Here is a 72089-nt window from a genome sequence, read left to right as displayed (position 1 = left end):
CCAGATAAATTCTGGTGGGGTGTTTTTATACTCCAGCTATGCACCTTAAAAAATATCCAACTCTATAAAGTTTTATTGTCAGTTGCATTATTGTCTTCTTTGTTTGTTGTTGACACATGTTGGTGTCTGTCAGACCGCATCTTGTGAGCTATGTACCTGTTTCCTCAGTATAGCACAAGATGTGTTCACAGCTATGTATCAATTTCAAGGATCCTAAGTTTCATGAAACTGTTAGTCAGTGAATAGAATAACATGTCAGTGATACAGAGAAAGTAGCCAGTGATCACAGTTCTGCTGCTGAACAAAAGTATCATGCAGAGGGAGAACGTCAGGACAATCGTGTTGGGCTTCGTGTTTCTCCAATAAAATACTTAAAGTGCTTGTTAACATCAAACATGTTCTGAGTTGTGGTAAAGGAAGATATAGGTCCCAGCAGTGAATGCCAGTTTTGCAGACTTCTTTTTTGTCCTACTGAGTGCAGTTTTTATCTGCAAGTCTAAATCCTGAAATTTAGTTTTATGTGAAAATTTACCTGCTGCAGAGATAGTATAATTTTTCAGAATGTAATATTCAATTCTCTAACAGTTTGTTTATGTCTACTATTTAAAAAAACACACAAAAATATGTAATTTCGTATGATTAAAAGTAAAATATTGCAGGTTTTACATAGTGCAATAAAGCCTATGAGGAGAATCTAAACAGCAATTCATAAATTGTAAAAATAAATGTTATATAACGTATATGAAATTTTTTAAAATGATTTATCCCCCAAAACTCAGTTTAAACACAGGACTCCAAGAGACCACACCTTGTAGTGTACGTTACAGAAATGTCACCTCGTGAGTTAAGAGGTGTATTCAACTCCAGTTCACTGTATATAAATTCCCTGGCTCCTGCATGTCCTGAGTGTGTAGTATGACATTTCCAGGTCCATTCAAATTTTCTTCTTCATGTTATCCAATTTAAACAGATGATTAAGCATAATTTCCAGGTTGTTGACCTGTTCCATTAACCGGCTGTGAAGTAGTGCTGAGTGGAATGCATGATGTTTAATTTTATGAGCAGTCTGTTGACATTTGTTGCTGAAAAATCATTGCATCTCCATAATTCACACTTTCATCAAAGTGTGACTCAATCAATCTGTTGATTTTCAAGAAGATATAATCTATTTTTCTTGTTGCTTAAGATTCAATTTTTCTTGCCTTGCGGTCCCAGTTCCTCAGTCTGGTACAATGTTCTTATACAACTTCCTAATTTCAATGGAACTGTCACATTCAATAATTAGTGGTGGCCCGTTTACTCCAGTGAGACACTTAATGTACATTCATTCCAATGTGGTCTACCTTTAAAACAAAAACACTATATACCACAGACCTTACCTGAATGAGAAATTTTTTAGTTCTTTTTAAACGAGGAATACATATGGGTTGTTCTCTTGTGTGTATTCAGTCAGTCATGCTTTTGGAGACAAACTTCAGCACAATGGGGACACACATGCCCCTCAAGTATACAAACGTTTGCTGTCTGTCTGAGATCTCAGCATTTGTAGCATCTTGCACCTAAAATATAGTCTTTAAGCACTTAAGATCTACATTTAAGGTAACTCAGGGGAAAATGCAACATGTAACGCTAATGTCTGTCTACTAGCATAAAGAAGTGATAGACAAAAACACCAAATATAGCACCATCCTGGTTGTGTTTTTAACCATTAATCAAAGATATATTAGTATGGTTAATGAAATGTCTAACTGAGAAATATGCATTTACATGGAATGTTACAACACTGGTATGTTTCCCCAACATGTGGGGAAAATGCAACATATCTTAAAATAACGATTGTGACCAACAAAACTACAAAATTTATTTCAACATGAAAGATAGACTGTACATTATCCAATATAAATCACTGGGGTAGGGGTGGTGGTGGTGGTGGGGGGGGGGGGATGCAGGGGGGTTGTGGGGTGGGAATGGAACAATACATTAGTTTTGTTGCTTTCTTTTTAGCATTCTAGTCTTCAGTGTTTTTAGCATTTATTCCAATGCATACTGTCTTTGATGCAACATGTAGCCATTTCTTGCATGTTAAGGACTTTGATCTTTTTTGTCATAAAAATATCCCTTACACACAACAAAAATATCATCCTCCTCCTCGAGAACAGAGGATGCCGAAGATGCACTGTCCTTCCTCTTCCTCTTCTGCAGTATTTTTCCTCCTTTCTGTGTTGTTTGAGCAGCCATTTGTCTCAACACCCCCTTTTTCTCCAACATCATAAGGACTTTAGCAGTTTGCTTCTTTCTTCTAATTTGCTTGGCTAATAGGACAGCAGTCTGGTGATAGGACTAATTTCTGCAGAGGAAGTTGTGGCACTGCTGCTGCTGGTTGTAGGTACTGACAGAGGGGCACTGAATTTGTGATTGTCAGTCATACTCCCTTTCATATTTTCAGAAATGCTAAATGCATGTTCTGCGGATCATATGGAGAAACTCTGCATACAGAAAATTCCATGCTGCCATTTCTGACACTGGCTACCCTATTCCATGCAGCACTCAGCGAAGACCCAAATGACCCAAAATGAAGTCTGGCAATTCTGCGACCTGGGTTAAAATGGATCCAGTTGTTTAAGACCTGCTGCCAAAATTCCTTCAATGGCTTGAAGAACGACTGGTCCAGGAACTGCAGATACTGAGTCATGTGACTCTGGAGGCAGAGCAGTATCACTTCACGTTCAGATGCGAAATCCAGCACATAAACATCAGAACAATGTGATCTGTGGCCATCTAAAATAAGAAGCACCTTCCCAGGATCTTTCTGTGGGATGAAGTGGGTTCTCAGACTGTGAAAGAAGACATCTGATATTCTTTCTTCCTCTGAATGACGGAGCCCAGTGGCATGCCATCTTCAAACTCGGCCTTCTTCCTTTGACCTTTAAAAATGCAGTATTGAGGTAGAAATCTCCCTTCTGGATTTCACCATGCCACTACAGTGATAGTCTTACCCTTCTATGCTGGTGTGACATGATGGACATCGAGGAAACCCTTCATTGCAAGGATATTCCCTGGATTATTATTCAGCTGTAGACCACTTTCATCAACATTGTAAATCTTGCTTGGCTGCCCCATACAACCATTTTCATCACATACTTACAGAGCAGAGGGAAGTAGTTTCAAACTTCGGTGCAGTTCATTCTCACCCCCCTTGTCATCGAAATTCCCTGCGCCTTCCACACTGTTACCTCAGGATGTTTCTCCGAAATGACTACAGCCAGTTGCAACATGTGATTTTTTTTTTTTTAAGTGGTGAGCTACATTGTTCTTTGTGGAAGATGAAAAGGCCAAACACTGGATGTCTGTTGTAGTAGGTGGGAAACCTGCTACCTGAATATGCTGAATATATTCAACGAGACTTTTCTCATTTTCTGTTCCAAGACATCTTGCAAATAATTATAAAGAATAATGTAAAATTGATTTCATTTAAACTGCACAAATATTTATTAAACTTTTATTTGAAGAATAAACTAACTATTCTGAAGGTCTGTGTGATCTTTCCACAAGGTAGATGTTTTAAGATGCTGCTTTAATGTTTTGTATGCTGTGTCAATTGTTTTTGCTGCATCCCATAAACTCATTGAATCACTGTTTACTGTTTCATAAGCCTTTTTTGGAGCTTCTCCTGACCAAGCTGCACACTGAGTTTTATGCTTGTACGTTCTCCCCATGTTGTTTTAAGGCTTGATGAATAACTAATTAAACACATAAATAAACAGTGTGTTTCTAATGTGGTTATTAATCATGTTATATTCAGCTTATGACATTATTTACGCTAAACTGGTGACTTCTACAGGTTACTAATGTTCCTATCTTACAAAATACCATATTTAGTGTGTCGATTTGAACTGTCTTACATTAATACTATGACATTTATAATTATAAAGTTATAATGAATGAGGCAACATTCATAAAATTGCATCTCTTTAGTAGGTGGCATCTTATCCCAGGCACTGAGGGGAGATGCCACACCAATATCTTTGCATACTGCGGCTTCCACCTGGTTGTGTCATGCTCGCACATGCTCCCCAAGATGTCCACAACACACATATCACAGTATTATCACGTTTAATCTAATGAATTTGTTGCCGAACCTTAAGAATTGACAGTGTAGTATTATAACATGTGTACTCACAATGATCAAATAGTTGTTTTCAGTTTCACGACGATTAAACCCGGTGAATACAGTGACTTTCATAAGCACAGCATTCACAGACGGTGGGTTACGTTCTGACAGCAGAGGTGTTGCCATGTAGTTGTTCGTTCACTGAATCTAAGGATGTTTGCATCTTTCTCCAACTTGTTTCTCCCCTGACTTGCCTTACTGAAAACTCAGAAGCATTGCAGACACAGTACTAGAGTTTTCTATTACACGATAAATTGTGTCCTTACCTGTAGGACCAACATTGAAGATTAACTTCCTTCTACAAGAACAGTCTTATTCCATTTTCTCGACCAAATTCTGCTTACACATGATATCCAGAATCCATTTTTTGGGAGCACTTTAAGGAACATTAATTATAATCAGTGCAAGACACTTCTTCTTAGGAGCACACTTTGTGTGCATGAGCTTGCTTTTTCAGATGAATAATTTCAATCTTTTTTAATTTCAGTTTCCTGAACAAGTATGAGGGTTGGAGCAAAAGTCATTGCAACTATATTTTTTCCTGCAGATACCAGTCCAGCTGGGAAAATGTGACATATACAGATGACAGAATGAGGTGGGAACTAAATATGTGGACACTGAAGAACACACGGACATTGTGCCTCACATATTGACTATGGTAGTGTACAGGACAGTACTGGTTTCATGGTGCAAAATGATTGCATCGCTGCACACATAAAGTTAACACCAGAAAAATAGGTCTAAAGTCTCTCAAAGTCGACCCCTGCAACATTCACCACATGCCACCAATGATTTTAGAGGCACTGAATACCACCTGTGTCACCGTGTGACACACCGGGTCTGAATTGGGTCATCTGTTGTCACACAGCATTGGCAATGTCCTCTCTCTAACTCCAGTAGTGTCCATTGGCCATATTCGTCCAGGAGCTGCTCGATGACAACACGTGTCACATCAGTCTGCATACTGACAGTTGTCCCGGGCATGTGTGGTTGCCACACATCCATGCTGAAACTTTCCTACCCCCCATACTACTTGATGGTATGGTAGAGCATTATTCCCAAGAGCTTCCACCAATTCACTGTGACATCCTCTTTTTCCCTCAGCCAATGGCTGTTTTGGTGTAGGCACACATGGCTAAACATGGGTTACTTCCATCTTCCATGACACTCACCCCACAGCTGATTTCACAGCGCATTCTGTGCTACTGCCAGCAATTGCAGAGCCATCTCTTGCTATGCTTGCATAGCTTCCAAGTGACAAATAGCAGTTTTTGATCTGCTCACATATTGAAAAAAAAAAAAAAAAATGTTGTTGTGACTTTTGTCCCAATCCTCATATGTTGTTTGTATTGCGGATAGATATTATTTTCAGACTGTTGTTTTTGGGGTTGATCCAGTCTACTGATCTTTGTTTAGTGGCTTTTGTGTACATTTTGTTTGTTGACTTACTAAATAGTGTGTGATCCTGTGTCTCAGATATCTTTTGTATTTTATCTGTTGACTTATTAAATAGTGCATTGCCCTGTGTCTCAGATGTTTTTTGTATTTTAACTGCCATTAGTTTGATATGTTTTTTATGGCCCAGCAGCTGCTACAGCAGCAACAGAGGGTATAGCCTAGCAGGTGTTTGCCTTCAGCTTGCCACTTGCCAATTCAAGATACATCATTTCAGAGTGCAAGAGCTGATAGCTGGATGTCAGTTCTTACCATGGTCTTTGTTTTCACTCTTTAACTAATCTGTCTGACTGGTCACAGAGATCTACGTCATGAGTTTCTGTTTCAGTTCAGTGGTAACTCCCACAGCCAACTTTTTATTTAGTGATATCATCTTGTTTAAAATTTATAGAGCATTCATAAAAGTGCCATGTATTATCAACTTTTCATTTCTATCTTTTGGCTTTCTGTGGCTAATTCCTGGACATCTAAGGCAAATTTCCGCCATTATTTGTGCCTTCTGTTACACTGTAGCTTGTTGCACAGCCATCTGTTCATCCTCATGACATGGTGTGAGCAGGGAGCACCATGACACAACAATAAATGTGGTAACCATCTCATCTATGTCAAACATGTTTAACAACATAGGTACTACTAAAGAATTTACTTTAAAGAAAATAGTTGAATGGAGAGGCACTAGAAAAATACGATAAGATAAATTTCTTTTCAAGTCGGGAACCACTTCCTGAGCAGAACCTGCAAATTTCTGAGAGACAACCCACAGTTTGATCAACAGATTCAGTGATGGGAAGAACATTAAATACTGAGAATGACGACTGTAGCACAAATAGAGACCACATTTCAAGCTTTAATATATCATCAACACTACATCTACCATTGTTGAAAGTTGGTTTAATACAAGGTTAAAATTAACTATGCAAAAGTTGACAAGCAGTATTTGAAGTCACAGAAATAAAGAGTGAAATACTAAGTAAATGCTCTAAGGCAGGTACCCACACAGAGACAAAGATGGAAATATTAATAAAAAGTAGTATTAGCTAGAATTTTTTTTAAGTAGGTGACTCAAAATTACTCCTTTTTTTAAATAGATAATCCCCATGAAATGATAACCTGGGAACAAAAAGTAAAAACCAAAAGCTTTAATAAAACAGTAGGATGATATGTCCCTATTCAAGAATTAGCAGAACACCTCCAAAGACGGCATGTTAAGGAATACACAGCAAAATGGGATATGAGGAGAAATCACTAGTCTACAAGTACTAAAGCCAAGGCCAGTTATTAGATTTTAATGTTAGTGACAATCTTCATGTTGAGCTTTACAATGGGAAAATACATTATGAGTGAGTGCCATTATCATTATCATCATCATCATCATCATCTCTCTCTCTCTCTCTCTCTCTCTCTCTCTCTCTCTCTCTCTCTGTCTCTCTCTCTCCCCTCCCTCTCTCTCTCTCCCTCCCCTGTCTCAATTTCTTATATACTTGTATTGTGGCAGTCACCTCAAACATAACCGATTCGAATCGCATTGGTGGAAGAAACTTTCATCAGTATTTTGTTGGTAGGGGGAGGAGAGGCTGTGGCACATTTTGCTGATAGCAGACACTGTGCCAATGTCCTAGGTTCAATTCTAAACCTCTTCACATGTCTCATTGAGAGATGCCGTGTGACACTGAACTGGAAGCAACAGTCACCTCTATGTCCACGAACGCTCCATGTGATATGCCGAGAGGGGGGGCAGTTACAAACATACAGAACTGATTACAGAAATGTTTTACAAAATGCAGAGGCTCATTTGAAAATTTAATGTCAAACAAACTATGGCGGACTATGATGTATAATGACTCACATTTCATACAGTCACTTAACTAACAGTGAGTTGTCAGTAATTTGAAAACAGAGTGTGACTTATCAGGAACCCACTATATCTGTTCAACCTTAGCATGTTGTGTTACTGTTGAATAATGGTTGATCCCAGTGTTGTAAATTTGGTTTGGAGTACAAAAGAAAAGCAAGAGTGTCTTTATAATATGGTACCATTCTTTCCCAATAATCAATGTCTAATAACCAGTTGCTAATGTATTAATTTTGCAAACTAGTTACTTGTGCCCTATTGTGTGGTCCCAGAAAGTCTTGTTCAAACAGCCATTTTATATTCAATTGATTCACCTTTTTACATTCCTGCAGCTGTCAGGTACATAAATCTTCGTGTTGTGCTTCTCACAGTTACGTGTCCTTATAACTCTGTCCTTCAGTTAATGGGCACACATTACCATCAGAAGCCACCCTAAGGAAGCATTTGGTCAATACAAAGTTATCTGAAAAGGTGCGAGAGATTTTGCTATTAGATTTTTTTTCTCTGATATTGTTCTTTGTAGCTAACTTAGAGTACAGTTAATCAAAATCTGAAACTCATGAGGCACCCTTCAGTCTCCAACCACTTGATCTTAATTTTATTTTAAAGACTTCTGTAAAACTTAGTTACTCAATTACACTCATGTCTTCCATTCATGGCAGATAATGTCTTACAACTATACAGTTCGGATGTAGCCAACGGAACTTTATCAGAATATTCCTTATCATCTGATTTAGTGATTTCAGATCAGCACTTAACCACTTAAGTACACCAAAAGCATTCAGACCTTGTACTGGCCAGCTGTTAATTGCTGTGATATTATTCATAACATTGTGTTAAGTAGCTATCAGCCTCATTCCGATTTATCTCTAATTTTTCTCTTCCTTTTGTGATAAGTTCTCAAATTTTATTGTATTCTCACATATTTCTGCTTAGAGTTTGGTACCAATTTCTCACTGCTATTAATTTTCTCATTTTTGATTTGCACTTGCCCTTTATGAATGTTTGTGATGTTGTCACTAAATATTTTTACTGGTTGGTTGGTTGGTTTGTGGGATTAAAGGGACCAGACTGCTACGGTCCCAAAATATTTTTACTATTGTCAAAGACTGTAACTACTTCTTATTTTCTGCATACTTCTAAGTCATCCATAAGTAATAGAATCTTGGCTTTTACTGTTGATTTTTTATCCCATTTTGATTTCTATCAAATGTGTAAACGAAGGATTTAAGACCAGATGGAGTAAATAGTAACACTGTGTGTCCCTGAAATGTAACCCATTTGTTGTTGTTGACTTTTTTCATTTCTTCGTCCATACAGCTAAAAACCTGCAGGCATATTGTGAGTCTTAAGAACCCAATCACAAGAAAATGAAACAATGGTTTCATTGTAGCAAATATCATCATCTATTTCACATTTAGGCCTGTAAGGCTGTTCAGGTGCATCAGTCCACCAATCAACAAACATCTTTTGCCTTTCAGTCAAAATTCAATACCTTGTTTTGGTATCTCCTTGTTGCCCATTAAGAGCATATAGTTGACACATTTTTGTCTTTCTTATTCAGCTTTTTCTAATATTATTGAGAAGATACTTAATTCTCTTCTGATGTCATCATGGTGGATGCAATCCAGTCTGCTACAACATATGATTCTTCTCACAAACTCTAATTTTAATTCAGCTCCTGTAATTGGCCTTTAGGGTCCACATGTAAACCCCCAATTCTTTAAAGAATCAAACTCCCATGTGTGAAACAGCTTTAAATGTCTGATAACCTTATAAATCTGCTAATGTGTTAAATGCCCGACGTTAAGCTTGTGAGAGAAAAAAAGTTTAGAAAATGTTTTAAATTATGAGTAAAGTTTGTTGGAAGTCATTATGTGCTCTCATAATGAAACACTGGATGAATATAGTGATGAATATAGTCTGGGTACTTTGTGCTTGTTTTCCACGCATCTCAATAATTATGACGTCACATCTGCTGAACCGTGTGTCATATAATGATATAATTTTGCAGGTACATTCTGTGGTACATGCAGATATGTTTTACCAAATGTGTTGTCAATAGAGTTGCTAGTAAAGAAGTTATAACCTGGAACATCGATCCTGATGCTGAAGTTTGCATTAACAGCGAAAATGTAGTATGTGAAAACTTTTCATTCCATCATTTCATGAGGGGGGGGGGGGGGGCATTAATGAGGAAAAGTTCCATAAAGGTTTGAAATTAAGTGTAACATTTGTTGGAAGTTGCTAAGTGCTCTCATTCTCAAATACTGGATGAATATTGTCCAGGTATTTGCCCACCTGAAGTTTCTAACTGTAATGCTTGCGTATCGTATTAAACTTTTAAAATAAGATTATACCTCTTAATGAGTAGATTACGACAGCATTTTAATTTTTAAATGTGCTCAATAATAAATGATGTATTGAAAATCAAATGTATTTTTCCCCTGGAAGCTGATAGATAGGCAACCTGAACTGGTACTGTGTTCTGGGTTAATCATTTAGTAATACATGTACAGTACATAAGTCCCATTCAGAAGAAATGGAATTGCCATTGTACGGTGCAATTTCATCTGGGTCTCTGAGCAACTGGGTTTTGACAATGTTTCATGATCATGCGACAAATCTGTGAGAAAGTAGCGAACTTTTTCTCAATGTCTTGGTCATATTCGTAAGTGATATTGCAACATAGGTGATTAAAATTAGTAGTTTTTCGGAAACAGATGCCCACTAAGCATACTTTTCATGTTATATTCTTTTCCTTTAAAGCCTGTAACTAATTTGGTATCTGAGATTTTATAACTGAGTGTTTTGATTATGTTATGCCACAGAAAGACTACTTTCTGTAGCTATCTTCAGAGGAGGGAACAGCAGCATGGTCATCACAAAAGGTACGTAATATAGAAACAAATGCAAATTTCACTTTGTAATGTGTATGTGTTTCAGGGGCGAAGACTGAATACGGGGATGATGACAGCAAAAAGACTCTGACAGGGCCTTCCTGGTCTTGAAATGTATTGTTTTACCCACACAGATTACAGATTCTGAAACTTCATACATCTATGTATGGTTTTTATATAATCGAGACATGTCATTAGTCTATAATTACTGGTGTTCTCAGTAATACAGGTTGTTTTTTGTTGGGTATTGAGGAATTTTTGGAATGTTTTGTATTCCTTCTGCAAAGTGCTACATCTACTTGTATCAGGTATTTAAAATGGGAATGTTATGTTTTATGAGGGCCTGATCATTTCAGTTATGCAACAGATCAATAACTTTTAGGTTTTATCTCTTCTAGTGTGGTGCATTCACCTTGCATTTTAATTGCAACATTATTATGATTCAGTTTATGTAATTATTATCCTCTTAATGTAATGGTATTTTCAACAATCCTAAATTGCTCTGGGGTGCCCTACACATTGCGGTTGCTAACCAGGTAGCTGATTGTGTGTGGGGCATACAATAGGTTTCTTTTAGATTATGCAACTCGCCATCTCCTGCAGACAAGAACTGCTGTCGGAGAGTCCAAAGTATTGGTGCAAGATCAAAGAAACATACTTTACAGATGAGACTATTAATGCCACATTGATAAAGTACCAAAACAGTTGCAACAAAATCCCAGAGCATGAAGCACCCCTAAAAAGCAGTGGAACCCACGTAACGCTTTGTACAGAAAAATGGCTAACACCCAGCAATGAGAATTTTGGGATAAATTGAAAGGGTAAGCTAATAGGAACTGGAGGTTGGTGTATTTGTCACAGTAGAAAAGAGGCCCATGTTGTCAAAGATAAAAACTGAAGCTGCATGTGAGATGTTTTGGGCAAGACACAGTACAAGTGTAGGCACAAACTTATAACTGAGGTCTTGCAACCAGATTCGCCCCGCCAGCTGGTGTGGCCGAGCGTTTCTAGGCGCTTCAGTCTGGAACCGCGCGACCGCTACGGTCGCAGGTTCGAATCCTGCCTCGGGCATGGATGTGTGTGATGTCTGTAGGTTAGTTAGGTTTAAGTAGTTCTAAGTTCTAGGGGACTGATGACCTCAGATGTTGAGTCCCATAGTGCTCAGAGCCATTTGAACCATTTTTTAGATTCGCCCCAGATGCAACCAAAATCTTTACAAAACCCTCAACTCACTAACAGATACAAAATTCATGTTCTGGAGATTTGTGTGCCGAGTACATGGATTAAGGATGGAAAAAGACTTACTCTAGATTAATAAAAAAATTTGTGGAATTGCTTTACTCTTAGTTGAAACAGGATTCCAGAAACGTCAATAGGCAAAACTTAGCAGAAATTTGTGCACCTGTAGTAAAAAGATCAATGCACAAAGCATACAACAACATCCATAGTCACATATTAGTGAAAGATCTAGCTGAGGTAACGAGAAAATTGTGATCCTACGTAAAACGGCTAAGTGGGTTGAAGGCTTCTACTTGGTCACTTATCGACCAGTCTGTTATGGCAAAAGAAGACAGCAAAAGAAGGCTGAAATTTTAAATGTCATGTGTAAAAAAAAATTGTGCTGGCAGGAGGTTCATACAGAATTTGACCACCACCCAAACTCTGTTATGGAGAACATAAAAATATGCATCCCTGGCATTGAAGAGCAACTAAAAGGAATTGAAAACAAATAAATTGACAGGTCTGGATGGAATACCAATTTGATTTTACAGAGGATTATTTACCATTGGCCCCATATTTAGCTTGTTCTTATTGCAAATCTTCACCCACCGCACAGCCGCAAGCAATGTGAAAAAAAGCTCAGGTGACTCCTGTGTATAAAGATGGTAAAGGAATGGATTTGCAAAATTATGCACCAATATTCTTAACATTGGTTTGTTGCAGAATTCTTGAGCATATTCAGAGTTTGAATATAATTTCATTGAGAGAGAGAGAGAGAGAGAGAGAGAGAGAGAGAGAGAGAGAGAGAGATGGTTTCAGAAAGCCTTGCTTGTGCAAAAAATTGAACTTGCCCTTTTTTGCACAATAATACGTCTATCTATTTTAAATAATGATTTAATAAACTTTTGGAAACACTCACTTGCTATGTTTTTTAGAGTTTTCTGTGCGTTTGTTGAAGCCTTTTAGTAAATTACATGCTTTAGTTTTCAGCTGACATTGTTTCTTATGAAATATTCCAGTAAAATTTTCATTCAGTGTATTAACTTCGTTGAATATTCCAGTGGCAGCTTGAAGTTTTGGTTTTAACTAGTAAGTTTGTGAAGTTTTGTTGGTATTGGTATTAGCTGTGGTGTTGTAGTATTAATACGAGTAGTTGCTTTGTTAGTAGACAGAGAATTTCAAGACCACTGTTGTTAGTTCTATAAGTAGTTCTACTACTGGTGTAACTGAACTTAGGTAACATAGATGTATAGTTTTTTTTTTCAATAACTGTAAAATTTTACCATGAGTGAGAAGTGTGGGTTCTGTCGTAGGTTTGTGAGTAGTGGGTTACAGTGTGGGATTTGTTCAAAGTATTTTCATTGGGGGGGGGGGGGGATGCAGTGGGGAAGCGAGTGTGTATTCTAGCGAGATTGCGAGATTCTCTCCTGGGAACACAGAATCTGTGGTAGAAATAAGTTGATAGAGGGGAAGGAGCATAAGATCTGTGCCCTTCAGGGGGAGTTACAACACGCAAACGAGGAACTAGATAGGTTGAGGAGAGTGAAGGGTGGTGGGGAATGGGAACTGGCAGTTGGCAAGAAGGCAGCTAGGAGGAGGTGGTATTCAGACAGTTACACTTTGCGTATATGCAATAGATTTGACCAACTGTCAGAGTTGAGTGGAGAGGAGCCTCTTGTAGCTGTAGATGTAGGGAACATGCATCAGTCCTCATCAGTTAGGAGGCCTAGGTCAACTGCGAAGTCTAACAGAAAGAAGAAGGTTCTGCTGCTAAGTAGCTCACATGGAAGAGGGCCAGCAGTTGCAGGAAGTGTTGAGGAGTGAGTACCATGTCACCAGCATTGTGAAGACTAGTGCAGGGTTGGCTCAGCTGACTGACAGCATAGGGGAGTTACATAGGAATTTTACGAAGGAGGATCAGGTAGTGATAGTGGGTGGAGCAGGGAACAGTCTTGACAGGGACAGGGAATATGATGTAGGTGGTGACCTGGTAAAGATATCTACTCAAACTGGTGGCACTAATGTGCATTTTGTGCAACTGTTTCAGTGTCATGATCAGCCTCATCTTAGTGCGGCTGTGAGGCGCGTTAACATGGGGCTGGAGAGGACGCTGATGGCAGAGGGCATGGGTCACTTTTTTAGTGGTGCCAGTTGGGTCTATCAGTAGATCGGGTTACACTAGGCATGGCCTGCACCTCAATAGATATGGGAAGGGGAGGCTGGCAAAGCTTATAGTTGACAGTGTAGTGTGTGGTGGTGGTGGTGGTGGGATTACTCATGGAAAAATTCCTGTAGTAGTTGGTGTTAGAGCTGCACTTTTTTTCGACTGAAGACAGCTGATAGGTATATCTGCTTAAAGGAAGTCCCTCTAACTAAGGGCTCACCTTCAGAGGACATCATGTTTCCAAGTATTTCATCAAAATATAAGAAGTATTAGAGATAAAGTTACTGAACTGCTTATAGATGTTGATTCTGAAATTATTGGTATATCAAAGCACCACTTAACTAATTTGACAATTCAGAGGCTTCCTTTACCAGGATACAGATTAGCTGGCTGTTTTTCAAGGAGTTCCTTGTGAGGTGGGGGAGTGACTATGCATGTAAAAAAACAGTATTCCATTTGAGTCCATAGATGTATCACAGCACTGCACTGAACAGATATTTGAGTGTTGTGCAGGGACAGTTGAATTTAGTGAAACTAAACTTCTAATTGTTGTTGTTTATAGATCCTGTAACTCTGACTTCAGAGCATTTCTGCTCAAGCTAGAGAGGGTTCTTGATTCACTTTGTAGGAAGTACCAGAAATTAGTTATATGTGGTGGCTTCAATATAAATTTTGTATATGATGGAGCAAGAAAAAGGATGTTGGTAGATCTCCTAAATTCATATGATCTGATGCAGACTGTATTGTTTTTCAACTAGGGTGAAGGGGAACAGTAGCACAGCCATAGACAATATTTTTATTCATTCTTCATTACTAGATGGGCATTCTGTTGGTAAAAGGGTGAATGGCCTTTCAGATCATGATGAGCAAATTTTAACACTAAAAGCCTTTTGTACTCAAAAAAATGTCACATATAATTACAAACTACACTCCTGGAAATTGAAATAAGAACACCGTGAATTCATTGTCCCAGGAAGGGGAAACTTTATTGACACATTCCTGGGGTCAGATACATCACATGATCACACTGACAGAACCACAGGCACATAGACACAGGCAACAGAGCATGCACAATGTCGGCACTAGTACAGTGTATATCCACCTTTTGCAGCAATGCAGGCTGCTATTCTCCCATGGAGATGATCGTAGAGATGCTGGATGTAGTCCTGTGGAACGGCTTGCCATGCCATTTCCACTTGGTGCCTCAGTTGGACCAGCGTTCGTGCTGGATGTGCAGACCGCGTGAGACGACGCTTCATCCAGTCCCAAACATGCTCAATGGGGGACAGATCCGGAGATCTTGCTGGCCAGGGTAGTTGACTTACACCTTCTAGAGCACATTGGGTGGCACGGGATACATGCGGACGTGCATTGTCCTGTTGGAACAGCAAGTTCCCTTGCCGGTCTAGGAATGGTAGAACGATGGGTTCGATGACGGTTTGGATGTACCGTGCACTATTCAGTGTCCCCTCGACGATCACCAGTGGTGTACGGCCAGTGTAGGAGATCACTCCCCACACCATGATGCTGGGTGGTGGCCCTGTGTGCCTCGGTCGTATGCAGTCCTGATTGTGGCGCTCACCTGCACGGCGCCAAACACGCATACGACCATCATTGGCACCAAGGCAGAAGCGACTCTCATCGCTGAAGACGACACGTCTCCATTCGTCCCTCCATTCACGCCTGTCGCGACACCACTGGAGGCGGGCTGCACGATGTTGGGGCGTGAGCGGAAGACGGCCTAACGGTGTGCGGGACCGTAGCCCAGCTTCATGGAGACGGTTGCGAATGGTCCTCGCCGATACCCCAGGAGCAACAGTGTCCCTAATTTGCCGGGAAGTGGCGGTGCAGTCCCCTACGGCACTGCGTAGGATCCTACGGTCTTGGCGTGCGTCGCTGCGGTCCGGTCCCAGGTCGACGGGCACGTGCACCTTCCGCCGACCACTGGCGACAACATCGATGTACTGTGAAGACCTCACGCCCCACGTGTTGAGCAATTCGGCGGTACGTCCACCCGGCCTCCCGCATGCCCACTATACGCCCTCGCTGAAAGTCCGTCAACTGCACATATGGTTCACGTCCATGCTGTCGCAGCATGCTACCAGTGTTAAAGACTGCGATGGAGCTCCGTATGCCACGGCAAACTGGCTGACACTGACGGCGGCGGTGCACAAATGCTGCGTAGCTAGCGCCATTCGACAGCCAACACCGCGGTTCTTGGTGTGTCCGCTGTGCCGTGCGTGTGATCATTGCTTGTACAGCCCTCTCGCAGTGTCCGGAGCAAGTATGGTGGGTCTGACACACCGGTGTCAATGTGTTCTTTTTTCCATTTCCAGGAGTGTATATTTAGTACATTTGGAAAACACATATACACATAATTTAGAGTTAAAAGAGTATAAATGAGACATAGAACTGACAATGAGAACAACATGATGTTGACAATACAACTATCAGTTAGTGATTTAAGGATTCAAAATATTCCTCCACACTATAAAAACATTTATTTATCAGATACTTTTTTTAATTCTCACTTAAATTTTCCTTCATTTATGTTCCTCTGTGGCAGAGTAGCAGAGCATTATAAAGTTTTATTCCATAGTGGCTATTATTTTAGAGTTTTTGTTTCTCTTGTTCTTTCTATATGCAGATTTTTACAGATATGTGTATTGTAGTCATGAAGATGTGAATTTACATGTAAACTACTCAAGTATGTTCTTGTACCGGTATGCAGTATGCTTTTTAATATGTATGGTACTGTATGGTACTGTAAGTATGTTTAGCTGCATGAATAAAGGCTTGCAGTGTGTTTGTGGAAAGCTGTGTATAATAATTCCAATGGCCCTTTTCTGTAATTTAAAAACCTCTCTCAAGAGACATTTAGTTGGACCCCAGAATGTTATTCTATAGGATGTAATAGAATCGAAATAAGCCATATATATTAACCTTGTACACTCTGAATTGCAAACTCTAGAAATTATTCTCAATGCAAGTCATGGTGAATTGAGTTTTTTGGATATGTATGTGACATGGTCTTTCCAGCTCAAGTGCTAATTAATGTACATACCCAAAATTTTTGTAGACCAGACTTTCTCTATTTCATGGTCACTCAATGATAAATGGTGATCATCCTTCTCATTTACTATACTGCATTGTACGTAATTTGTTTTATTTAAATTGAGCGTTAACTTGTTAGTGTAAAACCACTGTTGCACACTCTTCAGAACTTTTTCAGCTGTAGTGAATAAGGATTTGCTGTCATCACTTATAATTATGCTTGTGTCATCTGCAAATAACATAATTTTTTATGACCTGTTGGGCCTTTCAGTGTCACTTATATAGATTAGGAATAATAGGGGGCCAAGAACACTACTCTGAGGGACACCTACTGCCACTTTCTTAGCGTCAGACACCCACTTTATTTTTTGTTTATTCTGAGATGAGGTGAGTTCCACAACTTGAGTTCTATCTTGGAGATAGGATTCAAACCATTTCCTCCCAATTCCTCTGATACCGATTGCCTCCAGTTTGTCAAGGAGAATTGGATGATCTACTGTATCGAAGGCCTTGGAAAGATCTAGGTTGATTCCTACTACACATTTGTTATTGTCGAAATTTCTAATAATTTCTTCTGTATAGGCCTGTATAGCTGTTTCTGTGCTGTGACCTGTACAAAAACCATGTTGATTACACTTTAGAAGATTGAAGGTTTCAAGGTAGTTTATGAGTCTAATTTTCATCAGTTTTTCAAAACTTTTTAATAAAGAAGGAAGGAGGAATATCGATCTATAGTTTTCTGTCTTACATCTATCCCCATTTTTGAACAATGGTTTAACCTTAGAAATTTTCAGCCTTTGGGGGAACACACCTACATAGAATGATAAGTTGGCAATATGTACCAGTGGTTCCAAGATTTGTGAGGCGACCTTTTTTTATTATTGTCACTGGCACTTCATCCAGTCCTGCAGACATTTTGGGTTTCATACTGTTAATTACCTTCAATATTTCATATTTATTAGTGGGACTTATTATCATGCTACTGACTATTTTTGGTGCTGTTGTTTCCTCTTCTTTGGTAAAGCTCTTGCTTAATTTATCAGGTACACTTAGAATGTAGTTGTTAATGTAATTGGGCACGACGTCCTTCTTTATTTCAATGTTAACACTAGATTTAAGTACAATATCCTGGTCTTTAGAGCTTTTTCCTATTCCCCTTTTAACAATTTCCTATGTGGTCCTTGATTTATTGCCTGACTTTTCCATTTCCAGGAGTGTATGTAGGAAAGTTACTCCAACAGCAATAGAGAGTTTTTTAAAACTTGTCAATGAACAAGAATGGCGAGGTGTTTATACTGTCGATAACATATATGATAAATATAATGCTTTCCTTAATACGTTTCTCATGCTCTTTGAGAGTTTCTTTCCATTAGAACGTTCTAAACAGGGTACTAGCAGTAATAGGCAGCCCGGGTGGCTGACTAGTGGGATAAGGATATCATGCAGAACAACGTGGGAGTTATATCAAAATGTTAGTAGTAGTCACAATCAAACTACAGTAGCCCATTACAAACAGTATTGTAAGGTGCTTAAAAATGTTATTAGGAAGGCAAAGAGTATGTGGTATGCAAATAGAATAGCTAAATCACAGCATAAAATTAAAACCATATGGTCAGTTGTGAAGGAAGTGCCTGGTCAGCAGCACTAGGCTGACAATCTAAAGTCAGTTCTTAATAAAAATATTTCTGTTAATGATAAATCGCAGTGGTTGGGAAGGGAGTGAGACAGGGTTGTAGCCTCTCCCCGATGTTATTCAATCTGTATATTGAGCAAGCAGTGAAGGAAACGAAAGAAAAATTCGGAGTAGGTATTAAAATCCATGGAGAAGAAATAAAAACTTTGAGGTTCGCCGATGACATTGTAATTCTGTCAGAGACAGCAAAGGACTTGGAAGTGCAGCTGAACGGAATGGACAGTGTCTTGAAAGGAGAATATAAGATGAACATCAACAAAAGCAAAACGAGGATAATGGAATGTAGTCAAATTAAGTCGGGTGATGCTGAGGGAATTAGATTAGGAAATGAGACATTTAAAGTAGTAAAGGAGTTTTGCTATTTGGGGAGCAAAATAACTGATGATGGTCAAAGTGGAAAGGATGTAAAATGTAGACTGGCAATGGCAAGGAAAGCGTTTCTGAAGAAGAAAAATTTGGTAACATCAAGTATAGATTTAAGTGTCAGGAAGTTGTTCCTGAAAGTATTTGTATGGAGTGTAGCCATGTATGGAAGTGAAACATGGACGATAAATAGTTTGGACAAGAAGAGAATAGAAGCTTTTGAAATGTGGTGCTACAGAAGAATGCTGAAGATTAGATGGATAGATCACATAACTAATGAGGAGGTATTGAATAGAATTGGGGAGAAGAGGAGTGTGTGGCACACCTTGACAAGAAGAAGGGACCGGTTGGTAGGACATGTTCTGAGGCATCAAGGGATCACAAATTTAGCATTGGAGGGCAGCGTGGAGGGTAAAAATCATAGAGGGAGACCAATAGATGAATACACTAAGCAGATTCAGAGGGATGTAGGTTGTAGTAAGTACTGGGAGATGAAGAAGCTTGCACAAGATAGAGTAGCATGGAGAGCTGCATCAAACCAGTCTCAGGACTGAAGACCACAACAACAACAATAATGATAAATCAGACATATGTACAGTATTTAACAATCATTTTTTGCTGAATTAAACAAGTTTTAGTTTCTACAGGGAATCATATAACTTTCTCGGCAAATGCCTTTCCGAGATTGATGTCTGAATTACTCCTCTGTGATACAGACAATGGGGAGATTCAGTCAATAATTAAATCACTGAAGGCTAAGGACTCTCGTGGATATGATGGAGTGCCTAGCAGAATATTAAAGTACTGTGCTGCACATGTTAGCCCTGTATTTAGCCGTATTTGTAATTTTTCCTTTAGGAATGGTTGGTTTCCTGAATGATTAAAGTACTCAGTAGTAAAACCGCTTTATAAAAAGGGAGAAAAGGATAATGTAGACAATTTTAGACCTATTTCAATGCTATCAGTCTTTGCTAAAGTTATTGAAGAGGCTGTGTGTGTAAGGTTAACTGATCATTTTATATCACATGATTTGCTGTCAAATGTACAGTTCAGCCTTATAAGTCGTTTAACAACTGAAAATGCTACAATCTCTTTTCTCTGTGAGATACTGGATGGGTTAAACAAAAGGTTTCGAATGTTAGGCATATTTTTTGTTTTAACAAAGTCGTTTGATTGTGTTGATCGCAAAATATTGTTCCAGAAGTTGGACCAGTACGGAATATGGGGAGTACTTCACAATTGGTTCACCTCTTACTTTAGCTACAGACAACAGAAGGTCATTATTCACAATGTTGATAATGGCTGTGATGTGGGGTCTTAGTGGGGTGCAGTTAAGTGGGGGGGGGGGGGGGGGTGCCTTAGGGATCAGTGTTGAGGCCACTCCTGTTCCTTATTTATATAAATGATATGCCCTCTAGTATTACGGAACTTGGTAGTAAAGGATGTTGTGTGCAACATTGGCCCAGTTTCAAATAGTGCAGTTCAGGACCTAAGTTCATGGGTTGTAGAAAATAAAGTAACGCTAAATCACAGCAAGACTCATTTTTTACAGTTTCTAACACACAATTCAACAAAACCTGACGTTTTAATTTCACAGAATGTGCATATGATTAGTGAAACTGAACGCTTCAAATTTTTAGGTGTTCAGACAGAAGTAAACAGTCATGGAAAGCCCACGTTCAGGATCTTGTTCAAAGACTTAATGCTGCCATTTTTACTATTCGAACGGTATCTTAAGTTTCTGATCGTTCAGCATGAAAACTAGTCTACTTTCCTTATTTCCATTTGCATATGTCATATTGAATTATATTTTGGGCTAACTCTTCCCATTCTAAAAGGAAATTTTTGGCCCAGAAACGGGCAGTTCGGGCAATAAGTTCACTAACCCCTTGTCGACCCCTGTTCACGAGTCTTGGTATTTTGACATTGGCCTCTCAATATATATATTACTTACTGTCATTTCTTGTTAACAATATTAGCTTATTCCCAAGAACAAGCAGCTTTCACTCAGTTAATACTCGGCAGAAATCAAACCTGCATTTGTATCGGACTTCCTTAACTCTTGTGCAGAAAGGTGTACAGTATTCTGCTGCATCCATTTTCAATAAGCTACCACCAAATTCAAAAATCTTAGCAGTAATCCACGTGCTTTCAAATCACAACTCAAGAGTTTCTTAATGGGTCACCCCTATGCTGTCGAGGAGTTCCTTGAAAAATTAAACTGATTCTTGTTGTATTGTTGATTGCGTTTATTTTTGGATTGACTATTTTTGGGCTCATAAACATTTTATTTTTATCTGTTATTACTTTTATGCTGTAATTTCATGTACTGACACATTCCATGACCTTGGAGATTAGCTCCTCAATTTGGAACTTGACATGTAAATAAAAAACAAATAAAAGTAAATCTGATGGACAGAGTGAGCAGCAATCTGTGACTGTTGGCTGATGTTGCTACAGTGTACAGGAAAGTATTGTATTTTAATGACTGTTGGAAAGTAAAGGATGACTTGGAGTGAATTACTGTTTGGTGTGATGAACAGCAGCTTGTGCTAAATGTAGAAAAAATGTAAGTTAATGCAGATGAATACATAAAACAGTCATGTAATGTTTGAATGCAGTATTATAGGTGTGCTGCTGGACACAGTCAAGTCAATTAAAAGGCACAATATAAGGTTCGTTGTAAGCAAGGTGAATAATTGACTTCAGTTTATTGGGAGAATTCTCCTTTTCAGTTCTTGCCCCTATTTGGTTCAGTACTTTCTCATTATTATTTGATCAACTCAGATAATTTTCAACATTCTTCTGTTGCACAATATTTCGAGACATTCTATTCCCATCTTGACTGAACTGTTTACTGTCCACATTTTGCTTCCATTCAGGATTACTTTCAGAAAAGACCTTCTATTTATATTCATTGTTAACAAATGTCTCTTTGTTCAGAAATTTTTTCTCACTATTGCCAGTGTGCATATTATATCCTCTATACTACACCCAAATAGCAAAACCCATTGACTACTTTCAGTGTCTCATTTCTTAATCTAGCTAATTCTGTCTGCATCACCTTATTTAATTTAACTGCATACCCTGTCTCACTTGTTTTACTTTCATTGAGCTTCATCTAATAAATTCTTTTCAACAGACTCTTGTTTAACTGCTCTTTCAAGTCATTTGTCATCTCTGACAAAATTACTATGTCCTCAGAAAACCTCTAAAGTTTGTGCTTCTTCTCCCTGAACTTTAATTCCCTTTCCAAATTACTCCTTTGTTTCCTTCACAACTTGCTCAATGTAGGCCAAAGATGAAAAAACATCGAGGATTGGCTACATTCCTGTTTCACTCTTTAGTCTTTGCCTTTTATGTCTGTCAACACTTATGACTCCAGCCTGGTTTCTTGCACAAGTTGCTTATAACCTTATGGACCCTGTATTTTATTCCCTCTACATTAAGAATTTCAAAGAGTGCAGTCCAGTCAATACTGTCAAAAGCATTTTCTAAATTCAAACATGTTAGCTATGTTGGTGTTGATACAGAACTGCTGGCCAATTCTTATCTTCAGGTGGCAAAGTGAGGAGTGAGGGCAGACATCTTTGGTGGGTCCCTCTCATCCTGGGGCTTGGAGTGGTGTGCCCTTCTGGTTTAGCTTTCCCCACACATCCTTCTGCCCTCCCCATCAAAGGAACTACTGGTTCTGAAAGCTGGGTAATGTGTCCCTTTTTCTTTTATGCGTACGTATCAGCAGTCTAAGATTTCGCCACCTTGAAGTAAGTACTTGTCAACATTTCTGTTTTATAATTTATTAGTTTTCTCAACTGAATTTGCCTTTGATACAAAAAACATACGTTGTACTTCTTCGAAATGTTGGATTTTATGCAGAATTTTTATGACCACATTGGCCCCTTTCAAAGTCACAGCATACCATCTATCTCTCTGACAGAAAACTTTGTCCTTCAGGTCACGCCCTCCTGTAAGATGGGTAGCAGAAATGGGGTCTAGTGTAGCAGGGGATACAACCCGTCGGCTTTGAACAATGACGTCACAAGTCGCCAGAGAGCATGTATTACAAAGATGAAAGAGCTGAGGAGAACGTTGAGAAAGAAAGGAATGTGAGAGAGATAAACTTTATTTCTCATATGTAAGGGCCAGTAGTATTTTCACGTTAACGATATCGCGTGTTTGTATCTTAGTATTTCTCCGCAAAATACAATGGAAAGAAATGAATGAAATTACTAGCAAAGAATACATCACGTTACATGTATGTCAGTTGTATCTCGAATGTCTTTCGAACTGTATTACTTAAGTGCAGTACGGGATACAAGTTCAGCGTAGTCGATTTCTTAGTTTCAACTAGCATTGCTGTCCTGTTGTTCACTTGAACTATGTATCCCTTGCTTCACTAAACCGCAAATGAAACACCCGATACAAATTAAAAGCTCATTCTAAGTGTGTTGCTTAAGTGCAGTCCGGAATACGAGTTTGTCGTAAGGCGATTTCTTCGTTTTGACTAGCATTACTGTCCTGTTCTTCACCTGAACGATGTATCCTCCGCTTCAGTAAACCCTAAGTGGAACACGGGATACAAATTGTAGATGTGCTGTTTATTTCGTCTGTTTATTTCTTACGTACATATCAGTATTACTGATGACAGAAGGACCTACGTATGTAATATATGTATACCAGACTTCCATTGACCTCGATATATGTACACTGGTAACGAATAGGTGGAAATACATGTACGTTACATTTGCAACCTGTTTCATTTGATATGTTTTGATTGTTTATTTAATCTTTGCGTTTCACTTGCTGAAAGGGAACTACACATTGATCTTGTCAAAAGCCGAGAAGCGATTCTTCTTAGTGTTGTAGCTCCCTTCAGTAGCTGATAAGTGTTTTTTGGCTTTTTTAAAAAAAAAATCTCACGAGACAGAATAAACTGATGCTACTTCATTAAGCAATCAATAAAAAAACTAAACTAAAACATAACAGCAAAAGCGAAAATGGTAAACTGAAAATAGAATAGATTACGAAGTCTTTTGCTGTTATGTTTTAGTTTAGTTTTTTTATTGATTGCTTAATGAAGTAGGATCAGTTTATTCTATCTCGTGAGACTTTTTTTTTAAAAAAAGCCAAAAAACACTTATCAGCTACTGAAGCATATTGGTGGAATAAGAAAGTGAAATATGGCAAAATAGTGAAATATAGATAAATGATCGCTTTTAGAATCACATTCAATTATTTTAATGATAGCGCTTATTAGAACACAGAACTGCTTTATTATCTATGCCTCGAATTGAAGACATTACTATCTATGACTAAGAAATGACGTCATTGTTCAAAGCCGACGGGTTGTATCCCCTGCTACACTAGACCCCAGAAATGACCTGATCTCAGTGATATCTGCCTGTTGGAGAATGACAGAACATCAAACATTATGGCCTATCTCAAACCAAATACATGGGTCATGCTAAACCCAACGTGCACTTTTTTAATATGACGTGCTGAAAGTTTTGTAACAAATCAGGTAGATGCAGTATTTCTTAACTTCCAAAAAATACTCGACTCAGTACCACACTAACACTTATTATGAATACACAGTCATACTGGGTATTGGTACGCACGCTGCAGCATATTATCTTGGTTTAAGAGTTATCAGAGGAAGGAAGGAAGATTAGGATATAACATATCGACAGCAACGTGGTCACTAGAGACACAGCACAGACTTGGATTGTTTCAAAGATGGGGAAGTAAACTGGCCGTGTCCATTCAAAAGAAGCACCCCGACATTTATTTGGAGCTATTTATCGAAATAACGGAAAACTTACATAAGGATTATGCATATAAGAAAGTATAATAAATAAAACCATTATTGTATACCGCTACATAATTTAATATCTACACGCTTTTGCACTGTGCAAATTGTTGATCTATATATAATAACTAACAAAGAGTTGAAAAACATGAAAAATAAACGGTCAAACTTCCATGCTGTCCAGAGAGTAAACAATGTAGTTAACGTACATCAATTCGCGTGACGATACAAATGGCATCAGGTTAGTCGGAAATTTTATCGTATTTTTTCACCTTACCTAAGCGGTACAATCGCGCGCAATCAATATTCATGGATGTATACATTTTCATGTTCACGCCTGAGCCATGTTCATCATTATAAACCATTTCTTCTTCTGGAGTTGTTGCGCGCCGCTGATCGTCTATTGCAAAGTTTACTGCACAGCAACTTCCTCCGCATCGTATAACAGTGTGCACAACATAATATTTTTCGGCCAGAACTTGGACGTTTTTGGGCTCAGATGACTCTAAAACGTAGAGTTTATCTGTTTCTGTAATTTTTTCATTCATTGTGTGTTAAAAAGTGATGAAAGTAGTCATTACAGATATCACTATAATTTTCAGTGTGTAACAGATACATCACAAACGTAATACCAGCATTTTTTGGTATTTTTAACCCTTTCTAGGACAGCTCTGATTTAAATATTGACGTTTCCGGAACACAAAACTTCGATTATAATTTTTGTTGGTTTTTGTAGTAGTTTCTAATAAGGAAAACTTACCGACGCTGGCCACTGTACGATAGATGAGTAAGTCGATAGAGGAATATGGTATTTGAAAATGATATGATTTGTGTCTTAATACCGTCTAATTCCACACGTCAAGGTCGCAGGCAGGGAACTGAATTATATTTGTAATAAAAAAATGGTGTTCAGGGAATGAGCCGCAGCTGTCGAGGTCTGTTAATGAACTCAAACCACGGTCTTTTCGGAATTTGCTGTTGATTTAAGCGTAATAATACGCTCTGATACGTTAGTTCTGAGACTATTCGGCTATTATATCGTCTCTCTCTCTCTCTCTCTCTCTCTTCTGGGAATGCGATATTCAGTAAAACGAATACGTCTAGTGAGGTTCATCATACCGGTTTCCCACAAGCATAAACTATGAGCAAGCTGGTAGCTTCCGAATGTGCTGATTGGTCTCTCCGTCCGTTTCTCGGGAGGTGCGACCTGAGGTGTGGACAATCCCCTAAGGCGGCTGAAATTAAAAAAAAAAAAAAATATTCTGAGAATGTATACAGTTTTCGAAAAACTCGTAACTATTTTACAATGCATACTCGAAGCAACGAAACAAAAATTCTGCACACTGCATCACCAAAAATAACGTTTTAACTAATCTTTAAATTTTGTAAACAATATTTATTGCTTTTATTACAAATGTAATGCATTCTAAAATAGGATACAAAATTGCTGCAAGTTATATCACCAACGGATTCTCTTTTAACAACTCTTCGATTTTCGCAAACATTATTTATTACAAATGTAACGCATTTATGTTTATGCTAATATTAAAAAGTCAGTTACAATTTAAAGATGTCTCTACTGCCATTCTACTTCCCTTTTGATGAAACAAAGTACCAGTAATTAGTAAATTCATGTCCTTGGTTGATGGTGGTCCACGTTCACCTACTTTTTTGCCATTCGTTTTTTGCCATTCTCTATTTGGATACATATTCGTATGGCACTGAACGCACAAAACTTCACGTATGAGAAAAACTTCGAGAAACTTGGTAAGCTCAACAATTTCTTGCAGCAAGATCCAAGAAACTGCTTCCACTAACTTGTGGAGGCTACTTCTGCAAGTCGGCGAAACTTGCAGAAATCGACTTGTTTGGTGTGTTTCCACATCAAATAACTTATAGAAGTAGCTTCTGCAGGCGACTTGCGGAAGTTTACTTACTAGTGAGCACGCGCCTTTCATGGTGTCGCTTCCCCCACCATTGCCTCCGTGCTTCAGCAACGTTCGCTAAGTGGATCTGCTATTCGTTCGTTGCACTGTATGTGTCTTGAGTCGCCTGTTTTTATGTATGAATACTTATTGTCATGAAAGTAATGGGACTATTTTTCAGTTAAATAAATAAATACTTTATGAAGTGGCATAATTTTCTTAACCCAAGCGACATTCATTAGTTGAGATGGTGTAACAAGACCCTGAAAGCTAATACTACTGTTGCTAGCTTTCAACTGCTAATCACTAATGACTGAAGATGAAAACAGTAGTTCTTTTACAGAGCTGTGACACCACTGGGACATAGAGACATTTACAAAATCTCCTTCCATTACGGGGTAGGCCTGTGGCTGCTGCGCCCAGCCCATTGCAACTGTCAGTGATCAGCTATAACATTCACCAATTCCTTATAATCTTTTATTTGTAATAAAGTAACACAGCACTGTTTGAAGTGACATATATATTTGAGGAATATTTTAACTGAGAGTGTGGATTTGTTGAGATTGATATTACTGTAGAACAATCAACACCGTTGTTGTAAAGCTATTTTTTATTCCAGCGTAATGATAATAATTTTTGACTTAAGTCACTGAGTGTAAATATTGCAGTGAAGTAGATATACGTAATTTATTTGTGGCTTTAGGGTGTGGTTAACTTCTGAAAAGATTTATTTTCAAGTATAAATAAATTATACAGAAGTATGCGTTTTGCATGACATTCAGTGCCAACGAGACAAAGCAAGGTGACTATATAACCAAAAGCAAGGAATAAATACTATGCCTTATGTAATCATGGCACATGGCACTCTCATGCAGTCTACACCATTATATCCTGGAATGTATATAGTGGGAATTATTACACAGTTCCCCACCACAGTATCAGCGATACATCTCGTTAAATTTTATGTGTCTTCCATATCATGCTGTCACACCTTTCTTGAAACCTGGGCCTTCTCATTGGGATCGGTGTGTTCTTGTAGCTGTAGCTGTGGCGTGGTAGCACCTGTCGATGATACCTACGTGGCAGCATCCAATGTTCATCAAGGCTCCTCAGTAGCTTTCCATCTGGGAAGATCTTTAGTTGTTGCCTCTCCTCTTCCATGCTTCTCTTTGCCAGTTCATTTTATGTTGGCTGTGAACTTGAAATGCTGGTTTGATACAGTCAAGAGCAACCGTTGTAGATAAATGGTTCGAATGGCTCTGAGCACTATGGGACTCAACTGCTGTGGTCATTAGTCCCCTAGAACTTAGAACTACTTAAACCTAACTAACCTAAGGACATCACACACATCCATGCCCGAGGCAGGATTCGAACCTGCGACCGTAGCAGTCGCACGGTTCCGGACTGCGCGCCTAGAACCGCGAGATCACCGCGGCCGGCCGTTGTAGATACACCATGGGACTAATTACTGTGTATCGAACTTCAATAGGGGGCTGTAGTGGTCTTTGTGTCGAGTCGTTACATAATAGCACATGTGAACAGGTGGCTAAATCTGCAAAGACAAACATGTGGTATCCACTTTGTTCCCAAGGCTGTAATGGACGAAACTGATGTATATGGGATCGAAACGTGGTCCTGAGGTCTGACACTGGTGGTTTCATCTCCCATATCATGGATGAAATCTCCAGGCAGACATAATGATTGGTCATAAACCAACTCTGCCACTGTAAATTGGAGGTCAAGCTTGAAGGATGTTCGCAGTACTAGAAAAACAATCATTGGTGTTTCTGTCCCCTTGTCTTTTGTGTGACACTGAAGGGCTGATTTCAGTTGTCGGTGTTCTCCTACACCATTTGCTGCAGGATGAGAAGTGGTGGTCCTTGTTCGCTTGAAACTTAACAATGTGACAAGGGTCTTAAAAAGGAATGTCTCAAACTGGCGTCCTTAATCTGTCAATATTCTCAAATGTATGTCAAAACGCGCAATCAAGCCTTTGAAAAACGGTTTTGCCACAGTCTCTACAGTGATGTCTTGAGTATCTGTCCACGATCGTAAAGCAGTCACTACAGCCTTTGGACGCTGATAGTGGGCTGGCAAATCCATGTCGGCATTGTCAAATCGCTGGTTAGGCGGTTTAAATGTGCCTAGTATTGCCTTAACACGTCATGTGATTTCGCTCTTTTGACAGGCTGTACATTGTCAGACATACAATATACAGTAGACATTCATGCTGGGACAGATGAAACATCATTTAACCTGCTTCTTTGTGGTTCCTCAGATTGTGGGATGTGCTAGATAGTGTAGTGAAGCGATTGCCTGGGCTCGAAATTTCTGCAAGAACAAATGGTCGAGGCTTCAGCTTGGTGACATTGTAGTATAACTCACTGTTCCTATCTGGTATTGTCACTCTTTGTAGTTGGAAACCTGATTGTTGCACAAGCGGTACATGCAGCTCCTCATTGTCTTCTGGCACTCATGCCATGGCATCAAAATTGATAGCTGCAACTATGGCCTCAAAGTGCACTGCTCAATTACATCCATTGCCTCAATCCAAGAGAATGCATCAGTGGGTACATTAAGTTTGCCTTGCACATATATGATGTTGGTTGTAAATTGCTCAATGTAGTCAATATGCTTCAGTTGTCTTGGTGATACCTTGCTTGGCATCAGTTTGAAGGTGTAAGTCAAAGACTTGTGCCCTGTAAAGATACTGAAATGGGGGACTTCCAAAGAATGCTTGTAATTTTTTACTGCAGCATAAGCTGAGGACAGCACACGATTGTATGTCACCCACTTCTTTTGTGAGGCTGGCAACTTTTGGCTAAACAAAGCAAGCAGCTGCCAACACTGGTTTATCCTCTGCTGCAATCCTGCTCCAGCTACTTTAGCAGAAGCATCGGCCATTAATGCTAATGGCGCATTTGATACAGGGTGTGCTAGCAGAGGTGCATCCGCTGTTGCTGTTTTATTGACATTGTAAGCAGAGTCTGCCTCATGTGTCCATTACAGTTTATCGTTTGGCCTATGTGCACCCTTCAAGGGTTCATTCAGTGGTGCTATTATCGATGCATCAGGCGACACAAACTAGTGGTAGAAATTTTTTGTACCAAGGTAATGCCACAACATCCGAATTGAAACTGGCTGTGGGTACGCATGTTTGGCTTTGATCTTGTCTTGTGGTTTTCGGATGCCATGTGCCTCCTCTGTGTAGCTAAGAAATTGGACTTCCTTGAAGCCAAAACAACATTTTGATTGGTTCACTATTAGTCGCTGGCTGCAGTGGCCGTGCGGTTCTAGGCACTACAGTCTGGAGCCAAGCAACCACTACAGTCGCAGGTTCAACTCCTGCCTCGGGCATGGATGTGTGTGATGTCCTTAGGTTAGTTAGGTTTAATTAGTTCTAAGTTCTAGGTGAGTGATGACCTCGGAAGTTAAGTCACATAGTGCTCAGAGCCATTTGAACCATTTGAACTATTAGTCGTTGTGCATGAAACGTTCAAACAGCTTCGTCAAATGTTGCATATGTGTCTCTTCGGATTCAGATATAACGAGAATATCATTTATATATCCATAGCAAAATTCTAGAACACACATTATCTGGTCCATGAATCACTAAGAAGTCTGCACTGTATTATAGAACCGGAATGCCATTCATGTGAACTCGAATAAACCAAACGGCGTGTTGACCGCTGTCTTGGGAACATTTTCAGGAGTAACTGGAATCTGATAGTATGTTGTTGAAAAAATCGTTTTGCCTTGTATCCCAAAAGAGAAATCCTCATATGTAACACACAATATCTGTCTAGAATGGTTCTCACATTTAATCACTGCAGGGGCACCAGCCGTTCTTCTGTTTGTGTTTCACTTACAGAGCAACTGCCCAGCTGCTACTTGAAGAGTGGCATGTACTGTGATCTAACATGCTACGAAAATCTTGTTTGATAATTTGTAATTTATTGGGGGCTAAACGTCGAGGGCGTGCGTAAGTTGGTGGACCTGAGGTAGTGAGGATATGATGAACTGTCGAGTAAAGGATGACTAACTGACAACCTCAGCTGCCGACAGGTGTTGTTGTTATACCTCGATATGGACAGCTGAAAATGTGTGCCCCGACCGGTACTCGAACCCGGGATCTCCTGCTTACATGGCAGACGCTCTATCCATCTGAGCCACCGAGGACACAGATGAATAGCGCGACTGCAGGGACTTATCTCTTGCACGCTTCCCGTGAGACTCACGTTCCCAACTGTCCACAATTCTACATATGTATTGTACCTTATAGACATTTGCCCACCCACTCATTACTCGTGCACGCTTTGGCGATTCCCGTAAGAGTTTGGGCAACCTGTGCGCATTCGCAAACTCTTATGGTAACCGCCAAAGCGTGCGCGAGTAATGAGTGGGTGGGTGGGCAAATGTCGATAAGGTACAATACATATGTAGATTTGTGGATAGTTGGGAATGTGAGTCTCACGGGAAGCATGCAAGAGATAAGTCCCTGCAGTCGCGCTATTCATCTGTGTCCTCGGTGGCTCAGATGGATAGAGCGTCTGCCATGTAAGCAGGAGACCCCGGGTTCGAGTCCCGGTCGGGGCACACATTTTCAGCTGTCCACATCGAGGTGTAACAACAACAACAGTTAGTCATCATTTATTCCAGGGAAAAGCTGCACGGTCATCAACAGTAACTGTTCTTTCGAGAACTACACTCCTGGAAATTGAAATAAGAACACCGTGAATTCATTGTCCCAGGAAGGGGAAACTTTATTGACACATTCCTGGGGTCAGATACATCACATGATCACACTGACAGAACCACAGGCACATAGACACAGGCAACAGAGCATGCACAATGTCGGCACTAGTACAGTGTATATCCACCTTTCGCAGCAATGCAGGCTGCTATTCTCCCATGGAGACGATCGTAGAGATGCTGGATTTAGTCCTGTGGAACGGCTTGCCATGCCATTTCCACCTGGCGCCTCAGTTGGACCAGCGTTCGTGCTGGACGTGCAGACCGCGTGAGACGACGCTTCATCCAGTCCCAAACATGCTCAATGGGGGACAGATCCGGAGATCTTGCTGGCCAGGGTAGTTGACTTACACCTTCTAGAGCACGTTGGGTGGCACGGGATACATGCGGACGTGCATTGTCCTGTTGGAACAGCAAGTTCCCTTGCCGGTCTAGGAATGGTAGAACGATGGGTTCGATGACGGTTTGGATGTACCGTGCACTATTCAGTGTCCCCTCGACGATCACCAGTGGTGTACGGCCAGTGTAGGAGATCGCTCCCCACACCATAATGCCGGGTGTTGGCCCTGTGTGCCTCGGTCGTATGCAGTCCTGATTGTGGCGCTCACCTGCACGGCGCCAAACACGCATACGACCATCATTGGCACCAAGACAGAAGCGACTCTCATCGCTGAAGACGACACGTCTCCATTCGTCCCTCCATTCACGCCTGTCGCGACACCACTGGAGGCGGGCTGCACGATGTTGGGGCATGAGCGGAAGACGGCCTAACGGTGTACGGGACCGTAGCCCAGCTTCATGGAGACGGTTGCGAATGGTCCTCGCCGATACCCCAGGAGCAACAGTGTCCCTAATTTGCTGGGAAGTGGCGGTGCGGTCCCCTACGGCACTGCGTAGGATCCTACGGTCTTGGCGTGCATCCGTGCGTCGCTGCGGTCCGGTCCCAGGTCGACGGGCACGTGCACCTTCCGCCAACCACTGGCGACAACATCGATGTATTGTGGAGACCTCACGCCCCACGTGTTGAGCAATTCGGCGGTACGTCCACCCGGCCTCCCGCATGCCCACTATACGCCCTCGCTCAAAGTCCGTCAACTGTACATACGGTTCACGTCCACGCTGTCGCGGCATGCTACCAGTGTTAAAGACTGCGATGGAGCTCCGTATGCCACGGCAAACTGGCTGACACTGACGGCGGCGGTGCACAAATGCTGCGCAGCTAGCGCCATTCGACGGCCAACACCGCGGTTCCTGGTGTGTCCGCTGTGCCGTGCGTGTGATCATTGCTTGTACAGCCCTCTCGCAGTGTCCGGAGCAAGTATGGTGGGTCTGACACACCGGTGTCAATGTGTTCTTTTTTCCATTTCCAGGAGTGTAGTTACTGTCTTAGGATGAACTGTCGAGTGTTTGACAGGTGCTAACGTTATATATTCCCTTGTGATCACTGGGAAATTTTTTGTTAATCATGTATACATCGTGTCCCTAGCAATCACTCTGACTGACGCAGTAGCATTGTTGTTCACCTAACTTTTTGCAGTCATGTTCGTTGTTTCATTGCTTAATCACTGCCGACATAGGTCCGATACCAGATTCTAGGGCACCTGGAATTCTGCTCCTAGTATAAGGTGTGATACACCAGCCACAGTAAACTGCCACTGAAAGGTATGACACAGTCTGAGGTTGAGCAGTAAAATGATATTCCCATATGTTGTAATCTTCATATCATGTGCAACTTACATGGAAGCATCATCCTGACTGTGACATAGTAACTTAGTCATGGGACATACTGATATTTCCACTCTGGTCTATTAGGTACTGCACTTCAGTGCTGTGGGCCATAATAGACATGATTGTAGCTGCGACTGTATCAGCATCATGATTTGCTTCATTTGGTGGAATACACTTTTGTGCATCTTTCCCAAATTTTCTGTGGTTGAGACGTACATTGAGTGTCTCTGGTGAATGATTTTCACTCCTTGATTGGAGATATGTGCAATGCTTTTTGTGTGTTTTTTTGTAGTGCAGTCACTTGTATTGTCAGCTCAACTAGTTGAGACTGTAATGTCATCAAAGTCGCTGAGATGTGTTCTCCTGTGCAGTCGTCATCGTTGTGATGCTTGTTTTCTGGTACGTTTCCACTATCCTATCAGCTGTTTTTACTGTTGCATTCAAATCTCCGCAGCGTACTGTTGAAATATTCTGCACATCCTCCAGTATTCAGGATAGCCATATACTGCGTAATACATATCACTGATGATATTATTTACAAGAGTACACAGGTGATGATACAGTTGTGGCTGAGTTCTTTCGCCTAATTCCTCTGTTCATAAAAACTTTCCCAGACGTTTTGTTTACGACTAGGGCAGTCGCATAATCAGTGCATTCTTTATGGCAGCATATCATTCAGTTTCTGGAGGCATAGCGAGAATGTCTTGGACTTATGCAGCAAAATCTTCCATTAAGGCAGCTCCCACATAACTCTACAGGGCGTATAAAAAAAATCATCCGATTTGGCACGTCTATATTTCTGAAACTAGTAAGCATATAGACTGAATTTTGTTTTTTGATGAACAGGAAATTCAAAAAGTTTTTTGATACCTTTCTATAGATGTTCAATATGCCCCCTTGAGATGCACAGCATATGTCAATGTGGTATTCAAATTGTTCTCATACTGCAGCGAGCATGTCTCGAGTTACAGATTCCACAGCTGCTGTTATGCATGTCTCAGTTCATTCATTGTTGTTGGTAATGGAGGCACATAAACAGAGTCTTTTATAAACCCCACAAGAAATAATCACATACAGTCTGGTCTGGCGACTTAGGAGGCCAATAATGTAAGACTGAATCATTTGGTCCAGTGTGACTCACCCATCGTTCAGTAATCTTTCGATTCAAAAAGTCCTGCACTTCCAAATGCCACATATCGGTGCCCCATCCTGTTGATAAATTAAGCCATTCGAATCAGTCTCCAGCTGTGGGAAAAGTAAGTTCTCAAGCATATCGAGATATGTGCTTCCTGTAATAATGTTCCTGGAAAAGAAAAATGGACCATACACAATTTCCCATGAAACTGCAAAAAACACATTAAATTTTAGAGAGTCTCTTTCATTATGTACAACTTCATGTGGTTGTTGTGTACCCCATGCTCTCAAAATGTGATGGTTCACCTTTCCATTTAAATGGAATGTTGTGTCGTCACTAAACGCTAAGTGTGGAAGAAAACTGTCATCCTCCATCTTGCGAAGAACGAAATTACAGAACTCCACACTTTGTTGTTTGTCATCCGGCTGCTGTCGCCAAGCGGTTCTAGGCACTTCAGTCCAGAACCACACGCCTGCTATGGTCGCAGGTTCGAATCCTGCCTCGGGCATGGATGTGTTTGCTGTCCTTAGGTTAGTTAGGTTTAAGTAGTTCTAAGTCTAGGAGACTGATGACCTCAGTGTTAGGTTCCATAATGCTTAAAGCCACTTGAACTTGTTGTTTGTCAACTTCACGAAGAGCTTGCTGTAGCTGCATTTTGTATGGTTTCATGTGTAAAAGTCGACACAATACACGCCAGACGGACATCGGGGGCATGTTGAGCTGCATGGTGAATGGATTTCTGCGGACTCCTTGTGAAACTATGGCCAATGCATTCGATGTCTGCGCAAACACTCAGGGATGGCCCAGAGATTTGCGTTTGCACAAACAGTCTATTTCTCGGGATTGTTCATGCCATCGTCTAATGCTCTGTGCTGTAGGAGGATCCACACAATACCTAGTCCGAAATTTACGCTGAACAGTTATTACTGACCGTCACTGCACAAAATGTAGAACACAGAATATTTTCTTTTGTACCGACACCATTTTTACTACAACTGAAGTGGATGCACACTGCTGTTACCTAGTGAGAACCATATAAAATTCCAGAGTTTGCTCTTTCCAATAGTACATTGCTCGCGCCATATCTGAAATAACATATTAGTTATGATTTTTTAAATTGGATGATTCTTTTTGATACACCCTATATTTCGTTTCCTCTGCCATAATCTGTACTAAGAACTGGTTCGCTAATTATGCGAACCAAAGCCAGGGGTTATGTTACAAAAAAGGTGGTGGTTTGATTGTAACCCTGCTGATAACTCCATTACTTGAGGCTGACTCGCTAGGCAGTAGCAAGGAATTCATCTTTGTGTTGAACGAAAAGTCGACGTGGTTGGCATAGAAGTAACAGTAATAAGTTTTGACGCAGCTCGTAATGTGAAAGCAGGTGCAGAAGTACTGTTATGCATGATCCCATCGAGTGGCACCAATTATATGTGTTAACTCACGAAAGATTTATTTCCTCATATTATTTAATTACACAGAAGTATGCGGTTTGCATGATATTCAGTGTCAGCGAGATAAAACAAGGAATAACTATATAATCAGAAACAATAAATAAACACAATGTGGCATAGAACCATGGAACTCTCATATATTCTGCAGCACTGTAACACAAAATGTATATAATGGAGTGACTACAAGGGATTTAATTGACCATAATTAAAATCCTGTATAAATACAACAATGTAACTCTGTAGCAAAAATAAATGATTATAAGGAATTACTGAATGCTAGAATAACATTCGTATCACACTGTTTAAGAAATTTTTGTCACTTCACGAAGTATTTATTTGTTGAGCTAAAGACTAAGCCCATTATTTTGGTATGACTTTTCATGTATATAAAGGAATGCTTCTAAGTCTATGCTGCCAAATGAACCAAAGCAGAATGAGAGCATATGCACCTAGTGGCACTTGCTGAAGCTTGTAGACAAATGTGGCCGCAGGGACATGTTGCGAGAAAGTTAAATGCCTTTTAACTTCTGTAACTTATGCTTAAACTGGCATGACATTGTACAAGTTGGGTGTTTCCACATGTAAGTTACTTACGTGATTGGTAGTGGGGGTATGAACATATAAGTAATTAGTGTTTGTGAGTAACATACCACAGTGATTTGTTGCATAAGCAACCGATTACTACATATATCACTTGTGTGTAGGCAAATAGCAGCGATCGATCACTGATTGATGAGTGCGTGGAAATCCCAACTAATCTTATGGATTCCATGATAGTAGCACTTGCAATAGGCCACCTGGTTGGTTGCAGTGACGTGTGAAAATACGGCTGTGACCCGTTTCTGTAGTTATTAAGTGTGTCATGCAATTTTGTATCGTTTAACTTTGCCGAGGTTGAGGGGGCCACAAATTAGTCTAAGAGGTGAAGTGGAGAACAGAGTTGCCATTTATATGAAGAAGTAGTACAAAATACACCTTCTGAATTTGCTGTTACTAGCATTTTGAACCTTACACTGTAGAAGTAGTATTAACTAGAATTTAACAGTAATTGTCACAATGCAGTGGTTGAATCCGAGTTATTTATTAACCATTTCCAAGCAATATTAAAGTTTTAAACTTCTAAACAAAAAGACATATAATATTAAATGGACATTTTAGTTTAAATGTTTAGGGAATATCTATTATACAGCTACAATCAAATATCTTGTCACTTCATATAATCTAATTCTCCCTCATATAATTTACAGCAGGCATTTTAGTAATCAGTAGTGCTGCTACTGACAACATTTCTACAGACTCATTGAGATTGGAAAACAAACTGTGGAAGTACTTGGAGTTCAACTATGACACTACATAATGGGGAAGGAACTGAGGATTAATGAACGAAAAATGAACTGCATTAACACTGGAAGTTGTACACACCCCACTTGGCGTTAGTGAAAAATTTAATGTATTCTGTACAGTTGGCTACAGTTCCCAAGAAAAGCATTTCAAAGCAAGTTTAATAAATTCCATTTCCCATTTTTTAAATTTATTTTTGTAAGTATTTGTAGGGATATGGAGATCAAGTGTGACTGCTGCTAAAAACAGAGCAGAACTTAGAACAGTGGCAGTAATAACACTAGTTGAAATTGCTTGGCATATTGCTTGTGTGTGGCAGGTTTGAGGTGAGTAAGAACACTCACTTAAAAAAAAATCTGACTTGTCATCAACCATTTGCAACTTGCAGTGTCAGCTGACGACAAAGTCTAAACTTTTGAAGTGTTGTTCTGATTTAATAAGTGGACTCCTTAGTGATATATGTAATGCTTTGCTGGTTTTACAGGGAATTTTTCCAGGCAGATTGAAATATGCAATTGTCAAACCTCTTCATAAGAAAGGGGACAAGAGTGACTTAAATAATTATAGACCAATCTCATTGCTGACTTCATTTTCTAAAATACTCGAAAAAGTTATGTATTCAAGAGTAGTCTCACATGTAAGTGAAAGTAATTTACTCAGCATGTCACAGTTCGGATTCCAGAAGGGTTACTCAACTGAGAATGCTATCTACACATTTACCAATCAAATAGCACAAGCCCTAAATAACAAATTATCTCCAGTTGGTAGTTTTTGTGTCCAAGGCATTTGACTGTGTGGATCATGTCACACTCTTACAAAAACTCAGGTTTTATGGAACTGAAAGCTCTACACACAGCTGGTTTGAATCATATTTACCGAACAGAAAGCGAAAAGTTGCGCCGAATAACACAAATTATGTTGGGAGGGTGGTAAATTCTAGCAAATGGGGAGCTATCACAAAGGAAGTCCCACAGGGTTCAATTTTGGGTTCTCTGCTGTTCCTTATTCATGTGAATGACCTCTCACTTAACGTTCAGCAAGCATAACTAGTACTTTTTGCAGACGACACGAGTGTTATAATAAATCTCATTCCAGAAAAAGAAGCTGAAATATTGTTAAGGATGTCTTTTAATGTATTATTAAGTGGTTCTGAGAAAATCGACTCTCTGTACACCGAATAGAGTCATACCAACAATTGCTGTAGCATATGAACAGGGCTGAGTTAAAGTGTAGATGTCTCCAAATTTTTGGGTGTTCTCATTGATGACAACTTGAACTGGAAGAAGCATGTTACTGAGCTTCTCAAACAATTAAGTTGAGCTTCTTTTGCTCTTTGTATAATCGCTAGTCTAGGTAATAAACAAATCAGCCTCCTCATGTACTTCGCATATTTCCACTCAATAATGTTTTATAGAATAGTTTTCTGGGATAACTCACCACTTGGACATAAAGTATTTATTGTACAAAAGAGAGCAGTGAGAATAATTAGTGATGTTCACTCAAGGATGTCATGTAGGCACCTATTCAAGGAGTTAGCTATTTTAAATGCACCATCAGAGTACATCTATTTGCTAATGAAATTCGTTATAAATAATCCATCTCAATTTGCGAAGAACAGTGATGTTCATATGTACAACACTAGAGGGAAAAATGACCTTTCCTATCCATTATTGAAGGTGTCAGTTGTTCAAAAAGGAGTACATTAGTCAGCAACAAATATCTTTGATCATTTGTCCATCAACATGAAGTGTCTGGCAGGTAGCAGATCAAGTTTAAATCTAGCGTAAAATGATTTCTTTTGTACAATGTAGTTGCATTTGTAGGACACAAAAATTTCAGTAATATTAACATTATCACTATTCATATATATATATATATATATATATATATATATATATATATATATATATATATATCTTGTAATCGGACTTGTTCCACATCATATCGATAAAATAATCGTAAAAATGGTCTACGGAACATAACATAACTAAACTAAACTACTTGAGAAACCTTGATGTGACTGGATGCTATTGACGTAATGGTTCAGTGACAGCCTGTGTGAATGTCACCGTTTGAAATACAACGTAAAATGTTGTATCATGACCTGATATGATGGTCAGAGTGAAGTGACCTGTACATGGTGCCACTTTTCCCACCATCACCTGTGAGTTTCAGCAACTGCTGATGGGTTGATCTGCTCTCATTCATTGGGCTGTACATGTCTTAATTCGCTTGTTTATGTATGTGATCGGTTAGTTAAATAAATAAATACTTTGTAAAGTGGCATAATTTTCTCAAACCATATGATAGGAGACCCCTTATGGCACTCAGCAATTCCTCATACTCACTTATTTGCAATAAAGTAGCACAGCATTGTTTGAAATGATATGGGGATTCGAAGGAAACTGAGAATATCTGTGTGCATGTGTGTGTGTGTGTGTGTGTGTGTGTGTGTGTGTGTGTGTGTGTGTGTGTAACAATCAATATCATAAAAGTATATTTTTAAGTAGAAATACAAAATTTATGTGTGCCTCTATGGATTTACATACATCAAAAAAGTTGCAATAACCTCGGTTCTGAGAGTTCCGGAACCTGTACAGAAAATTGGAATAGAGATCAACATAGACATCATTTCCACCGTTTTAATTTCTCATGAAAACGACATTGAATGTTGTGCCACCATACAGCGAGACCTTCAGAAGTGGTGGTCCAGATTGCTATACACACTGGTACCTCTAATACCTAGTAGCACGTTCTCTGGCATTGATGCATGCCTGTATTCGTCGTGGCATACTATCCACATATTCATCTAGGCACTGATGACCCACATTGTCCCATTCCTCAACGGCGATTCGGCGTATATCCCTCGGAATGGTTGGTGGGTCACGTCGTCCATAAACAGCCCTTTTCGCTCTATCCCAGGCATGTTCGATGGGGTTCATTTCTGGAGAACATGCTGACTACTCTAGTCGAGCGATGTCATTATCCTGAAGGAAGTCATTCACAAGATGTGCACAGTGGGGGTGCGAATTGTCGTCCACGAAGATGAATCCTTTGCCAATATGCTGCTGATATGGTTGCACTATCGGTCGGAGGATGGCATTCACGTCTTGTGCAGCTGTTACGGCGCCTTCCATGACCACTAGCAGCGTACTTCTGCCTCACATAATGCCATTCCAAAACAGCAGGGAACCTCCACCTTGCTGCAGTCGCTGGACAGTGTGTCTTAGGCATTCAGTCTGACTGGCTTGCCTCGAAACACGTCTCCGACGATTGCCTGGTTGAAGGCATATGCGACACTCATCAGTGAAGAGAATGTCAATCCAATCCTGAGTGGTCCATTCGGAATGTTGTTGGGCCCATCTGTACCGAGCTACATGGTGTCGTGGTTGCAATGATGGACCTCGCCATGGACGTCAGGAGTAAAGTTGCAGATCATGCAGCCTATTGAGCACAGTTTGAGACCTAACACGACGTCCTGTGGCACCACGAAAAGCATTATTCAGCATGGTGGCATTGCTGTCAGGGTTCCTCCGAACCATAATCCGTAGATAGCGGTTATCCACTGCGGTAATGGTCCTTGAGCGGCCTGAGCGAGGCATGTCGTCGACAGCTCCTGTCTCTCTGTATCTCCTACATGTCCGAGCAACATCGCATTGATTCACTCTAAGACACCTGGACACTTCCCTTGTTGAGAGCCCTTCCTGAAAGAAAGTACCAATGCGGACGCGAACGAACCGTGGTATTGACCGTCTAGGCATGGTTAAACTACAGACAACACGAGCAGTGTACCTTCTTCCTGGTAGAATGCCTGAAACTGATCGGCTGTCGGACCCCTCCGTCTAATAGGGTCTGCTCCTTCATGCTTGTTACATCTTCGGGGCTGGTTTAGCGACATATCTGAACATTCAAGGGAGTGTGTCTGTGATACAGTATCCACAGTCAACATCTATCTGCAGGAGTTATGGGAACCGGGGTGATGCAACATTTTTTTTATGTGTGTAATATAAGCTGCTACTGACACCAATCAAAATACTATATAAATATTACAGTATTCATATAGGCACAATCACTGAGCAATGACTGTCATGCACTGTAATAAGAAGCATGGTACAAAATTAAGTACTGTATTGATGAAGGAAGCATCATATTTACAACACTTGTGACCTTTCAGAATCTTATCTAACTCTAAAAATAAAAACAAAGTAGAACTGCTGCGACAAAAATCTCACTTTCCAGTCTACCTTTGATGTTTTCTAGGGCTTGATAGCGTACAAGTACTTAACACAACATTTTAGTAATACTGCTCTTTAGAATGTGTTGGATGTATTGCAGTGATGAACATCCTTGCCATATAACTCCCTTAATAGTGAATTTGATGTCTCCAAACGATTTCTGCTTCTCATTTCTGTACCCAACGTTTCTTGATCCATTTTTTCTTAGTTAATGTCAGAATAAGCTCTTTGGCTAAAAGGTACTCAACTATATTAATTCCCAAACAGGAAGAAGCTACTTTCACCTGAAGGTTAATGATAAACTTTGGGTGGCACTAACTTCTCCTTAGGAGAAATTTCACTTTTCGCCATCCTGAAAGTTGTGTAACTAGCATTTTCGACTTTGGCGTGTGGAAATGAGAACTTGCATGTAAGGGCACCAGTGGAGGGATGCACATGTAAGTAACTCTGCCTGTGGAAACCTGGCTTTATGTACAACTTGCTTAGCAAAATCATCTGCTTTCTCATATACTTTAGTTCCACAGTAAGCTTTAATCCATGTAAATGTAATTTGCTTTTGTGTCCTTAGGCATCCATAGTTCATGATCGAATTTTGAGTAGATGTTCGTTAGCAGTTTTCGAAAATCAAACAGTAAATAGCACTTGTAGCACATCCTTGAAGTCTGACAGAATTACAATGGATGAGGACTTTAGGCTTATGCAACACTGTATCACTTCCAGGACTGTGTCAGTCAGTTGTGGGAATTGTATAGCGATAATGCTGCCATTGACACCTCAATGCTTGTTCGAGGTTTTTTGGCAAAAATCAATACCATAACGTTGCCTCAGCCACTGTATTCGTCCGACATAGCACCTTACTACGTCTTTCTATTCCCGAGGCTGAAGAGAACCACGAAATACCGTCCTTTTGCCACCACTGACGAGAAGGAGCTGAACACCATAACAAAAACTGAGTTCCAGAGGTGCTTCCAAGATTGGAAAAAGCGTTGGTACAAGTGTATTATAGGGTGCTTCCAAGATTGGAAAAAGTGTTGGTACAAGTGTATTATAGGGGAAAATATTGATGTTGATAAATAAATAAAGATTCTTTAAGAAAACCAAAAACTCTCATTACTTGTTGACTAGACCTCGTATATGAATTACGTGGTTCCCATGTTCATCCATTTGTATTTACTGTTCTTTGTTTACCTAGAAAAAGGCATCCTTTCTGTCATGTGGAACCAGATGTAGTCACTGAGAATGAAGCAGCCATATGAAGAAACAAGCCACAGTGTTCCCGGAATGAGATTTTCACTCTGCAGCAGAGTGTGCGCTGATATGAAACATCCTGGCAGTTTAAAACTGTGTGGCAGACCAAGATTTGAATACGGGACCTTTGCCTTTCACAGCCAAGTGCTTTACCATCTGAGCTACCCAAGCATGACTCACTCCCCGTCTCCCCCAGGCTGTGGCTAAGCCATGTCTCCGCATTATCCTTTCTTTCAGGAATGCTAGTTCTGCAAGGTTCGCATGAGAGCTTCTGTAACGTTTGGAAGGTAGGAGACGAGGTACTGGCAGAAGTAAAGCTGTGACGACGGGGCGTGAGTTGTGCTTGGGTAGCTCAGATGGTAGAGCACTTGCCAATGAAAGGCAAAGGTCCCGAGTTCGAGTCTCGGCCCGGAAAACAGTTTTAATATGCCAGGAAGTTTCAAGCCATAGTTTGTTTGAGGCAACACTGGTGCACAGCACTGCAAGTTCAATGCGCATAAAAATGAAGTCATAGCACGTCTTATCCTCTTTTTATGAGGGCATAGTAGTCGAAGCACTGCATATTGTGCACTGGATAGTTTCTCCACTAGGAATTGCTCCATGAGCATTTTCCTCATTATATGAATGACCATCATGTGCTTCAATGAGTGGTGCATTGATTGGCGTATATTTCATTGCTCCCAAGCAGGTGCATATCCAGTAGTATTGATAGCTATTGGCGTATATTTCATTGCTCCCAAGCAGGTGCATATCCAGTAGTATTGATAGCTATGTAATTTCTTTCACAGCCTGCTCATTCAGTATTTGTAGAGTATGTATCTGTAATTCAGTCTTGATCGAATGAGAGAATGGTACAAAGGAGCAACACAAATGTTTAGCCTCCCTCTCCTCCTCCAATCATGTAGTAGTGAGATATTTAATAATATTAATCTAGTTTCAAGTTTGGTGCAGATATGTGCCTCCCAGGTTTGTTTATTATCCAGTATCATTTCTAGGAACCGAATATGCATCTTCACTTGTAGAATGATTTCTCCTGTCTGTATTAGACAATGATCTGGTATATCGCCATGTTTAATAAATGTTACTTCTGAAGATTGCTCTGGCGCCATCATCAGATAATTATTGCAGAGCCACTGACTTACATTAGTTACTGATGAAGTAAGTTTTTTTATGGCATCCTGTAATGTTTGGTGGGGAGTGGGAAAATGTATGTTGTCAGTGAACTAGAGATACTGTCTAACTGGGTTAAAACTCTTTCCAGGTCATATGGATAAATTGCATATAAGAGTGGCCTGTGAACAGATCCTTAGGATACGTCATTGTCTACTATATGTGGACCCTCGAAAGCACTGTTCATTCTGTTACATGTAGTTCATTCATTGATTAAAGTAGATATACCTTTTAGAGACTGATTAGAGCTGTTAACTGTTGTTACTTGCATTACAGAATATTCCGTTATATATCATCCTAGGCCTTCAAAATATCCAAGAACAGGGCAGCTCTGTATTTGGGTTCACTGCAGCCAGTTAACACTCAAGATACTAATATATGCTAGAGATATTGTCCATACACCTTCTACCGGTTTTAAGTCCCCATATGTCTAAGTGCACTTAGTTCTTTGTTTAAAGAATAAGCATTAGACATATCTGCACTGAACAATATCAGGTGAGCTACCCTCTTTAGTCATGGCTATTGTTGTTGTTGTTGTTGTTGTTTTATGGTACTAGTGAGTCTCTTCTCTGTGTGTTCTTATTTCTGCTCCAGCATATATTTTGTAGCCGATCTTGTTGTTTGGCCAACAGCCATACTCATGTCAGAAGAGCTTTAGCACATTATATTTCCAGAGCATGTAACTCACCACCAGGAGAGGGAACTCCACCCTCCCTGAAAGTTCAACTTTAGATATTTAGTACACCACTAGCTATTCAGATTGTGTAATCTTCTGATCTTGTTGCAAGGATTCCATTTACGTGACATATTAGTTTGTTTATTTATTTATTTATTATAATCCTGTATGACATTATGGAATGGAAGTAAGCATAGTATGCTAGCTTTTTTATTTTTATACCACCTATGTCTAACAACATTTGCATGGCAGATAGAGTTTTTGTTAGGTGCTTCAACATTTCTGTGGTATACTCCCCCAAGTTATATTTATTATCAACCTGTAATCCCACGAATTTAACACTGTAAGCTTCTTCTATCGGCTTGTTGTCGTATTTTAGGCATATACTGACAGGAAACCTTTTACCAGTTTTGAACTGCATAAAGTATATGTTTTCAAGGTTTAGTCTCAGAGAGTTTGCTAGGAACCATTTATTAACATGCATGAAAATTTCGTTAGCCAATCTTTCTAAGATTACACCTGATTTACTATTTACTGTAATGTTTGTATCATCTGCAAAAAAAAAAAAAATATGCCATCAGGCAATCTGATTATTTAGCCTGATCAGATTACATAAGATATTACATCTGACCAGGAGTGGCACATACAAAAGGCATTACAAAACGTCCTGATAATGACAATAGACGCTAATAGCAATAATAATAATTATTAAAATTGTAAGGGGGGTTTAGAACTATGTAGATTTACTTAGCACATTTGAAGCCATGTTTAATATAACCAGAACCTGAATGGATAAAGGACAAAGAGAAAATTAAATGGCAGTGACAGTTTCTGTTACGAAAGAACAGAGTATAAATAGAGAACTCTTCTGACAATGGGAAGGGACAAGTTCTGGTGAAAGGGGACTGACGAGAATGAGATGCGCATAATGTAGGAGAGATGGCTATTGTGATAGACTGTAGACAATTAGCTATATTTTGAAGTTTGGAAGTAATTTAATTTATTTAATATTTTGAGGAATAGTATTCTAAAGTCGAGTTTCTGATCCAGAAAATGATTTAGAGAGCATGGCAGTGGTATGTGATACAGAGAAGTTTACTTCATTGAGAATGAGTATTTCTGTTATGCTGTTCAGATAGCAGAGTAAGAGTTGACAACAAATAAGGGAGTGTAATGATTGGGAAGATGGTAGTGAAAACAAAAATTGTGATAGACTTATTGGCCCATAGCTATGCTAATCATTTGCAGACTGGCGTAATATGGTCGATAAAGTGTATGTCACAAATCTATTGTACTCACGCATTCATTGTCAGTTCCAGCCTGAGTGATACTTTGTATGAAAGTCTTTGGAGAATGGCCTCCCCATAGTCAAGTACAAGGAGCTTCTTTTTAAGCTCAAAAGGAAACGTTTTCATATTTCTGTAGTGAGAGAAGTGACGCTGACACTTCTTTACAGACACTAGCTGTGTCTTCAGTCCAGTCTAAATGATGGTCCAAAATTATCCCTAAGATCTTTGCAGAAGAAGAAAAGTTTATTTCTGTGCCATTTAGAATCAGTGATGGAAGAGATACTCTGAACTTAGGGGTAACAAGTCTTTTGTGAGCAACTAAGATTGCTTGCATCTTAGATGGGTTAAGTTTTAGAACTATGCTCTGTACTCAGACTGATGGGGCAAGGAAATTGGCATTTACGTGTTGGATGGCCGTGAATGGGTTTTTTGAACCTGTACTTACTGAATGTCATCATAAATTTGCAGTGGGAGACAGTAGGTGATACATTGTTAACATATAATGACAGGAATAATCGTGCGAATACTGATCCTTGTGGGAGTCTCGATACTACATCCCTCCATTGCGACCTTTTGCTCCAATGATTGATTACACAGTTTTGTGTGAGGCAAGGTATGAGTGTAACCACTGTGCAGCACTTGAAGAAAATTTTTGACTTGTGAGTTTAGCAAGTAGAATGTAAAATTCGACAGTGTCAAAAGCTTTGCAGAATTCCAAGAAGCATGTAATAGTCGCCTGTTGTTTAACATAGCTTGTTCCAATTTATCAATAATTTTTATAACAGCAGTCAATGCCTTACAATTTTACTGGAAACTGGACTAGTATTTATCTAAAAGATTATTTGCTGTTAAATAATTAGTGAACTGTTCGTGAACTATGTATCCTAAAGCCTTGGGTAATCCTGGTAGAATGCAAATGGGCCTGTGGTCAGAGGACAATTTGACAGGTTCCTTCTTGGGTAAAGGTTTTGTGAGTTCCTGCTTCCAAGCCACTGGAAAAATGATGAAAGTCAGGGAATGGTTAAAAATGTCCATTATTTTGGGTAGTAGAGGACCGACAAGAAGTCTGATAATTTGCATTGTTGTATTATCTTGTCCTGCAGCTGCCAAAGGAATTCGCGCAATTGGTTTCTATACCGTGTTAGGGTTTACTGGCTGTAGAAAAATTTTTTTAGTTTGTACCAACCACTGATACTTTAAGGGAGTCGATGTTTTGTGCCCTTCTTCACTGGTCGAGTAAAGTTATCGGCATGGCAGAATACTCGTTTAGATCTTCAATAGGATCTAGAGGTTCAGCTGCAGATTTGCGTTTACCCATACCATGACCTCATAAGTTTTTCCACAGGTCAGCAAGTCTATGAAAGTCTTCATTTAGTGAATGGACATACCTGAGCTTTGCACTCCTCACAGACTGACTAATTTAGTTATGTAGTTGCTTGTAGATGAGATGATTATGAGAGGTCAAATGCCATTTGTATATCCTGTGTGTTACTCCTCTGGCGCTCATAAGGTGTTTGTGGTGACCTGTAAGCCATGGTGCAGATTTCCTCCATACTCTTACCATTTCAGAGTAGCATGTTTTTTGTATAAATTTTTGAGACTATTAGTTAAGTTGGATACTTCTGGGTGCCTTGCAAGACTGTTTTCCTCATTTATCATTAAAGAAACTGGGAAACTTAATTATAATGATACTGTTTTAAGGTGCAATATAAATCGATATCAAGGCAGTTCGTAATCTGCAGTACCTACTTCTGTATGCTGAACAACTGTTCACTTCTAGTAGACTAAATTGTAATAAAAGCTAATTAAATAAACTTATTAAATAATTAAAAGTACAACACAGCTGATGCATCTGTTGAGGTTACAGTTGTGTTCAAACACCGGAGTTAACTATGTTTCAACATTTCATTTATTGAACACCAGCTTGTATGTAGAGTGCAGTTTTATTTCAGTGATATATTATTGTAGCATTTCAATACGATAAACAGCAGCAGAAAGAGGAAAATGGCTAGAGGTTATCGAAAAAAAAAAATAGAGAAAGCGGTACCTTTTGCAGATGTTGGTGATAAAGTTGTGGGCTTAACTTAAAAGAATACTCTTAGTTTGGGAAAGCACATAATCTCCCAATGAACTTAAGAGGTAAAGGCTTCCCCATATTTACTTATATCCAAAGAGGTGCCGGTATTGAGCTGGCCATTTGTGTTGACTTCATGGACTCTGGACAGTAACAATATTTTATTAATGTATGATATATTATCACAGATAGGATGTACTCACATAAGGCTGTGATGGAACACTGTAGGTGGGTTATGGCTAGTAGGAAGCACCTATGCCAAGAATAATTCCATCAAGTAGGTTAAAAGAAGGCAGGTGCAAAGGTGTATGGATGATGTGATATGGGTGTGAAGGCACAGCAGAGTACCTGGATTAGTAAGTAGATTATTGAAGACCAGCAGATGTAAAAGAGAGGCAAAACGCATCTGTTTCTAGTATTTCAAGGGATCTTTAACATTTATGTGGTGAGATTCAGAAAATGTTGGCATAAGTTGGAATGGGACAAATGAGGGATTTATTGGTGAGATCAATGGTAGAAGGACGTAGACACTGAGAATTATCAGAAAAGGATAGCCACATCAGATAACAAAATAAATACAATATGGGATATAGTAAAGGAAGAGACTGGTAGAACCAGAGATGAAGAGCAGTACATAGCATTAAGAGTAAATGATATGTGGCCGTCAGACGTATGCAGTGTTGCTGAACTTTTGAATAAGCACTTCATAACTGTTATTGGAAAGATGGGGTTGTCAGGTTCAGTAGATGCTCCCATGGAATATCTCAGACCAGACACTACAAATAACCACCTTAACATGCATATGACCATTGCAACAAGCAGTAGAAGAAATGTCTACCGTATAATCCTTAAAATCAAAAAGTTCTAGTCACTATGATAATATATATATAAAAATTAGTTGGTCATATGTCGTTGCCTGCCAGGAGGCCCCATCTGGGGAAGTTTGGGCACCAGGTGTGAGTCTTATTACAGTTGATGCCACATTGGGGGACTTGCGTGCTGGGGATGATGAAATGATGAGTACAACACAACACCCAGTCCATGAGTGGAGGAAATCTCCAGCTGGGAATCAAACCCGGGTCTGCTGCATGGTAGGCAAACATGTAACCACTCAGCTAAGCAGGTGGGCAATATATCAACAAATTTAATGGAACAGTGTTCCTCTGAGTTTAGTGACATTTTAAGTTATTTGTATAACCAGACTTTTGTCATTCCTGAATGGTTGAAATATGCTGAAATTAAGCCTTGGTACAAGAAACGAGATAAAGAAATACTATAAAAATTCTGTCCAATTTCACTTTTGCCTGCTGTCTCAAAAAATTTAGAAAAGATAATATACAGACGTCTTTTTAGCCATCTGACCACAAATAAAATATTATCCAAATCTCAATTCGAACATCTAAAGGATTCCTATTTTGAGAAGGCTATCTACACTTACATTGAGAATGTACTTAATTCTTTAGACAATAAATTACAGGTTACTGGCATATTTTGTGATCTGCCAAAGGCATTTGACTGTGTAAATCACAGTATCCTTTTAAGTAAATTAGAATATTATGGTGTAACAGGAAATGCTAAAAAATGGCTCAAATTCCAAATCTACATCAGAAAACATAGGGCGTCAATAGGTCAATAGGAAAGAGACTTGTATAAAGCTATCAGACATCATCCAACTGGGAACCAATAACAAGTGATGTCCCCCAAGGTCCAATCACAGGGCCCATACTTTTTCTATTGTATTTCAATTACCTTTCATCAGTAACATTACCAGAGGCCATATTTGTTTTGTTTGCGGATGATACAAACATTACAGTAAATAGTAAATCAAGTGCAGCCTTAGAAAGATTGGCTAACGAAAGTTTCATGCATGTTAATAAATGGTTCCAAGTCAACCCTCTGCGACTAAAACTTGAAAACATTTACTTTATGCAGTCCAGAACAAGTAAAGGTTTCCTGCTGGTATATGCCTAAAATAGGACAACAAGCTGGTCGAAGAAGTTTACAGGGATAAGTTCTTGGGATTACAGCTTGATAATAAATATTTCTTGGGGAAGTATACCACAGAACTGTTGACACACCTAACAAAAACTCTATCTGCCATGCAAATGTTGTTAGACATAGGTGGTATAAAAGTAAAAAAGCTAGCCTTCTATGATTACTTCTATTCCATAATGTCATACAGGATTATTTCCTGGGGTAACTCATCAGGGTGAGCGAAATTTTCAAAGCCTAAAAACATGCCATACGAATTAGTTATGGTGTGAACTCAAGAAAATCCCTAAGAGGGATGGGTAAGGAACTGGGGATAGCAACTACTCCTTCCCAGTACATTTCTTTTTCCTTAATGTAATTTGTGATTAGAAAATTCGTTTTTTTCTCCAAACCAACAGCGCAGTTCATGAAATCAGTTCTAGAAATAAAAATATTTTGTACAAAGATTTAAAATCACTTACTATTGTTCAGAAACATGGTCATTATTGAGCAATACACATTTTTTTTTTACCGATTCCATATCCACAAGGGCTGTTTCACTGGGGATCACTGGCGGGTACATTTGTATATCTGGTCTTATTTTGTAAATATATATTGTGTATTCCTGTTTTCTGACATGTTCCTCATCTCAGAGGATTTCCTCACTGCAGATATATTGGAACGAAAAGTACACATAATATCACAAAATATTAAGTTATGAAACTTCTGAGTCTCATAATAAGATTCTAGCAGTATATCAGTTTTATTGAAGACATTGATAGTATGTAGAAACGTTAAAAGTCACAATAAAGAAATGTGCTGTGTTATAAATGTGCTAAAAGAAATATTCTTTGTTATAACTGTGGACATGTCAGTAGATTAAGTAATCGAAGTTTCTGTGATCAGAACGAACAGAAGTTATAAGTAGCAACAATAAACAGTTTTTATATTCTTATCTTTCGGCTTTTATGTTACTCGGGCGGGACCTCGTTTTTCGTAGGTTGTAGTACTCTGGGCCGCTTGGCTGTTTTATCTTTCATTTGTTGCGACTAGCGTGTTCGTCATGGAGGTATATACCACAGTTTATATTAGACTGTGGTATATACCTCCATGGAGTTCGTCGACTATTTTAAGTATCTCTGGCCTAATGGAAATAAACATAATGATTCAGTGACAGGTGACGCGCCGAATAACGTGCACATGATTAACCTTGAACGCATAACCAGTCACTTTGGTCAATAAAAGAAAAAAATGTTTAATTTTTTTGGAAGTAAACCAACTGTCAAAGGTCTGTAAGATCAAACACTTAACGTTGGATTCAATGCTTCGATCGCCTAGTGCTGATCGGGAAAGATCACTGGCTATGAAAATAAAATTTTAAATCATGTCAATAGAGTAAATATTTTGTGTAGTATTTCTGATTAACTGGATAGCGGCAGAATTGATGGTATGCGGCGGATTGATGTGTTAGAAGCATTGTGTTTATCTTTTTTCACAGAGCAACAACGCGAGAATGACAGGGCACTTAGAAAAGTCGGCCGAGATGTTGAGAGAGAAAGAAGACAACTTGAAAGAGAAGAGAAGAAGCTTGTGAGTGTCTATACATGTTAGTGTTATTGTTTTATCTGCTGCGCCTGTACTTATTTACAATTGAGTTACAATTGGCTGCAAGAAAAATTTTCAGCATGAAAATCACATTGTGAGTGATATTTGTACAGTTTTGCACTAGACCTCATCTATCATATTAACTAGTGTGACATGAATACTGGAAGGCACTACGAGGATCACTGGTTAAGACATTTGCCTTGTATTCTAGAGGAAATGTTAATCTGACCCTTCTGATTTAGGTTTTCTATGAATTACCAAAATCACTTCAGCTAAGTTTTAGGATGGTTTCTTCAATAAGTCCAGGAATGACTCTTTCATCCATGATTATTTAACAGTGTGTGCACTTCGTTCTATCTCTTGGTATAAATATCATGGTCTCATAAAGTATCTAATAAAAGCATACACATACTAATCATTCTGGGCACTAGGAATGGATGTAAACAAGTTGGAAGTTACTTTCAGTTCAAGTTCTTACACTCCGAAAATCTAGTGTTGTGCTTCCTGTAAGCTTGTGATTTAAAAGTTTTTAATGTTTCCAGAAAATTATTAATTTGGGGCTTCATATTGTGCAAATGTTTTCATTAATTTCAAAATTGAATATGGAAACATTACCTAAAGCTTTAAAGAAACAAGTCTTTTTCATTTATAAATCATTCAGTCATAATGTTCAATAGATCACACCATGACCGAGAGCCTTCAGGTAAGTGGAAAATTTGAGTGAAGTAGGAAGGGAAGTTGATACTTTGAAATGTGTTATCTTCCACCTTATACCAAAAAGATAAAGTTTGCCTTTTGTTGGTATATTATTTACTTGATTACAGTGATATGTTGCTAAGAAAATTGTTACCTATGCCTGCAAATACAGAGCCATATTGACAGGCATTACTATTTTTCATGGCTAAAGAGGCATATTTGATGCTAGTGATTGGTTTTGCTCAGTGACATGATGTTAATAGCTTTTTCTGCGTATTTTCATTTTGGTTTTTGGTGTAGCCAACAAATGTAAAAGCAAAAAACCAGGCCGTAGCAACAGACTGTTCTGTAGCTTAGCCTATTTGGACAAAATTGCCACTGATATTTTGTTACAGTCACCATGTTGTTTACAACATCCCTGATCAAAGCCAATGAGTAGTGTCAAATATTCCTCTTTTGCTTTTCATCCAGCTTTACAATGAAATCTGCTACATCATTGTAGTTCATAGAACTTGTCAATACTTGAATCTTGATAGATAAATTTTAGAAAGATTGACGTCTGACAAATGTCTTTCATTTGAATTGGTTGGTATTCCCAATTTTTTACTTTGTTAGATGGATGTGTGTTGAATACCTATGCAGTAGAATACATGCTCTGCTCTGAACACTAGAGTAGGAGGCATCATCTACATCAAAGTTTTAGTCTGTGTATTGTGATTGTGTGCACTGCAGTTCAGCTAAAATTGATTATTGTCAGAAAAAAAAAAAAAACTGTTAAGAAGTAATTGGGTTGAAAAGTGAGTACAATACCATTCTCATAATAATGAATTGCTGCATGCAGGAGAATTTCATTCTCTGAATCTAGAATACACAATCCAAGTTAACCTAAATAATGCTTAGATTAGATTAGTACTTGTTCCATAGATCATGAATACGACATTTCGTAATGATGTGGAACGTGTCAGGTTAATAAAAGGTGTCTATACAGGAAGATATTACATTACAAAAAATATTACATGACACTTTATTTATTTTTTTGTGGGGTGGAGAAATTACCCACTTATTATATTCAAAAATTATTCTGATGAGTAGAAAGAGTTGCCATTCAGAAATTCTTTTAATTTCCTTTTAAATGCTATATGGCTATCTGTCAGACTTTTGATGCTATTAGGTAAATGACCAAAGACTTTTTTGGCAGCATAATTTACTCCCTTCTGAGCCAAAGTTAGAGTTAACCTTGAGTAGTGAAGGTCATCCTTTCTCCTAGTCTTGTAGCCATATACACTGTTATTACTTTTGAATTTGTTCGGATTGTTAATAACAAATTTCGTGAGGCTACAGTGAAGATCCTTAGCTCTTTAAATAAGTGTCTGCAGGATGATCTTGGATGAGCTCCAGCAATTATTCTGATTACATGCTGTTGTGCGATGAACACACTTTTACTCAATGATGGGAAATATGGAAGCGTCCGATCCCGCCCGTCTGCTTTGACCCATGATGTCACAAATATGGCGGGAACAAAAACACACACACACACACACACACACTTTCCACAAGAAGCCTAATGACACTAACAGGACAAGCACGGGAAATGGGGTGTTTTGGGTGGGGGGCAAATTAAATATAAACAAATTTAGACGCCTTGCATAGCTACAACGTGTAAGTGAAGACAGCCATGCATGAATACCCACCAACCTCCCCAGGGGTCGTAACTCCTGCAACCCATAGAAGATAAAGATGCTTCAGTAGCTGATTAGTGTTTTTTGTCTTTTTTAAAGAAAAAAATCTCGCGGGATAGAACGAACAGATCAGAAAGATAAATATAATAAACTAAAACAGAAATTGGAGGAAACAGATAATTAAAATAAGTAATAAGTGTTTTTAAATTAAAAAAAAAAATCTCACGAGATAGAACGAACAGATCAGAAAAGTAAATAAAATAAGATAAAACAGAACTGGAGACAGCCACACTCAAACCAAACTCCGCGCCGTCATGACGTCACACACGACAACACCCTTATGTCACGGGTCAAAGCTGACGCGTGGGATCTGACGCTTCTGTCGACCCCAATGATGAGTTACCCCAGAATATGATGCCATATGAAAGCAGAGAATGAAAGTAGGTGTGGTAAGCTAATTTACTGAGATGTATATCACCAACATTTGCAATGACCCTAATAGCATAATTAGCTGAACTCAAACGTTTCAGCAGATCTTCAGTGCCCCCCCCCCTCCCCCCCTCCTCTCAGTTTAACCCCTCATCAATGCATACACCTAGAAATTTTGAATATTCTACCTTAGCTACCAATTTCTGATTGAAGTCTATATTTATTAATGGTGTCATTCCATTTACTGTGTGGAACTGTATATACTGTGTTTTGTCAAAGTTTAATGAGAGCCCATTTGCTGAAAACCACTTAATGATTTTCTGAAAAACATCGTTTACAATTTCATCAGTTAATTTTTGTCTGTTGGGTGTGATAGCAATACTTGTATCATTGGCTAAAAGTACCAGCTTTGCATCTTCGTGATTATAGAATGGCAAGTTATTAACATATATTAAGAACAGCAGAGGACCCAGGACCGAACCTTGCGGCACCCCATTCTTGATTGTTCCCCAGTTTGAGAAATCACCAGTTGTTTGCATGTAATGTGAACTGCTTATTTCAACTTTCTGCACTCTTCAAGTTAGGTATGATTTAAACCATTTGAGTGCTGTCCCATTCATACCACAGTATTTGAGCTTATCTAGAAGTATTCCATAATTTACACAATCAAAAGCCTTTGAGAGATCACAAAAAATTCCAACGGGTGATTTCCGGTTACTCAGAGCCTGTTCAGAAATGATTAATTCTCTCTCTTGATTCAAATAAAATTGTAGGTTATTAATATTCCATTCTTTGACAAGAATGACAGTGGAAATACTAAATTCAAAGTAAAAGTAGAATTGGATGTTAGATCAAGCTGTAGCAGGCAAAGGACATCACTGGCGTTGGAACATAGAACAGTTCACCTGTTTTGGTGTGACAGCATGTGGGAAAATTGCGAGATGCCGACAGATGGAGAATCTCCATATTTGCAGCTGATAATAACTTACTGTCCAGCTATAGCTACAGCTGCCTCTACATTTGTGCTCTGCAAGTCATCTTTTGGTCATTAATTTCTTATAGTGCTGAGTCAAAGCTCATATAAATTTATGTATGTGTGGTGTCTGCTCTTTTGGACACCATACTTGATTCCTCAACTGTACGTACGCATGATGAAATGAAATATTTTCTGACATTGGTGTGATTGGGCATTGAAATTAATTCAGTAGCAACAAGTGAAAATTTTTGCCAGACTGGGACTTGAACACGAATTTCCCACTTTACACAAGTGGTCGCATAACCACTCGGTTTCTGCCCGATCCAAATTCCCAACTTGTAGGACACTTCTTACGTAGCACCCGCTGTCCACCGTGGTAGGGCTGGATGGAAAGTGTGCTCTGGTGGCCGAAGCTGTTAAGGCGACTGCTTGCATAAAGTGGAAATGCTGTTTTGAGCCCCAGTGTGGCACAAATTTTCACTTTTAGCATTTGAATTAATTTCAATGTCCAGTTGTGGCTGATGCCAGAATTTATTTCATTTCATACTTTATAAATTTGTTAAATGATGTTGTGTTCACTTTTAGCTTCAACTATTTTATTATACTAATGCAGTTACAGTTTCTGTATCATTTTCAAGCATTTGCAAAGCCATAACACAAGGTATTAAGAAAAATGTAATATGCTGATAGAAGCATGTACAACAAATTTGCAGTTTGACATTTAGATACTTAAAAGATAAGACGTTAAACTATAAAACAGAAGTGCGTTAAGTATAGTGTTCTTGTTGGACTGTGCCATTCCCTGATCATAATATAGTCAATTAATGTTACCAGTCACATGAGTAGATTTGTTGCTCACATGCAAGTACGGCTGACTAGCCACTTTTTGATATGCATATGTCTTAACTTCTCTCTGCCCCACATTAACTTCAACCTGCATTTCTATGCCTTAATGTAATATCAGATCATGTAAGTATTCATATGTTAACAAGCTGCAAATTTATGTAAATGTGACATAACAAATAGTGAAATGAAGTGGATAGCATCCTGTCATCCCCTAAGGTCTATATTACGTTCTACCATAAAGTAACGGTGCATCCCATTTACTTAGATTCACGCTGGACTCACATTTGGGAGGACGACGGTTCAATCCCACGTCCGGCCATCCTGATTTAGGTTTTCTGTGATTTCCCTAAATCGCTCCAGGCAAATGCCGGGATGGTTTCTTTGAAAGGGCATGGCCGACTTCCTTCCCTGTCCTTCCCGAATCCGATGACCTCGCTGTCTGGTCTCCTTCCCCAAAACATAACCACAATATTTACTTAGATTGAAATAAATTACCTTGAGAGAGAGAGAGAGACTGTAACTTACTACCATCAATTTATGGGCTTGGAAGAGCTTGTGTTGCAAAAAATATGGCAGCAAGCACTTGAAGCTATATTTTTAATAAAGACTTTTTGCCACAGGAAATGGAAATTAAAAAAATGGCCAGAGAAGGAAATAATGAGGGATGTAAGTTGCTGGCGAAACAGTTGATTCAGCTACGAAAGCAGAAAAATAGGACATACGCAGCAAATAGTAAGGTATGTGCTGTTATGCTAATTTTTCCTAAATGATAATTAAATTCGTATACTCTCACAGAAATGTCTGTTGAATTCCTGAAAAATATGTTGGGAACTGAATATATAGAATTCTTTTAAGTGCAGTATTTCTAAGAATTAAAAAAGAGGCTACATCTTGTTGTCATCTTTGTCTTTAGTCTGAAGACTAGTTTGATGCAGCTCTTGGCTTGTTTATCCTGTGCAAGTATCTTAATATCAGCATAACTACTGCAGCAAACATCTCTTTGAACTTGCTTGCCGTGTTCATGCCTTGATTTCTCTCAAAGTTTTACTCCCCATACCTCCAGCTGTTGCAAAATTAGCTAATTTTTTAATGTCTGTGGCTAAGTTCTGTCAATGTATGCCTTCTTTTTGTCAAGTTTGTTCTCTTCTTGATTTATCACTTCATTAGGTATTAGATTTGCCCATCCAAGCTGCAGCATATTTCTATGACACCACATTTCAGAAGCTTATATTCTCTTCTCGTATGTACTACTTATCGCCCAGATCTCATTCACAAATAATGTAAAAAATGCTTTCTAACACATCTGTTTATTTTTTATGTCAATATATTTCTGTTTTCAGAAAAAAATTTTCTCGCTACTTCCACTCTGCAATTTCTATTCTCTTTATTTTTGCCATTATCAATTATTATTCCTCCCAAATAACAAATTCATCCTCTACTTTTAGCATCTATATTCCGATTAAAATCACTTTGTGTCTGACAGAATGCAATGGCAGGGAACAATGTTACCAGCATGCAGCTAGTCACACTACACAAAATGCTGCACATACTTGCAGAATATGGAGCACAGCTATCATTTGGCACTTCAGAAAGAACTGAGATTGAATTCCGGCTGGCCCCTACCACACAGCTTGCTGAAATGTGAATAACAAAGTATTTTTAATTGGAGTACAATTTTATCATCTGATTCTTATATCATCGTCTTGCTTCATTCAGCTGCATTTCGTTTCCCCTATTCTTCTGTTATTGATGTTCTTTTTGGTCAGAGACTACCTATAAACACACAATGAGTTTTGTCCAAATTTTCATAGCCAAGTGATGAGTGGGCAATGGACAATTGGGTTATCAAATTTACCAGCATGAAGTGCAGATTTGGAAAAGAATATTTAATTACTGTAAGTCTAAAATAATTGGGGTATTTAAGAAACACTTAATTTGTGATTTGAGGTTAAATTGAAATATTTCAAAAACAACTGCTGCCAGCTGTGTAAATGAATTGTCAAAAAGTTAATCTCTTCAAGGCCTAGCATTAAAAGTTACCGAGCAGCATGGTGCAGTGGTTAGCTCACTGAACTCAAATTCTGTAGAATGATGGTTCAAATACCCATCCAGCCATGGGGATTTAAAACTTCCTGGCAGATTAAAACTGTGTGCCCGACCGAGACTCGAACTCGGGAGTTCGAGTCTCGGTCGGGCACACAGTTTTAATCTGCCAGGAAGTTTCATATCAGCGCACACTCCGCTGCAGAGTGAAAATCTCATTCTGCATGAGGATTTAGATTTTCTGTGAGTTTCCTAAATTATTCCAGGCAAATGTCAAGATGGCTCCTTTGAAGAGGGGAAGATTTCCTTCCCTATCATTTCATAATCCAAGCTTATGCTCTGCCTGTAATGACTATGCTGTTGATGGGGCATTAAAATGTAATCTTCCTTCTGTCATTCCAGTTGTTTCAGCTTCTCAAAGTTCCAATATTCTTGAAATTTCTTCATCTTCAGTCTGCATATCATAACAAATAAAGGTGAAAGTCCGCATTCCCATCTGGCTTTTGAAACATCTGGTTTTGTATTATATATATATTCTGTCTGAAGCCTTCTGGTGTCTCCAGATCTCCATGTATACAGCCTTCTTTCATAATTCTTAAACCACACGTTAACATAAATTAACTTACGCTCTCTCTGAAATTCTACTAGACTGCTCCCTCCCTCACCCCTTTCCACCATTCCACAGTCTCTTACACTTTCTTTTCTTGCCTTTTGTCTCTATCAAATTCCACCTCCTCTTTAAGGTAAAATTTTTGTCAGCCTTAACATATTGAATAATTTTTTAATCATCGTCATAATCATCATCATATTCTCCTCCTCCTTTTCCTCATTTTTCATCTGTAAAATAAGGTGTGTGTACTTGTACTACTGTGGTGATCATGGCTTTGTGTGTATCTGACTATGAAACATCTTCACTGTGCTGCCAGTAGTAATTCACCCACATCTCTTGGATTGCCCCTGTTTGATTTTGTATTGATGATGAAACTTTGCTCACCTGACTAGAAATCACAATATTTTGTGTTAGCAGAAGAGCCAACACCGTGTTACGAGTGGAGGCCAAAATGCCCGCGTTTTAGCTCACGCAGACTGGCGTGAGGAGGGAAGGACTATACTGACGTGAGGTCTGGAACATGACAAGGAATGAGAATTCAGAAAGTGGACTTAATTAGTTTGATACTTAAGTTTAATCCATTAATGATGAACGTCGCTCTTGATGGTACATGATTCACAATATTATCTGTTCAGAATACATTCTTGAAGATAGTACTTATGGTCTTAATATGGCGCCTTGCTAGGTCATAGCAAATGACATAGCTGAAGGCTATGCTAAACTGTCATCTCTGCAAATGAGAGCATACATAGACAGTGGACCATCGCTAGCAAAGTCGGCTGTACAACTGGGTGAGTGCTAGGGAGTTTCTCTAGACTAGACCTCCATGTGGCGGCGCTCGGTCTGCAATTACTGATAGTGGCGTGTACTAATGGACCGCGGCCAATTTAAAGGCTACCATCTAGCAAGTGTGGTGTCTGGCAGTGACACCACACAATATTCCTACTACCACACTTCACTGTATTTAACTTCTTTTAGGTTTCTGCAGCTTAGTATCACAATTAAGGGGTCCAACTCCCTCATAGAAAGGCAATTTTTAATGATATGTTCTTGAGTAATCCCTGCTGGAAATCCGAACAGGGAAGTATTTTACCTTTAAAAAAAACTTCACCAAAAAGTGTGCTACCCCAAAAAAGAAATTAATTTGCTGTCTTATATAGGGAAATGTTAGTTTTCTTGTATCAGTAGCATCAAATTATTTTCAGGAGTACTGTAATTAATATATGTGATGTGGTGTCACCGCCAGACACCACACTTGCTAGGTGGTAGCTTTAAATCGGCCGCGGTCCATTAGTACATGTCGGACTCGCGTGTCGCCACTGGCAGTGATCGCAGACCGAGCGCCACCACACGGCAGGTCTCGAGAGACTTACTAGCACTCGCCCCAGTTGTACGGACGACATTGCTAGCGACTACACGTATGAAGCCTTTCTCTGAATTGCCGAGAGACAGTTAGAATAGCCTTCAGCTAAGTCCATGGCTACGACCTAGCAAGGCGCCATTAACCATATCTGGAGAGAGTCTCACTTGTATTATCAAGAGATATGTACCACAAGGAAATTAAAGTTAAGTAAACCTAAGCTCCGTTCTTTTCTTTATAGCATTCATAAGTATCCTGTTTCAGACCTCACGAAAGACGGCGTGAGTTGACGCGTGCCCTTTCAGCTACTTCTCAGTGTGGCGTAGCTAGCTTGTTACGCCACAACATGTGACAAACAACTTGATTGTCATTCTTCTAATGAAGAATTGTGTAATCAACAAATTTTTGTGGTCTTTACAGATACAGAGCATTGGTATACAGAACAAAGCTATGGGAGCAAACGTTGCTCTTGCAGATGCGATGAGTAAAACAGCAAAAACCATGGGTGCTGCCAACCAGTTAATGAAACCAGAACAGGTGGCTGCGGATATGAAGGCCTTTGGCCAAGCATCTATGAAGATGGAAATGACTGAAGAAATGAGTAAGTATAAATGTTAACTTGCATATTTCAAGAACAGCATTTTTATTAATGTTTCAGTTCAGCTGAGCATTTAAGATGGAGGACGTTGCTCAGAATTTAAGAATTATCCTTTCACTTTTCTGGTGTTCTTTTTCTGGTCAGCAATGGTAACTGAAGGAAGCAACATGAATACAAAACTGTGTACTGCAAGGCAACATTAAAGAGTAACATGTACACATGTTGGAAACACACCAGTTTTGCATAGCCAATGGGAAAATACTTCTAGAGAGCTAGTGAAAGATGTAAACAAAAAAAAGAAAAGTGTTTTTAAGCATTGTGGAAGGGGAGGGGGAAGACTATCAGTGTGTTACAGGGAAGTTGGAAAGTAAGTTCTGGAAGTAAGGTGCTCCTATATTTTGTCCAGCTCTTCCATGTAGAAATTAATTAAAACAGAGGGTTTTACCATTTTACCAAGTTTAGGGTGACTTTCCTGGAAGCAAACATATTAAACCCTTGTGTTTTATGTATATTTTTATTCTGTAAATTAAAGGCTGCCTTGATGACATATACTGGGTGTTACAAAAAGGTACGGCCAAACTTTCAGGAAACATTCCTCACACACACATAAAGAAAAGATGTTATGTGGACATGTGTCCGGAAACGCTTACTCTCCATGTTAGAGCTCATTTTATTACTTCTCTTCAAATCACATTAATCATGGAATGGAAACACACAGCAACAGAACATACCAGCATGACTTCAAACACTTTGTTACAGGAAATGTTCAAAATCTCCTCCGTTAGCGAGGATACATGCATCCACCCTCCATCGCATGGAATCCCTGATGAGCTGATGCAGCCCTGGAGAATGGCGTATTGTATCACAGCCGTCCACAATACGAGCACGAAGAGTCTCTACAACTGGTACTGGGGTTGCGTAGACAAGAGCTTTCAAATGCCCCCATAAATGAAAGTCAAGAGGGTTGAGGTCAGGAGAGTGCGGAGGCCATGGAATTGGTCCGCCTCTACCAATCCATCGGTCACCGAATCTGTTGTTGAGAAGCGTACGAACACTTCGACTGAAATGTGCAGGAACTCCATCGTGCATGAACCACATGTTGTGTCGTACTTGTAAAGGCACATGTTCTAGCAGCACAGGTAGAGTATCCCGTATGAAATCATGATAACGTGCTCCATTGAGCGTAGGTGGAAGAACATGTGGCCCAATCAAGACATCACCAACAATGCCTGCCCAAATGTTCACAGAAAATCTGTGTTGATGACATGATTGCACAATTGCGCGCGGCTTCTTGTCAGCCCACACATGTTGATTGTGAAAATTTACAATTTGATCACATTGGAATGAAGCCTCATCCGTAAAGAGAACATTTGCACTGAAATATGGATTGACACATTGTTGGATGAACCATTCGCAGAAGTGTACCCGTGGAGGCCAATCAGCTGCTGATAGTGCCTGCACACGCTGTACATGGTACGGAAACAACTGGTTCTCCCGTAGCACTCTCCATACAGTGACGTGGTCCACGTTGCCTTGTACAGCAGCAACTTCTCTGACGCTGACATTCGTGTTATCGTCAACTGCACGAAGAATTGCCGCGTCCATTGCAGGTGTCCTCGTCGTTCTAGGTCTTCCCCAGTCGCGAGTCATAGGCTGGAATGTTCCGTGCTCCTTAAGACGCCGATCAGTTGCTTCGAACGTCTTCCTGTCGGGACACCTTCGTTCTGGAAATCTGTCTCTATACAAACGTACCGCGCCACGGCTATTGCCCCGTGCTAATCCATACATCAAATGGGCATCTGCCAACTCCGCATTTGTAAACATTGCACTGACTGCAAATCCACGTTCGTGATGAACACTAACCTGTTGATGCTACGTACTGATGTGCTTGATGCTAGTACTGTAGAGCAATGAGTCGCATCTCAACACAAGCACCGAAGTCAACATTACCTTCCTTCAATTGGGCCAACTGGCGGTGAATCGAGGAAGTACAGTACATACTGACGAAACTAAAATGAGCTCTAACATGGAAATTAAGCATTTCCGGACACATGTCCACGTAACATCTTTTCTTTATTTGTGTGTGAGGAATGTTTCCTGAAAGTTTGGCCGTACCTTTTTCTAACACTCTGTATAGGCTACATGTGCAACATTTTCTAATTTTTTTTATTTTTCTAGTTAATGATACCTTGGATGACATGTTGGATGAATCCGGAGATGAAGAAGAAAGTGAACAGGTTGTGAATAAGGTTTTGGATGAGATTGGCATTGAAATATCTGGAAAAATGGCACAAGCCCCATCAGCAATCCGTGGAAAAGTTGGGGAGAGCTCAAAATCAACATTGCCTACGGATGAAGAAATTGAAGAGCAGCTTGCAAAATTAAGATCCTAACATGCAAGAAGTTGTGAATATTTGTGCTTCTGCTTGTGTACAGCTTTCTAATATGTTGCCGTCCCAGGCATTTTGCATGTCTGATTGTTATGTTTGTGAGTCTGACAGTTTTGTAAATGAATGTAAATATCACAGAAGTTTTGCAATAAATTTAATTTTTTAATAAAGAATTTTTTGTGGTTTAGTTTTTAAGGACCTGTAAAGTAATTGTTTGTTCATTATTGATATAAAAAACACTTCTTGAACACAAGGGTGGTTACTGTGAAATTTTGTTTCTTCTCTCTCTCTCTCTCTCTCTCTCCCCCCCCCCCCCCCTCTTTCTTTTTTTTTACCAGTTCATAATATAGCAACCTACATACTTCCAAGATGCTCCTGTATCCTTATGGTCTCAGAATTCAGAAGTGCTTTTACTTTTGTCCACAATATTTTTCTCTTTCCTCAATTTTTTTTTATCATCTTACTTTTTCATATTAAGCAAAAAGCCACAGATCCTTAAACTGAGATAATGACAAATTTAGTTTTTATTACATAATTTAGAGATTTCAGTAAGATGCTCCAGTTTCCTGTCACATGAGCTGATCATTCTATGTAGCATTAATCTTATTTTTTCTCCATTTGTCTTTAAAGTTAGCTATCTTGTTACTTTAAATAATTTTTTTATGATCTTTAGTTCTGGTTTATGTTTCAAGACTGTTTTCTGGAGTGGAAATTTTCGCTTGGAGAAGCAGTGCCCTTTCATGTGGCAAGCACAGACAGGTGATGAGTCTGCCACCTCGTTGTAAAACTTAGAAAATGTAGCATGAATAAGCAAGCTCAAGTTTTGTGATGTTACAAATAAGTTGACAGAATTGCCCCACCTCACCCCCCTCCCCCACCCCATTTGTTAAGTGGTATAGACTCTAAATAATATATTTAGTAAAAGAGAAAAATAATTTTTCCATTGGGCTGTTTCATTGGAATGAATGGCTTTTGTTGTACCATGGAGAAATTTCGACCATATGTTTTTGTTCAGTGCTTCTATATAAACAATGTCTTCTGTGGCCGGTGTTCATCTTATGAAGTTCTTTCTGGGTGCTTTCCTGCACCACGTTATAAAATACTTGAAATGTTTAACATTAAAATAACTGAAGTTTCAGCGATATGGGAAACAGTCGTGCTCAGGGTCTTGAGAAAGGCCATTGCAGCACAACCAAAATACTGGTTATTTTAGGATGCTAACATTTTAAGTATCTTATAATGTGAACTTGTAGTATGAGCAGAAGGATTTTAATAAGTGCTTCTGTGTCACTGGAGCATCACTACTGGTTACTGTGAGGAAATGTACATAGGTTGGAGCTTAAATAGTGGCAACACTGCTGTGGAGACACTATGCAATGGAATCTAATGTTGTTGCTGATAGCACATGTGGTTGACATACCTACCTTACCTGTCCCATGTCATTGCCGTGCACACAATTGAGGGAAACGCAGTCACTTGTGAGCTAGCAGTCAAATGTAACGGTGTCACTATGTTTCCAAAACAGGAACAACGGACCATGGCAGACCGTCAGTGCACAGTATTACTGTTTGTTTTTGGAGCATCACCTGTAGCCAGCAATTTTGAAAGAAGCGGCGACACTTTCTGCACAACTCACTCATCATTTTGCACGACAGTGCACGGGCGCATACAGTGCAAGCTGTGGCTGCTCTGTTCGGTCGATGGGACTGGGAAGCACTGTACCATCCACCATACTCCCCAGACTTAAGTCCTTGTGACTTTGATTTGATTCCAAAGATGAAGGAACCACTCCGTGGCATTAGCTTCAGAACTGTTCCAGAGATCTGACAGGCAGTAGACTGCTCCATTTGCACCATCAACTGAACAGGCTCTGCTAACGGTATACTGCACCTTCCACATCACTGTCAACGGGTTCTACACAACGCTCGTGACTACTTTGAAGGACAGTAACAGGTGCAAATGTGTAACTCTTTTGTATCGGTTGTGAATAAATAGTTGCCACTATTTAAGTTCCAACCCTCATAGAATGATGTATTTTGGGAACTGTGTGTTAGTAGTTAAACAAACAACTTTTCCAACATAAATGGTTCCAATCACAAAGTGGTCAGCTTCAGCCACTAACTGCACCTGTCACATACAATGTCACCTGGTGCATGAAATGCATTAACATGCATTGAGACAGGACATTTTGTGCCCCTGATGTCACTGTGTGTGACTGGTGCAGTTAGTGCCTGAAGGTGATCGGATTATGGTGGAAATCAGTTTCATTGTGAAATGTTTTCTGATTATGTTGACATTAGAATAAAAACAAAAATACATTTTGCACTGTATGTGGGGGGGACTGAAATGGGGGGAAAGATTAGTCAGAAATTTACATAACAAGATGGCAAGCTTACATATGGTACCGTATTCACTTTCCAATATCAAATGTAGGGACTGAAAACAAACAACACTCTCCTCATATTATTCTAATGTGTATCTATCTGTAGGTGACCGTCATGTTTGCTCTGTATTTACATTATGATTTACACACAGAGTGGTTGATATTGATTTTTTGCCCTTCACCATCCATTTTTTATTATGCTCAATTTCTATCAAAAGGGCAGAGATCTCTTTACCTGCAAAGTCAGACGTATCTGTTCATCTACACCTTTCGTATTTATGCTTTTCCTTGAATGTTCCAGTAAATAAAATATGCACTATTTTTATTATTATTATTATTTCAAATTACTATCTTTGAACTAACTTTTTAGTGGAGTTAATAATATTTTTCCTTACCTTAGAATCCTTTTTTAAATTTTAAGTGTGTGAGTAATAAATTTCTACAACAGAATCAACCTCAATCTATACTTTTCTTTCAACTTTGCAGTGGACATATCTTTAAAACCCTAATGAACTGGATATACTTCAGCAGCTACTTTATGACGTAAGAATTTATTTTATTTTACTTTAACGCAAGTCGGGTTTTTAGTCACCAATAAAGTCTGTTACATGTTGGCCGTAATAAAGTCCCATGTAAGTCATACTAGAGACATTTAATCATTCAGGCATCTCTTTTGCGCTCTAGAAATTGCCAGTTAACTGTCTATATCTCCTCTACATGTCACAGACTTTTCGGGTAATCAATCATATGCGTGGCTGTTGAGGTGAAACAGTCATTAGTGGGCAACCTCTGGGGAACCTACCACCCCTTACTTGTATAAGGCTTACCTAGTCTATGTCTAGGTGGACGTTTTATTTCCCTATCTGCTAGTGAGACTGAGATGGAACTCTCAAAATTTTCTCTTCTTCCCAGCAGAATGGGTGGGCCACTGGTAGTTACCAATACCCAGTCTAACAGGAGAGCTTGGGTAGTCAGTCCTCCAGACTCAGTTAATAGTAACAGAATGCATACTGGTTGTCATAATGTGTTGTAATACTTAAATGGAAAGAGGGTAGTGTTGGCAGTGTTCACTGTTCTATATCCAAAAAGGTTTAGAGGGCATTGCTGGAACTTCAAGATCTGTCAAGCACTTGTGAAATGGCCCCCTTCTGGTAGAAATGTCTAGTACCTAACAAGTAAAGAACCTATATAAAGCTCAATGCCTTGGGGAATGTGCAGTCAAAACTGAACTGCCCAATACCTTGAACTAGAGCAAAAGTTGTGAGTTTCATAGATCTGGTCAAGATTTCCAAAGGGGAGCTGAAAGCTGAGTGGGCCAATGAAGGCATTGTTGGCTTGAAAAACATTGTGGAAAGGGTGGGAGGCGATTTTGTCAAATCAGACTTTTTTTTATGCTTACATTTAACAGCACCAACCTTCCAGTGCATGTCAAGGCAGGTTCCTTCGCCTAAGCATTTGTCCTTATTTTCCCAATCCACTGTGCTGTTTTAAATGCCAGAACTTTGGGCATGGTGCTCTCAGCTGTAAGGGAGAAGCCACTTGTGGGCAAATGTGCTAAGGCCACCTGTGAAGGAGTTGGTTTTTCATCTCCTCTGAAGTGTGTCAACTGCTCTGTGGATCACTCTGACAGGGGTACAGACTTGTCTTTCTCGAAGAATGGAAAAGCCAAGAGATCAAAACAATAAGGTGCATCCCTATGGTGAAGCCAAAAAGAAATACAAGGCCGTGCAGCTGCCCACATTAGCTGTGCCCTTTTGCTTCTCTTTCCAAATGGCCAGTGCAGAAAGCCAATGCTGCTATACAAACAGAGCTTCCTAGTGTCTGCACTAGTACTTGTGTTTGTTAATTCACTCATGCTGATGTGGTTACACTGAGGTGACAAAGATTGTGGGACACCACCTAATATCATGCTGGACCTCCTTTTGCCCAGCATAGTGCCACAACTCGGCGTTGCATGGACACAACAAGTTCTTGTAAGTCCCCTGCAGAAATATTGAGCCATGCTGCCTCTATAACTGTCCATAATTGTAGAAGTGTGGCTGGTGCATGATTTTGTGCACCAACTGAGCTCTTGATTATGTCCCAAAATGTTCGAAGGGATTCATATCGGGCAATCTGGGTGGCCAAATCATTCACTTGAATGGTCTAGAATGTTATAACCAGTGAAATGCAATGTCATCCATAACAATGCCATCATGGTTTGGGAACATGAAGTGCATGAATGACTGCAAATGGTCTCCAAGTAGCTGAACACAATCATCCAATCATTTATCAGTTCAGCTGGACCAGAGGACCCAGTCAGTTCCATATAAGCACAGCCCATACCATTATGAAATGACCACCAGCTTGCACAGTGCATAGTGGGCAACCTGGGTCCATGGCTTCATGGAGTCTGCACCACACTCGAAACCTGGCATCAGCACTTGGGGTTTCTGACCAAACCATGGTTTTTCAGTCTACAAGTGTCCAATTGATATGGTCATGAGCCCAGGAGAGGTGCTGCAGGTGATGTGTTGTTAGCAAAGAAAAAAAGGTCGATCGCCAGCTGCCATACCCAAATGTTGTTGCACTGTCCTAGTGTACACATTTGTGATACATCCCACATTGATTTCTGCTGCTATTTCATGCAGTGTTGCATGTCTGACTGGTGACAACTCTATATGAATGCTGCTGCTCTCAGTCATTGGGTGATGGCTGTCGGCCACCCCATTGTCTGTGGTGAGAGGTAATGCCTGAAATTTTGTATACTCAGCACACACTTGTGAATCTCAGAATATCGATTTCTATACTGATTTCTGAAATGGAATGTCCTGTGGCTAGCTCCAACTACCATTCAATGTTCAAAGTCTGTTAATTTCTATTGTGTGGCCATAATCATGTTGGAAACCTTCTCATATGAATCATCTGAGTACAAATGACAGCTCCGCCAATGCATTTCTCCTTTAGACTTTGCGTATGGGATACTACCATTGTCTGCATATGTGTATATCACTGTCTCATGACGTTTATTATCTCAGTGTATTCTGAAGCCTGGCCCTCCACCTAGAAATTCAGTAAAGGCTGTGGATGCCATTGTTGCGGAGTACCCTTTCTCTCAAAGATTCAGTCTGGTCCATCATCCAGTGTTGCCACTACCACTTCTGCAATTGTGGCTCCAAAGCCTCCTCAGACCAAAAAAATCAAATTTGAAGGTGAAGAATCACCACTGACAGAGAAAGGAAGCAAACAGTCTGACAATGTCAACGTCATCCTCTCCAATGTCTCTGTCGAATCTCTTTCAGAGCCCATGGACCTTGTTGTCAGTTTGTGGCAACCATCTTGCCACAAGACTTATCCTTCACCCATTTTGAGTTCCCCTCCCTGATGAAAAGGCAGGGTGAAAGTGCAACCCCCATTATAGATGGCTCCTATATTATAGTGGAACACTAATTGAGGACAAATGTGGAGGAACTGAAACTTGTGGCACATGCACATCCCCTGTGCTTGTGTTTCCAAGAAACACACTTTAAAGCCACTGACACCCATGTGTTATGGGGCTATACCCTTCACCGAAAGCATGACCTGACTGGGAAATGAGCCAAGGGAGGGGTTGCAGTGTTTGTCAATAACATATGGCAGTCCTCTGCTGTATTCCTCGTTACTGACCTACAAGCAGTTGGGTCATCAGCAGGGCTAACTGGATGCTGTTCAGCCAGCTGGCTGTGTTTGAACACTGCGACAGCATGCAGGAATGGGCAGACCACATCACACGACTTACCCACACCAAAGCCCTCAGTTCATTTTAGGAGGCAGCCAGTGTCATGGTACCTTGATGATGAATCCGGAAAAGGGATGAGGCGCTCTGAAGATTTAAATACCACCCAACAGCTAAGGCTTGATGCATAACTAAGGAGAGCAGAAAATCTGGTAATGACCAAATCTGATAAGGCATGCTTAGACATTTGCCAACAGCATAATAGGAAATCCTCCTTGGATGTTATAATTTGGTATGACAGACAGGTCACATTCCGAACTCTTGGAGAGATGCAATTTTGATTCCTCTCCTCAAATCAGGAAAGAACCACACATGTCCCAGTGTATCACTTTAACGTGCTGTGTTGGTAAGACCCAAGAGCAAATGGTGAACCATTGTCTGGTCTGGTTGTCAAAAATCAGGTAACTCCTTAGGTGCTCTCATTGTGGATTCTGGAGATTTTGGTCCACTGTCACAACCTGACTCTGCTAGAGGCAGATTTTCAGCAGACTTTCCTGCATGGACATCACTGTCCCAATATTATTCTTTGACATCAGTAAGGCGTACAAGACTACTTGGACACAAAATATTCTAGAGCAGCTTCATCAGTGGGGCTTTTGGTGCCACCTCCCTATTTTCATAGTGTCTTTCCTATCTAAGCAGTTTTTTAAGCCCTGAGTTGGTGTGCTGTCAGATAGTTTTGAGCAGGAGAATTGTGTTCCTCAGAGCAGTTTTTCAAGTGTTACCCTCTTTGCCATCACCATCAACAGCATCATGTCCACAGTAATGAGTCCCATAAAATGCTGCCTATTTGTGGATGATTTTGCACTTTTTCTGTTCCTCCTGTAGTGTTGCAACAGTGTGTCAGTTGCAACTCACAGTGTAGAAGTTAGAGGAGTCAGTTGTAAAGATGGGTTTTCAGTTTTCTGCAGCTGAGAGAGAGAGAGAGAGAGAGAGAGAGAGAGAGAGAGAGAGAGAGAGAGAGTGAGTGTATTTTAATCATTCCCGTCATATTTTTAATTTACTTGACTTGTGTATGAGGGACACTGTTCTATGTGTTAAAGGTTTGGTGAGGCTTCTGGGCCACACTTTTGGGTCCAAATTGTCTTAGTTGTCACACCTGATAGACCTGAAAGCCAGAATCCAGAACCCACTTAGTATCATAATGTGGCTTAGTCATAGGTCTTGGGGCACAGACAGGATGTATCTGCTCTAGTTTTATAGACCTTTCGTGTGACTGGTGCACAGTATACGGATCAGCAAGGCCTTCGTATGAAGGTCATTTATGCCATCCACCATGAGTGAAGCTTTCCACCATGAGGGAATTGGACTAGTTCCAGTTGCTTGTAAGACCAGCCCCATACCCAGTGTCTGTGGCAAGGCCGATGAACCACCACTCTTCCTCCAGTGGTAGCTCCTCATGCTGCATCAAGCATGTAAATTACTCACAGCTCCAAGTTCACTTGCATACCATACTGTTTGTCGTCCATCTCCAGAACGCTTCTTCTCCAATTGACCATGGGCAACACAGCCGTTGTGGGATCTGTGTGTGATGCATGCTAGAGTTTTAACCATCTGTCACCCTGTTTTCTGCAGAGGCCCAGAATAATTTTAGTGCACTACAGAGGAGGTTGCACTCCTGCACAGGTTTTTAATACATTATTTACTGGCATTTTAACTGAGCACCACAACTCCACAGCTGTCTTTACAGATGGACCAAAACGGAGGGACTCTGTTGCCTGTTCTGTTGTTTTTCTGGTCATGCCCTCAAGGTCCAACAGCCTCATGACATTTCTGTTTTAGAAGCGAACTTACACTTGATCTTATGGGCACTGGAGCAGGTGAGAGATGCTTTGAGTAATAAATCCCTTGGCTGTTCTGGTCCTCTGAGTGCCTTTCACTCTCTACAATGGTTGTACTGAGCAGATAAAGTACTCCAGAACATTCAGGATGCCCTTCTTCACTTACAAAGACAGGAAGGAAGTGTCTTTCTGCTGGGTTCCAGGACACATGGGTATTGCGAGGAACGAAAGGGTGGGTGTAGCAGCCAAAGGGGTGTTTTGTGAACCTCAGTATGTTACGTTGTCCCCCTGCGTACTATCGCCTCACTGTTGAGGTATAGAGTCAAGCATTGATAAGAGAATGAGTGACAGGAAGTGACAGACAATAGGCTTTGTGTAGCAGAGCCCACAACACTGCTGTAATGTACCTCCTTCCGGCCACATAGATAGGACAAAGTCATCATTACTCGTCTTTGAATAGGCCACAGCTCTATGATGCATAGCTTTTGGCTCCAGTGAGAGGACCCTCCAATGTGTAGTGCTTGTGGCATACAGATCACTGCGCACCACATTTTATTAGATTGTGTTTCATTTTCAAACCAGAGGGCAGTGGCAGATTTGTCGGCAGACCTGCCCTCTGTTTTAAGTGACTTTCAAATGAATGTGGTCAGAGTTTTAAAGTTTTGTGAATTGTTCAATATTTTCCGTAAGATTTTAGGGAGATGGTCTTAATGTTTTAACAGGATGACTGGCTCACCAACATTTTTTGTAAGTGGGCAGCCGGTCATATTTCCCTGTCCTATTGTTTTAGCTCCTCTGTCATTTTAGTTTTGTTTTAATCCATGATATATGTTATGGTGCTGATAACCTTGCCACTGAGTGCCTGTTAACTCAAAATACACACACACACACACACACACACACACACACACACACACACACACACACACACACAGAAGTTGTACCCACAAACTCAAAGCACTTCAACCTGCAATACCAAACACACAAGCAGTAACAACTCTTTTGCAAGAGGGTTCTGTACAGGACCACTATTGCAGATCAGAACAAAATCAGAAATTTTACTGATCGCAAAAAAAAACTTCAAACACCCAAAAGCTCATGCCTGATGATTTGTTAGCAGCCAATGATCAGGTTACTGTCCATCAAGGTTCAACCAGTCTGCCCACTAAGTATGCCTGAATCAGCCTGATACTTGAACTCAGTTCACCACTGAATAGTCATTCAACAAATCTCCAAAGATCTAAAAGAACCTGTGC

General features: G+C 39.7%; 1 protein-coding gene across 1 annotated transcript; it reads left to right on the top strand.

The window, feature by feature from the left end:
- The first annotated feature begins 50780 nt into the window (after positions 1-50780).
- On the top strand, positions 50781-63088 carry LOC126239687 (charged multivesicular body protein 2b). Its single transcript, XM_049947877.1, has 5 exons — positions 50781-50971; positions 51182-51273; positions 56535-56651; positions 60348-60528; positions 62704-63088. The coding sequence occupies exons 1-5, from the start codon at positions 50935-50937 to the stop codon at positions 62916-62918; spliced, it is 642 nt and encodes a 213-aa protein (XP_049803834.1). The 5' UTR covers positions 50781-50934; the 3' UTR covers positions 62919-63088.
- Positions 63089-72089: the final 9001 nt, after the last annotated feature.

Source organism: Schistocerca nitens, chromosome 1 (genome assembly GCF_023898315.1).
Source record: "Schistocerca nitens isolate TAMUIC-IGC-003100 chromosome 1, iqSchNite1.1, whole genome shotgun sequence".
In the NCBI taxonomy this organism is placed as follows: domain Eukaryota; kingdom Metazoa; phylum Arthropoda; class Insecta; order Orthoptera; family Acrididae; genus Schistocerca; species Schistocerca nitens.
The sequence above is the reverse complement of the archived record's forward strand: the minus strand, read 5'-3'. Positions and strand labels throughout refer to the sequence as shown.

Bases quoted from the DNA above. Each gene is read 5' to 3' on its own strand.
- LOC126239687 (XM_049947877.1), top strand. From the start codon at position 50,935: ATGTTTAATTTTTTTGGAAGTAAACCAACTGTCAAAG. The intron at 51,274-56,534 runs GTGAGTGTCTAT...TTTTTGCCACAG, and splicing joins AAAGAGAAGAGAAGAAGCTT to GAAATGGAAATTAAAAAAAT. The intron at 60,529-62,703 runs GTAAGTATAAAT...TTATTTTTCTAG, and splicing joins GGAAATGACTGAAGAAATGA to TTAATGATACCTTGGATGAC.